The sequence below is a fragment of the Arachis hypogaea genome, chromosome 15 (genome assembly GCF_003086295.3).
Source record: "Arachis hypogaea cultivar Tifrunner chromosome 15, arahy.Tifrunner.gnm2.J5K5, whole genome shotgun sequence".
Classification (NCBI taxonomy): Eukaryota; Viridiplantae; Streptophyta; class Magnoliopsida; order Fabales; family Fabaceae; genus Arachis; species Arachis hypogaea.
The window spans coordinates 92629468-92701556 of record NC_092050.1 but is presented as its reverse complement, the minus strand read 5'-3'; the positions used below and the strand labels follow the sequence as shown (position 1 = coordinate 92701556).

At 39.5% G+C, this 72089-nt stretch overlaps 2 protein-coding genes and 1 non-coding gene across 3 annotated transcripts; 2 read left to right on the top strand and 1 right to left on the bottom strand.

Moving 5' to 3' along the window:
* Positions 1-23497: 23497 nt before the first annotated feature.
* Positions 23498-24574, top strand: LOC112748621 (uncharacterized). The gene has a single exon (XM_025796849.1). It carries the CDS (start codon positions 23498-23500, stop codon positions 24572-24574), a length of 1077 nt encoding a protein of 358 aa, XP_025652634.1.
* Positions 24575-38123: 13549 nt separating this feature from the next.
* Positions 38124-38231, top strand: LOC112752278 (small nucleolar RNA R71). The gene has a single exon (XR_003176723.1). It is a non-coding gene; the product is annotated as a small nucleolar RNA R71 (small nucleolar RNA).
* Positions 38232-44733: 6502 nt separating this feature from the next.
* On the bottom strand, positions 44734-45656 carry LOC140179518 (uncharacterized). The gene is made up of 2 exons (XM_072218404.1): positions 45557-45656; positions 44734-45390 (listed from the first exon to the last, which is right to left on the bottom strand). Exons 1-2 carry the CDS (start codon positions 45635-45637, stop codon positions 44767-44769), a joined length of 705 nt encoding a protein of 234 aa, XP_072074505.1. The 5' UTR covers positions 45638-45656; the 3' UTR covers positions 44734-44766.
* Positions 45657-72089: the final 26433 nt, after the last annotated feature.

Here is a 72089-nt window from a genome sequence, read left to right as displayed (position 1 = left end):
CCACCTTGGGAGTCTAGGATTGAAGAAAACCCCTCCAAGATGATTGAATTTGATGCTAAGGAGGAATGTACACAACCTCCAAGGCATATCTCTTGTGAAGAATTGTATGGGATAGAGCAAGAATTGAGTTCCCTTGATGATGAAGATCAAGCATCAAGTCCTAGTGGTGAAGAATCCTTTGAGCATGAAGAACTTTCTCCCAAGAAGATGGAAAACAATGTGGAGGTAAATCTCTCTTGTCCTCCCATTTGTGATTTAAGTAAGGGAAAATGTTTAGATAAAATTATTGAACAAAGGATTGAAATTAAGAGATCTTGTGGAGAGGTAAAAGTCCTTAGAAAAAGGAGGATGGGAATTGAATACGCCTTGTCAAGACCCTTGGAATCACCTTTGCCTAGGTTGCCATCTACACCTTCATTTGAGTGGATGAAACTCATTTCTATTATCTTTATTATCCCACTCGAATATGGCTTGCTCGAAATGGATGGTCAACTTAGGATGCTTTATGGGATGAAGCGTAAAAGAAAAATGCTTTGTGGTTGGCGTTACAAATCAAGGCTTATTATGGTTGAAGCTTCAAAGAGCAAGGGTTGGACTAATGCTCAATTGGATGGGTCTAGGAGAATAGATTGGTGCTCCTATGAGAATTCATCTCTCTTGCCACCTAGAGGAAATCACCATGATCAACTCAAGGACGGGTGTGAAAGCAAAGTGTGGGATCCCAGATCGCACAAGGAAGATCAACTTTGGGAGCCTATGGTTTGTGAAGAACTCCATCAAAGCTTGGAATTATTAACTTTGAATGATGAAGCACAATGGAAGTCCAAGCATTGGTGGATGTTCCAAGATGGATTCAAGCACAAGCCACCTTGATGAAGAGCTCCCCATAAGTCCAACTTAAGGACAATAAACAAAAGTGCTAGGTGGGAGACACCCCACCATGGTAAACTTGATGTGTATTTTTGCGGAAAACGAATTTTCCAACACACGAAACTAACCGGCAAGTGCACCGGGTCGCATCAAGTAATAAAACTCACGGGAGTGAGGTCGATCCCACAGGGATTGAAGGATTGAGCAATTTTAGTTTAGTGGTTGATTTAGTCAAGGGAATCAAGATTTGGTTGAGTGATTTGTGATTAACAGAATTTAAATTGCATGGAAAGTAAAGGGAATGGGTAAATTGCATGAAATTAAAGAGAACAGAAAATAAAGTGCTGAATCTTAAAGAACAAGAAATTAAATGGCAGAAACTTAGAACGTAAGAAATGTAAATTGCAGAATCTTAAAGTGTAAGAAATGTAAATGGCTTGAATTGTAAAGGGAATTGGGAATTGGATTTGCAGAAATTAAACAAGGAAAAGAAAAATTCAACAAACAGGAATGTAAAGATGGATTCAATTAAACCGGATCTTAAATGAAAAAGAGAATAAGCTTGGTGTAACAACGAAACAAGGAAATTGAAATTGAAAGCTATAGATCTCAGGACTCAAGAGACTAGATAGCCAAGTCTAGATCTCACTGCCTTCCTAGATCCAGCAAGAACAATTGCAGAGGAAATGAAGAGATGTAAATTGCAGAGAAAGTAGAAGAAGAAGCAATTAACAGAAATGGAAACTCAATGCTGAAAATGAAACAAGATCCCAAGGTGAGATTGAAACAGAATTTCTTCAATTCTCCACCCAAGATCCAAAACAAGAAAAGTAAAGAGTGCTGAGCAAGAATAAGGAAGAAGAGAGATCAATTCTCCTTCCCAATTCTCTAGAATTCTAAAGCAACAATTCAAAAATGTAAAGGTGAGCTCTCTGTAAGTGTTCCAAAATTCTCTCCAAAGAAAAGCTCTCCTTTAAAACTTAAATCCTAAGCTATTTATACACTTTCTTCAAATGGTCTTCAAGCCTTGAATTGGGCCTTTGCTCTTGATGGAATTGGGTTGATAAGAGTCTCTGTTGATTGCTCTTGGAGTTGGAGAGAAACCCATTGTGAACTGGGTCAAGAATCATAAAAGTTTGAGTAAAAGTTTGAGGCAAACTTTTACTCAAACTTTTTATACCAGATGGCTTCACTTGCTGCTACCAACGTTTGGGCTAAAGTTTGAGGTCAAACTTTTGCTCAAACGTTGGTCCCCTTGTGTATATGTGTGGCGCCAACGTTTGCCAAAAAGCTTGAGGCAAACGTTGGCGCAAGCTTTTCTCCTCCAGGGTGTGCAAGTGTGGCGCCGACGTTTGCCAAAAAGCTTGAGGCAAATGTTGGCGCAAGCTTTTCTCCTCCAGGGTGTTGTTTTTGTGATGCCAACGTTTGCCAAAAAGTTTGAGGCAAATATTGGCTCAAGCTTTCCTCCCAAAAGTTTGAGCTAAAGTTTGAGGCAAACTTTGGCTCAAGCTTTTTTCCTCTGGGGTGTTTTCAATTCTTCCAAAAGTTTGAGCTAAAGTTTAAGGCAAACTTTGGCTCAAGCTTTTTGTTCTCTCTTGCTCCTAGCCATTCCTTCTTTCTTCAACCTTCTTCAAAACTCTTTTCACCTATCATCAATCAATCAAAACAATCAAAGCTATGCCCCAAATCATGAGATTGTGTTTCTTTCATAATATATGACAATTATAGCATAAAATCTCGTGAAAGTGCATGAATTCACCCATGGTTGATTGAACCAAAGGAAACATGGAAATCTACCCAATTGGCTTGCTTATGGCTTAAGAAAGTGCATAAAATCAATTGAAAATAAAAGAAAAAGACTAGTAAAAATAGGCTAAGATGACTTGTCATCACAACACCAAACTTAAAACTTGCTTGTCCCCAAGCAAGAAAAGAATTATGCTCAAAGGTTCTTTCAATTAAGACGGATTGAAGAATAACTTGTAAGGTCCTGTGAGTGAAGTGAATAAGTGACAGTGGGGTGAACTCTAAATCATATGCTCATGCAAGGGCCTCAGTGCTTACTAGTCCTTACATATTGGGGGTCTTAGGTCCTAGGACTTTCATCCAAATGATATCATGGAGATCTCTCTATAGGTAATCACCTTGAAGCATCTTATGATTTCTGTGTTTTGGCCTTGACTCTAAGTGTCATGTCTCAAAGCGGCTCTTTAGATAAGCTTTCAATCAATACTCCTAAACCAGTTGGTTTTAAGGTATTAGGTGTTAAAGCACCCCTTAGGATTTACTTGCTCAAGCCTCTCTCTTTGACACACTTCGACCACAAGCATTTACTAGGATAATAACTCTTTGAGTTCTTGTTTCTTTCTTCTTTTCTGCCTAGTAATTGATGCTCAGAGCCTTGGGCCATGTTCTTTTTGTTTTTGTATTTTCTTTATTTTCTTTTGTTTTGTTTGCTGCTTCTCGGATCAATAAATTTTTGAGAATCTCCACAATAATTCTTTGAACTTCATGTCCTGCCTATGAGCTCCCATGCAAGTTTTCATAAGCATGCAACCTCAATACATAATCATACAACTAGAACCACCACTTCTCCTAATCTTTTGCTTGCCTCAAAATTGTTTAATTCCTCAACCCTTCTTTTCAAAGAACTTTCATGTGATGCATATTTATTTATTTATTTTTTTTTGAATTATTGAGTGCAAACAAGTTTTGGAGATAGTGTTGTAAATGATCAAGCATCTTGCTTATTGAATTGCAGAAAAACTATATTAGACAGAAGGACAGGTAGGGGTATAATATAACTTTCAATCACAGCAATATCTGATAATGAATAATACAACCTTTTGGAGTCTAATTGCTGTCCTCTTCCTCATCATCATTGCTAGTCTTCACATTCCTCTTTCATCTCTTTGATTGATGATGCTAAATCTTCCCAAAAGTTTGTATGGTACTCTGTAGTGATATTTGAAAGTTGCTTGTTCCCCAAGCACTTAGAAACAATGGTTAGCATGCATGATTTATTTGTGGGCCTTTGTACTTACTTTGGTGTGGGAACACCAAACTTAGTACCTTGCCAATGGTTATTGTTCATCAAACTAACCAGATGTGAAACTCTTTTTCTTTGCTAAAAGTAGTAAAACTGAAAACTAGGAAACAGCAAAAATAGTTAACTAGTTTATTTAAGTGCTTGAAGCTAGCATGATGCAGAAGATGAGAATATGTTTTATGATGAAATTTTGGTGTAACACTAAACTTAGAATCCTTCATTCTCCCTTATATTGTTTTGGTGTGTAACACCAAACTTAGCTTCTTGCAATATAGATGAAGTTAATTAACCTTTTTATTAAAATAACTATGGAAAGAAAACTACCTCAGGTTGGGTTGCCTCCCAACAAGCGCTCTTTTATTGTCATTAGCTTGACATCCTTCATCCTTTGATCATGGAAGTTGAGGCTTCTGTTGCCTTTGGTTTCCCCCTCTCACCGTGGGCTTTTCCTTGATGATTGTTTCTTTTCCCGTAGCCTTCTCACTTTTTTCCATAACTGCTTTCCCTTTCAACCCAGCAGCTTTTTCACTGTTCTTTGGGTCATCTTCAGTGGCCCTTAGGGATATATTTGCCTTTCTCTCGCCCAATTCAGCAAGGTTTTGAACCAGTTGTTCCATTTGCCTTTCAACTCTTCTGAGTGAGGCCTCTTGGTTCCTGCTTATCATCTCTTGATTTTTCCTTATTTCTTCCTGCTCTATTGTTATCATTTCTTGAACTTTCATGAATCTTTCCATCATCATTTCTAGAACATAGAGTCTTTGAGAGTTTGGAATTGGTTGTGGTTGTGTCAACTGTGATGGTTGATGAGAGCCATTTTGGGCGAGTTGTGAGGTAGGATGGGGTTGGAAGTGTGTGCATTGGGGTGGTGCGTGATGGTTGTTGTTGTGGGGGTGGTTTTTATACTGGTTTTTGAAATTGGGGTTGTTGCAGTTGAAGTCCCTTGGTCTTTGATTTTGGTTTTCAACCCCCCTCCAGTTGGATTGAGTTCTCCAGGGTAGGTTGTACACATCATTCTGAGTCCTACGTTGGGACATGCTTGAGGAACTGTTTGGAGAGTGTGATCGTTCATGACTTTGTTGCTCATAGTTAATTACTCCAAAGCCGTTTTCAGGTTGATTCCAACAATGGGGATTTTGAGGTGAGTTCTGTGCATTTGCCACAGCATGTTGCAGTTCATCTACTTTTCTGTTAATTAGCTCCAATTGTTGCTTAAGCTGTTGATGTATCTGCTCGCTTTGAGCCATGATTGCACGAATACCTTCAATTTCCTTCTCTTGTGCGAATGGTTGCACTCTTGCCTCTGGTTTAACAGTTCTCTGAGGTGGTTTCAGCTTGGCTAGGAGTTCACTCATTAGTTCTTCCCATCCGATGATGTTTCCTTGTGGGAAAGCTTCAAACCACTGAGCAATGTCGTTCATGGTGATGAGTGGTTGCTTGTCATCTAAGGTGGGGATATCACCCCCCTACTTACTGGAATTCGTTGAGTTCCCCTCCATGATCTGCACAATCACAAACTGTCCAAATGAAGATTGAATATATTCATGCCCAAAATGTGATCAGAAAATTAGCTGACACAATGTATCAAACAGTTGATCGGCTTGAAAGATTAATAAAAAAAAATTGCTTCTCTCTTATATTCAACAAGAAAAAGCATAAGAATCACACAAATCCAGAGAAACCACGAAAACTTCAATCTATTGCTAGAATGAAGTTTTAGTTAGCTTAAGCAAAAATTCAAACAGTTAGTGGGTTAGTCCAAAGTTAGAGAAACAGAAAATAAAAATGCTAGATCTTGATCTCCACTTCACTTAATCATTGTCAATCTATTTCAATCCCCGGCAACGGCGCCAAAAACTTGATGTGTATTTTTGCGGAAAACGAATTTTCCAAACACACGAAACTAACCGGCAAGTGCACCGGGTCGCATCAAGTAATAAAACTCACGGGAGTGAGGTCGATCCCACAGGGATTGAAGGATTGAGCAATTTTAGTTTAGTGGTTAATTTAGTCAAGCGAATCAAGATTTGGTTAAGTGATTTGTGATTAACAGAATTTAAATTGCATGGAAAGTAAAGGGAATGGGTAAATTGCATGAAATTAAAGAGAACAGAAAATAAAGTACTGAATCTTAAAGAACAAGAAATTAAATGGCAGAAACTTGGAACACAAGAAATGTAAATTGTAGAATCTTAAAGTGCAAGAAATGTAAATGGCTTGAATTGTAAAGGGAATTGGGAATTGGATTTGCAGAAATTAAACAAGGAAAAGAAAAATTCAACAAACAGGAATGTAAAGATGGATTCAATTAAACCGGATCTTAAATGAAAAAGAGAATAAGCTTGGTGTAACAACGAAACAAGGAAATTGAAATTGAAAGCTATAGATCTCAGGACTCAAGAGACTAGATAGCCAAGTCTAGATCTCACTGCCTTCCTAGATCCAGCAAGAACAATTGCAGAGGAAATGAAGAGATGTAAATTGCAGAGAAAGTAGAAGAAGAAGCAATTAACAGAAATGGAAACTCAATGCTGAAAATTAAACAAGATCCCAAGGTGAGATTGAAACAGAATTTCTTCAATTCTCCACCCAAGATCCAAAACAAAAAAAGTAAAGAGTGCTGAGCAAGAACAAGGAAGAAGAGAGATCAATTCTCCTTCCTAATTCTTTAGAATTCTAAAGCAACAATTCAAAAATGTAAAGGTGAGCTCTCTGTAAGTGTTCCAAAATTCTCTCCAAAGAAAAGCTCTCCTTTATAACTTAAATCCTAAGCTATTTATACACTTTCTTCAAATGGTCTTCAAGCCTTGAATTGGGCCTTTGCTCTTGATGGAATTGGGTTGATAAGAGTCTCTGTTGATTGCTCTTGGAGTTGAAGAGAAACCCATTGTGAACCGGGTCAAGAATCATAAAAGTTTGAGTAAAAGTTTGAGGCAAACTTTTACTCAAACATTTTATACCAGATGGCTTCACTTGCTGCTACCAACGTTTGGGCTAAAGTTTGAGGTCAAACTTTTGCTCAAACGTTGGTCCCCTTGTGTATATGTGTGGCGCCAACGTTTGCCAAAACGCTTGAGGCAAACGTTGGCGCAAGCTTTTCTCCTCCAGGGTGTTGTTTTTGTGATGCCAACGTTTGCCAAAAAGTTTGAGGCAAACGTTGGCTCAAGCTTTTCTCCCAAAAGTTTGAGCTAAAGTTTGAGGCAAACTTTGGCTCAAGCTTTTTTCCTCTGGGGTGTTTTCAATTCTTCCAAAAGTTTGAGCTAAAGTTTGAGGCAAACTTTGGCTCAAGCTTTTTGTTCTCTCTTGCTCCTAGCCATTCCTTCTTTCTTCAGCCTTCTTCAAAACTCTTTTCACCTATCATCAATCAATCAAAACAATCAAAGCTATGCCCCAAATCATGAGATTGTGTTTCTTTCATAATATATGACAATTATAGCATAAAATCTCGTGAAAGTGCATGAATTCACCCATGGTTGATTGAATCAAAGGAAACATAGAAATCTACCCAATTGGCTTGCTTATGGCTTAAGAAAGTGCATAAAATCAATTGAAAATAAAAGAAAAAGACTAGTGAAAATAGGCTAAGATGACTTGTCATCAAAACTCTTTCCTTTTTCTCTTTTGTACATATTGGTAAAATATGTTTAATTTCATGTTTTGTTTGATTAGTTGAGTTTAATTGAGAGTCTAGTAGGTTAAATCAGGTTTTATGATGTTTTGGTAGCTGTTTGGAGGTTTGGAATGCTTGGTTTGGTGTAAAAACATAGAAAAATTTTGAAAAATAGAACACCAACCCGCGCGTGCGCGCACCTGGCGCGTAGGCGCGCCTCAAGCATTTTCGACCATCCACGCAGACGCACCATGTACGCGTACGCGTGGATTGAACTTTTCCACCCCTCCATACATTTTCCCAAGAGTTGTGCCTGGAGTGTGCCAACTTTGTGTCCAAAGGCACGCGCACGCGTACTGTGCGCATACGTGCCACTCTCGAAATAACCCACCGACGCGCAGACGTGCCGTACGCGTCCGCGTCGCTTCTATTTCATCCATCCACGCTTGCGCGCACATTACGCGCACGCGTGGACTGCCCTGTTTCACCCACCTTCTTTTCTTCTCCTCTTTCCATTTCTTTCCTTCTTCTCTCTTCTCTTCTTTTCCTTCCACCCTCCAATCATCATCCAACACTACCAAACATCATGTAATACCATTTCTTTAGTTAGTTAGTTTGTTTAATTTTTGTTTTCCATTATAAATGTTGGATTACTAATCTTGTTTACTGTTTACTGCTGCTTATTGATAGGATGTTGGTTTAACATCATTGTTGTTATTGTCATTGTTGGATTTCTTTGTTGAGGTTATATTTGGTTACTTGGTTTGGAATTTTTCATGTTTAACACTTTTGAATACCAAGTACTGGTTACATTGCCTTCATGCATCTTAATTCTTTGAATTGCATGTTTTGGCCACCATGCATTCATCATCTATTGTTGGGCAATTGTACATTATCAATGCATTCTTTTTAGGATGCTTGTTCTAATTGATCATCACCTATTTCATGAATTGAGATTGTGGAATTGTGAAATCTGATCGAAAGCTTACCTAGTGACGTATTTTTGAGCTTTTCAAGCTTTGTGGACTATGCTTGCTATGTGATTGATTTTATTTTACTTCTACATCCTTTTCCTAAGTTCCATAGCATCCATGTGTTTCACCTCTATGTCACTTAGGTGTTGCAACATCTTCAACATGTGTCATTGATTGTTGTGTGAAGCTCATATACCATTTTGTTCACTAAGTTTACCTACACATCAATCAATGTTCATGCATTATCCAATTTCACAATCGCTTGATTTTTGCTTGAATGCTTTTATGCTTCTTCACTACTTGTTGGATTGTTTTAGCCTACAAGTCTTTTAAAGTATCTCAAGCACACAAGAATGAGTGAAGTGCATGTTTTCTTTTGTATAATTGTGACATGATTTTTAAATACTAGGGTGTGAGTTCTAAACCGCATGCAAGTTAGGACCCACACACTTATTTTTCATTAATGTCACACTAATTCACTCACTCAATTCTAGTGATTTACCTCATTCCAACAATTCACGCTTCCTTGCTTTTGTATTCTCTCATCTTACGGTGTTTATTTTGTTTTTCATGATTGATGCACCATAAGCAAAAATGGAAGCAGAAGGAAGAACAGGCAGCACCGGTTGACCTACCAGCTGAAGGTAGTAACTCGGAAAGTAGCCGTACCCCCTTTCTCATTTAGTGCACCGAGGACGGTGCAAAATTTTAAGTGTGGGGAGGTCGTCTGACCACTCGGCGTCTTTGGGTGACAAGTTTCTAATTCCAACACTTTTGCATTCCATTTTAGGATTTTTAGTTGTATTTTCGTATTTTGCATATGTATATATTAAGCTTAGTCAAAATCATGATATCTTCCAAGTATTTTATCTATAGGGCACCCCAATTGAAAAAAAAAATTTTTTTTAGAACTTGCTTGAATTATATACTTTGTGGAACATGATTTTTGAGCTAAGAACACAAGCATGTGAGATTTGAGCCTAATTGTGTGGTTACATCATATATATAACCACTTATTTTCATTCTTGTGTGCATTATTCTCTTCCTATGATTGTAATCTTTGATTTGTTTAATTCTATATGTCCATTATTTTGTGTATACATGCATTTATATGATTGAGGCCATTGTTCAAATAGCTCACTTACCCAAATAGCCTACCTTTTATCTTCCATTGATAACCAATTTGAGCCTATGCTTAACCCATTTGTTCTTAATTGTAGCACATTACAAGTCTAAGCGAAAAACAATAAATATCTCTTGATTTGGATCTTTGATTAGCTTAGGCTAGTGAGAGTGTTCATCATTTAATTTTGGGAGAGTTGGGAACATTGGGTAGAGATAAAAGTGTGTTTGTGTTTTTGTTGAAAAATTTTTGGGAATTGGGTACATACTCATGTATTAATCATGTGTAAACCATACGCATTGATGTTCTTGTATACATTTTAGCTTGAAAAAAAAAGAAATATATAGAAAAGAAAGAAAAGAAAGCAATAAGAAGGGGACAAAAATGTCCCAAAGTCAAGGTTCAATAAAAGTCAATGCATATGGGTGGTGATCAAAAAGAGAATGCATGAGTGTGTGAAAAAGTGAAGAATGGGTAGTTAGGTTGTTTAGAATTGTATAGGTTATCACAGGTTAGGTGGGAAGTTTAAGTTAATCAAAGATTCAAATCTCAAGCCCACTTGACCATATGCATCCTACCTTGACCCTAGCCCCATTACAACCTATGGGAAAGCCCTCATGATATTTGTATGCATGCATAAAGTAATTGTTGATTGTTAGATGAAAAACAAACCTTGGAAAACATGATTAGGGGATGATTGAGTGAATCAACCCCATACACTTGAGTGACTAGAGCGGATACACATCCGGTGAGGGTTCGACTGCTCAATTACATGTTTTCACCCATGATCATGTCTTTTCTTGCAAGTTTGTAAAATCTTCTTAATAATTCAATTCAATTGTGGGTTGAGTTTTGACTAAGTGGATGCATTCATGTAGATAGATTGCATATGGATAGATTGCATTTAGTTAGTTTGCATTGAATAAATGTTGATACCCCTTTGCTTCTTTCTTGATTTTAGCATGAGGACATGCTTAGTTTAAGTGTGGGGAGATTTGATAAACCCCGATTTTGTGGTTTATCTTGTGCTTATTTTGGGGGATTTTATCACCTTTTCTCACATTTATTCGATAAAAATAGCATGGTTTTGTAATTCTCCCTTGAATTGTGCTTAAATGTGAAAACATGCTTTTTAGGCCCTAAAATTGGTAATTTTAATTCACTTTAATTCCATTCGATGCCTTGATATATTTGTTAAGTGATTTCAGGTTTATAGGGAAAGTATTGGATGGAAAAAGTGAGAAGAAAAGCATGCAAGCGGGAGAACAAATGAAGAAATGAAGGAACCGGAAAGCTGTCAAGCCCGACCTCTTCGCACTCAATCGAGGCGGTTGGAAAGCTAACATCCGGGGCTTCAAAATGACATAAAATTTGCCATATGTTACTTTGCGCTGAGGGGCGCGCACGCGCACTTTGCGCGCGCGCGCCGATTCTGCCATGGCCCACTAAAGTGAATTTGCCCCCAGCGAATTCTGAAGCACTTTGGGCCCAACCCAACTCATTTCTGATGCTATTTCAGCCAAGGATTGAAGGAGAGTCAAGACACTTAGTCATAATTTAGTTATTCAAGCATGTTTTAGGGTAGAATTCTAGAGAGAGAGACTCTCTCCTCTCTCTAGATTTAGGATAGCAATTAGGATCAAATTAGGTTAATCACTCTCAAATTTCTCTTTCAATTCTTATTTTGATTTCAATTCTCTTTATGTTTTAGTGTTCTATTGTCTTAATCTTCTTAGTTTCTCTTGTTAATTTCCCTTTATTTTGCCATTTTTATGTTTATGAACAATTGTTGGATCTTGATTTCTTTTAATGCAATTTTATGTTTCCATATTTCTTTTATGTTGATCTTGATTGTTATTATGATTTCTTGCTTATGTTAGTTGTGGTCTCTTTTTAATTCTTGCATTTTGTGATGTTTACTTTTCTTACACTCTAGGTGTTTGTTAAAATGCTTCCTCTAGTTTTTGAGTAGTTTTCTTTGCTCTTGGCCTAGGCTAAGGGAATTGAGTGACCTTGAGTCATTGGGTCTCATTGAATTGGTGAATTGAGAACCCTGTGTGATCAATTTGAAGCTCATTGACGCTAACCCACTACTAAGCTAATTAGTAGATAGGTTAGGACTTATGGGTGGATGTGATCAAGCCTATTTGATGTACTTCAAGCCTAGGAGTAGATATTACATACTTAAGGCTTTGGAAGTAGACTTAATGGGTTGGCCTCTCATAATTATCAATATTTGGTATGTAGGCAAGGATGGTGATCTCAATTACCTATGTCTAGCCAAGAGTTCTTACTATTTCTTTTATTAGTTCTTGTTGTTTTACTTTCTTGTCATTTATGTTTTCTTGTCAAATATCAAATCAACCCCCCCTTTTTGCATTTTCATAGCCAATAATTAAACACTTCATTACAACTCTTCGTGAGACGACCCGGAGTCCAAATACTCGGGTTAATTTTCATTTGGGGTTTGTTAATTGTGACAAAACCAAATTTTTGATGTGGGAATTGTTTGTTGGTTTGGAACTAGGCTTACAACGAAGTTATTCCTTCTATAAGAAGAAATTCTAGACCATCAAGCAAAACTCGTTCATCAAGGATCAACACTTCCACAAATTCCTTGAGGTTTTCAAGAGGATGGAGATAAACATCCATTTGGCTGAGGCATTAGAGCAAATGCCTCTATATGCGAAATTCTTGAAAGATCTCATCAATAAGAAGATAAGTTGGCAAGAGAAAGAAATAGTGCTTCTCACTGAAGAATGTAGTGCCGTGATTCAAAGGGGTATCCCACCAAAGCTCAAAGATCCAGGGAGTTTTGTAGTTTCATGTACCATAGGTAAGATGACCTTAGACAAAGCTCTCTGTGACCTTGGTGCTAGTATCAACTTAATGCCCCTCTCTATGATGAGGAAGCTTCCAATAGAAGAACTAAAACCCACCAGGATGTCGTTGGTAATGGCTGATAGATCAATCAAGACACCCAATGGAATCATGGAAAATCTCTTAGTAAAGGTGGCGGAGTTTATCTTCCCTGTGGATTTTGTGATTTTGGATACAGAAGAGGAAGAAAACAATTCAATCATCTTGGGAAGGCCATTTCTAGCCACTGCCAGAGCCATTATTGACGTAGAGAAGGGAGAAATGATCTTCAGGGTGCACAATGAGCAATTGGTCATTAATATCTTTAAATCAATGCAACACCCCCTGAACAAGAGAACTACATAAAGGTGGATATGATAGAAAGTATGGTAGAGGAAATGTTAGAGGCCACCTGTCAAGAGCAACAGGAAGAAGAAGTGGTAGAAATCTCCATTGAAGATAAGGAGAAAGAGAAGCCAAGACAGGAGTTGAAGCCCCTTTCACCTCACCTCAAATACATATTTCTTGGAGAAGAAGAGACCCTGCCAGTGATCATTAACTCCTCCCTGAATGTGGAAGAAGAAGCAAGGTTGATTGAAGTGTTGAAAGCTCACAAAACAGCCTTGGGTTGGACAATTGAAGACATCAAAGGCATTAGCCCAGCCATTTGTATGCACAAAATTCTGTTGGAAGAAGAATCAAAGCCTGTAGTTCAACCCCAAAGAAGGCTCAACCCAACCATGAAGGAGGTAGTTCAAAAAGAAGTCATGAAACTATGGAATGCTGGAATAATCTTTCCAATTTCTGACAGCTCATGGGTGAGCCCGGTTCAAGTTGTACCAAAAAAATGAGGAATGACAGTCATCACCAATGAGAAGAATGAGTTAATCCCCACTAGGATAGTGACTGGGTGGAGAATGTGCATAGAATATAGGAGATTGAACGATGCTACAAGAAAAGATCATTTTCCTCTACCCTTCATTGATCAAATGTTGGAGAGATTGGCGGGCCATGCTTATTACTGCTTCCTAGATGGATACTCTGGGTAAAATTAAATAGTGGTGGACCCCAAGGATCAAGAGAAGACTTCCTTCACATGTCCATTTGGAGTTTTCGCCTACAGGAGGATGCCCTTTGGGCTGTGCAATGCCCCAGCCACCTTTCAAAGGTGTATGCTTTCTATTTTCTCTGATATGATGGAAAAATTTGTAGAAGTCTTCATGGATGATTTTTCTGTCTTTGGCAATTCATTTAACACTTGTCTGCATCATTTAACTCTTGTTTTGAAAAGATGCCAAGAAACTAACCTAGTGTTAAATTGGGAGAAATGCCATTTTATGGTTCCTGAAGGGATAGTTCTTGGGCATAAAGTGTCAGGCAAATGTATAGAAGTTGATAAAGCTAAAATAGAAATTATTGAAAAACTTCCCATACCTGTCAATGTGAAAGCAGTAAGGAGCTTTCTTGGGCAAGCTGGCTTTTACAGGAGGTTCATCAAAGATTTTTCAAAAATAGCAAAACCATTGAGCAATTTGCTAATGCTTGATAGCCCTTTCATCTTTGATGACATTTGCAAACATGCCTTTGAAACCTTAAAGGGAAAACTCATTACAGCACCAATTATCACACCCCCTGATTGGAAACTACCTTTTGAACTTATGTGTGATGCAAGTGACCTTGCTATTGGTGCTGTGTTGGGACAAAAGAAAGACAAGCTGCACCATGTCATATATTATGCCAGCAAAGTGTTAAATGAAACACAGAAAAATTATACCACCACTGAGAAAGAGCTTTTGGCAATTGTACATGCATTTGATAAGTTTAGACAATACTTGATTGGTTCAAAGGTTATAGTATATACTGACCATGCTGCTCTCAAGTATTTAATGTCCAAACAGGATTCAAAACCAAGGCTTATTAGGTGGGTGCTGTTGCTACAAGAGTTCGATATTGAAGTAAGAGATAGAAAGGAGAGTGAGAATCAAGTAGCAGATCATTTATCAAGAGTGCCACAAGAAGTCAACCAGGATAGACCACAGCAAGTGAATGAGAATTTCCCTGATGAGCACATTTTTCAAGTTCAGCAAGCACCTTGGTTTGCCGACATAGCAAACTATAAAGTGGGAAGGAAGATACCTCAAGAATTCTCCAAGAAACAGGTGAAGAAGCTAATTAATGAAGCAATAAGGTTCTTGTGGGACGAACCTTTCTTATTCAAGAGATGCTCTGATGGAGTAATTAGGAGATGTGTCCCTGAAAACGAAATGAGAGATATATTGTGGCATTGCCATGGTTCGGCCTATGGTGGACACTTTGGACCAGAAAGAATAGCTGCAAAGATACTGCAAAGTGGCTTCTATTGGCCAACTATCTTCAAGGATGCCAGAGAGTTTGTTCACCAATGTAATGAATGCCAAAGAGCTGGAGGGTTAACAAGAAGGAATGAGATGCCTCAAAATTTTATTCTGGAAGTGGAGCTGTTTGATCTATGGGGGATCGATTTCATGGGATCCTTTCCCCCTTCCTACTCTATTAGATACATCTTGGTGGCAGTGGAGTATGTTTCAAAGTGGGTAGAAGCCATAGGCACAACCACCTGTGATGCACAGATTGTCCTTCAATTCCTTAAGAAGCACATTTTGACTAGATATGGGGTACCCAAGGGTCTTGTTAGTGATGGTGGTGGCTATTTCTGCAACAAACAGATGGAGAAACTCCTTCACAAATATGGAGTAATTCATAAAGTAGCCACACCATACCACCCTCAGACTAATGGTCAGTCTGAATTAGCAAATAGGGAGTGAAGAAGATCTTAGAGAAAACAGTGGGAATCATAAGAAAAGACTGGGTTAGGAAGCTAGAAGATGCACTCTGGGCATACATGACAGCTTTCAAGACTCCCATTGGAAAGTCCCCCTTTCAGCTATTGTATGGCAAGTCTTGCCATCTCCCTGTAGAACTTGAACACAAAGCTTTTTGGGCTACTAAACTCCTCAAACTTGATTCTCAGGTAGCACGGGAGAAAAGGTTATTACAACTAAATGAGTTGGATGAATTTAGGCTAGAAGCCTATGAAAATGCTAAGATATACAAGGAAAAAGCCAAGAGGTGGCATGACAGGAAGATCTTAAAGAAGGAGTTCAAACCAGGACAGCAAGTACTCCTGTATAACTCAAAGCTCAAGATTTTCCCTAGCAAACTTAGGTCTAAGTGGACTGGTCCATACTTGGTGACAAAGGTTTTTCCTTATGGAAGCCTTGAATTACTAGATGAAGCAACAAAGAGTCATTTCATAGCAAATGGTCACAGAGCAAAGCTTTACTTAGGAGGGCAATGGGACAAGGAAAAAGTAGTGCAAAATTTAAACTAAGCAAGTAGGAAGGATGTCAAGCTAGTGACAATAAAGAAGCACTTGTTGGGAGGCAACCCAACCTCAGGTAATTCACTTTTCATAGCTATTTCAATAAAAGGGTTAATTAGACTTATTTATATTGCAAGGAGTTAAGTTTGATGTTGCACACCAAAATAAATTAAGGGAGAATGAAGGATTCTAAGTTTGGTGTTCCACCAAAATCTCATTTAAAAGCACATCCTCACCTTCTGCATACATGGCTGCTAGCTCCGAGCAATCAGATAAACCAATTAACCAATTGTTCACTTTTTAGTTTTTCCAGTTTATTATTACCTTTAGCAAAGACAAAAGGATTTCACATATGGTTAACATGTTGCATCAGAAGCATTGGCAAGGAATTAAGTTTGGTGTTTCCACACCAAAATAAGTTTGAAAGCCATCTTAAATTCATGCATATTAACCATATACTTAAGGGCTTGAGAAGCAAGCCACTTTTGAGAACTATGCAGGAAAACATTCAATCGGTGGAGGGAACCTGCATCATTGTCCAAAGGAAATGCAACAAGGAGAGATGATGATAACAGAAAAAGAGCAGAGAAAATATTCCCAACAGGTTGTATTGATACTTAATGCTTGCTGCTTTGAAGTACTTTAATTTGGAAATTCTTATATGTCTTATTAAAGTATTCATTTGGTTGCAAGTAAAATTGTTTGTCAAGAATGTTGATATACATAATAATTATCATCCTTCATTACCTTGAATTTTATTTTGTTTCCCATGTGCCTTAATAAAAGAGAAATGCTTGAACTAGGAAGTAAATATCCAATGTTGCATAAATAAGAATGAAAGTTAGTGGTGGTATTTGTTGATTTAATGTATGGTTCATAAAATAAATGCTGCATAATGATATGTTCTTTGAAGTGTGAACTGGTTTGTTGTTATGAAGGCTTGTACCATTTAGGATCCCTTGAGAATGAAATAACAGAAAGAAAAAGGAAGAGAAAAAAGCCAAAAGTGGCAAAGAAAATAAACAATAAGGCTAGGCACCAATAGCTTGGACCCTAGGACACATGCCTATGGTGTTTTTGTATTAGGATATGCTTGGACAAGTTCTGAGGAGTATTTCAAAACTTGGCCACTTAGATCAACTGATTTGGGATTGCTAACTGAAAGTCCACAATAAAGAGCAACCTAGCTACAAAACACTTAGTTATCCAAAGAGATGCTGGGCATCAATGATCCTAGGAAGAAAAGGGTGAGCCATGTGTCTGTGGTGAAGGAATGTTGAGCAAAAATTAAGCCAAAGGCTGCTGCAATATTCGCCACCAAGCCTTTAAAGAATAATAAGCTCTCTGAGCTAAACAAAGAAGGAAAAGTTAGCAAGGGAACAAGCCAAAGTAAAGCCTTATAGCAGCAAACTTAGTAAATCTTTAAGGAAACATCTCTTATGTAACAGCAAACAATAAATGAACCACCATTGTCTGCATAAAAATCCTATGGACTGAATTCAACTATATGCTCAATAAGGATATACACACTTCTCTGTTTCATATCATTCTCTCTTTTGTTTGATGCTTGCTTGGGGACAAGCAAGATTTAAGTTTGGTGTTGTGATGCCAAGGCATCTTAGCCTAGTTTTACTAGCCTTTTTCCTTTGTTTTTAATAGGTTTTATACACTTTCTTGGGTTACAAGTAAGCCATTTGGGTGGAAATTCATGTGTATTTGGATACAATCAACCATGAGTAAATTGATGCATTTTCATGAGATTTTGGGCTATAATTGCTTATATGTCAATGATGAGAAGAAGTCTCATGATTTTAGCATAACTTTGATGCATTTGTTGATTGATGACAGGTGACCAAAAGGCTTGGAGGAAGCTTGAAGAAAGGGGATGGCAGCAATGGAAATGAAGGCAGCAAAACCACCCTGGGAAGAGCTCAAGTTTGTGCCAACGTTTGCCTCAAACTTGAGCTCAAACGTTGGCTCACAAATACACCAGGGGGGACTTAACGTTTGCACCAACGTTTGCCTCAAACTTGAGGTCAAACGTTGGCACAATTACACAATCAGGGGGACTTAAAGTTTGCGCCAACGTTTGCCTCAAACTTGAGGTCAAACGTTGGCTGCAAAATGGCCTTGGAGGGAGCACGTTTGAGCTCACGTTTGACCTCAAACGTGAACTCAAACGTGAGCGACAGAAAAGTACCGTTCTGCATAATGATCAACACGCAAACGTTTGAGTCAACGTTTGCCTTAAACGTTGACTCAAACTTGAAGGCTCCAAAGTCCTAATTGCAAACAGATTTCTTCTCAAGTCCAAGAGCAATTAACTGAGGCTATCTTCAATCCAATTCCATCAAGACCAAGGGCCCAAATTCAAGGCTTCAAGACCATTAGAAGAAAGTGTATAAATAGAAGTTAGTTTGATTTAGAAAGCACGGAAACTTTTACTTTTGAACTTTTACCTCTTTTAGAATTTTTTCTGTAACTTTGATTTTGGAACTTGGAGGAGAATTGAATTCTCTTTCTCTCTGGGTTTCTGTTTTTCTTTTCTGCAAAGCTTTACTTGAGTCTTGGGTGTTGAGAATTGAGGAAATTCTGTCTCAATCTCACCTTGAGATCTCTCTCTGTTTTCATTTCACTACACCATTGGAGAAATTGAGATTTAAATTTATTTCTTCTACTGTTTGATTTTAAATTCACTTGCAATTGATTTCTAAATTGGATCAAGGAAGGTAGTGAGATCTAGATTTAGTTTTCTAGTCTCTTGACCCCCTGAGATCTGGAATTTCCTTTCTGTTCATCTGTTGAGGCTTCTTCAAGCCAAATTACTTTTTCTGTTTGAGATTTACTTCAGTTTAATTCATCCTTTATTTTCCTATCCACTGCAATTTACTTTTCTTTGTTTAATTTCTGCAATCCCAATTCCCAATTCCTTTTATAATTCAAGCAATTTACATTTCTTGCACTTTAAGTTTTAATCATTTACATTTCTTGCAATCTAAGTTTCTGCAATTTATATTACTTGCACTTTAAGATTCAGCTTCTTTACTTTTTTTGCCCTTTAATTTACAGTCAATTATCCCTCTCCCTTTACAATTCAAGCAATTTAGCTTCTGTTGGATACAAATCACTCAAATCAACTCTTGTTCGCTTGACTAAATCAACCACTAAACTAAAATTGCTCAATCCTTCAATCCTTGTGGGATCGGCCTCACTCATGTGAGTTATTATTACTTGATGCGACCCGCTACACTTGCCGGTGAGTTTTGTGTTGGATCGTTTTCCACACATCAGGTTTCACGTACATAGGCCTTGCCCCGTGTATGCAAGATTACAAAACAGTGAGCATAGCTCGCGTCACGCGTGCAGGTCGCGTACACGACACTCCCTTTTCCTCAAAAGTTGTTAAGTCATTAGAAATCAATTTTATACACCTAACTTCTGACATTCATAACTTCCTCTACAAAACTCCAATTTTCACATACTTTAAACCATATTAAAGCTCTTGAAATTATCTTTAATTTGAAACAAATTTCATTCAAATCCAAAATCTGAGGCTTAAGTTATGATCCGCTGAAGTTGATTAAAAATCACTTTTTGCCAAAAATACCAAATTCCCTATGCTTTCCAAATTCTTAATTCTATAGCATAATTCTATAACCAAAACAACCCCAAAATTATATCTACCTATTTCCAACCACTTCTCATCCTCAATACATACTAATATCGCCAATACACTCAAATTCTTCATTTTAATTACAATCATTGTTCATCAATTTCATCATCTCTACATACTGTCATTATCAATCATCAACAGTTGTCAATAATCAACACATTTTTATCACAAACTCAACACCATATTCACTACACTCATACATGTACATAATAATTTCATCAATCCAACTACACCACATCAATTCAACAAATATAGCATCAATTAAATCTACTAAATACGCACCAAACACATAATTCAACTTATTCTAGGTTGTCTAGCCTAAGTTTTCACGCAACATTATATATTATCTATGAGAAACTAAAACCATACCTTGGTTGATTCCTCTTTATGCTTGGAATACCACAAATACACCGTTCCAAAAATGTCCAAAGCTCCAAATGTACACCAAATAGAAAATTCAGCCACAAAGAATCAAACTCAAGCTTGCAATATTCACTCCCAAGCCTCCAGTTCCATCAATTTACCTCCACAACACATAATTTAATCTAATACCATACAAATATTACTAAATCAACATGGGCTTTGTGATGAACGAAATTCTTATGCCGGTATAGAAATTAGCAATGAATCCAATCGTGAATATAGTCTAACTGATAAACCCCATTTTTAGGGTTTATCATGTATAGGATTTAAGGGTTCCACAATGATCTTCCGCACTTATTCATATAAAACTGCATGATTTTGTGTTCCCTTCCCAACTTTGCTTCATAAATGAAAATATGCTTCTTTGGCATCAAAATTGATATATTGTAATCCTCCTCTATTACCATTCGATGCCTTGATCCATTTGTTAAGTGGTTTCAGAAGTTACAGGGCAAAAATGGCTGAGAGGAGTGAAGGAAGTATGCATGAATGGAAGGAGCATGGAATAAAGCAAATTTTGGAACTTGGGCATGTGCGTGCACGCGCACCGTGCGTGTACGCACGGATGTGTACCCCCAGAGCCGGCTGAGTGGAGCCGAGACGAGGAGCTGGCGTGCCTATATGGCTGGGCCATATTTCCTATGACGCCCGCACGCACTATGCGCCTGCGCGCGGATCGTAGAAGACCCCAGGTGCGCGTACACGTACAGTGCACGTACGCGCCGATATGCGCACGTGATTTTTAAAAGGAAAAACGTGCCCAGCAATTTCAGGGGATCCCAGGCCTAGTTTTAGAGCAGAATTTTGGAGGGAAAAGCTTAAGAAGACCAAGGATTAGGAGTGTTAGGACAATGAGTCATAATTCTAGATATTTTAGGGTGTTAGTTACATTTTGTTTTTAGAGAGAGAAACTCCAACTTCTCTCTAGGATTTCACTTCCTCCATTGCAATTCTCCTTTGATTCGTTGTTGAGATCCATTGCTAATTCACTTTTGTTTTGATACAAGTTGTAGATCCACTCTTCTTCTACTCTTAAATGATGTTCTTTTGATTCAATCTCTTAGATCTAGATTTGTTTGACTTTATTGCTTTGAATTTGGATTAATGAATTGTGGAATTTCATTCAATTGCTTGATTGTTGATGATTGTTTGGATTAGATAGCTTTAATTCAATTTTCTTCTCTCAATTACATCATGTCTTCTATGGTTGCCTACCAATTGTTTGTGATAATGACAACCCTAGCTATGGAGTAGATTTCTCTTACATGGCTTAGGGGTTGAGTTATTGGAGACACTTGAATAGTGGATATCAATTATAGATTATGAATTGAGAATTACTAATTGACTTGGAGTGCACTAAAGCTAGACTTCCCTAGGGTGAGACTAGGACTTGTGGCTCAAGTTAGTTACTCTCACTTGACTTTCCTCCATTATTAGGGGGTTAACTAAGTGAAGCAACAATCAATTCTTATCATAATTGAAGGAAACTATAATGACGGAACTTTCAATACTTATCCTAAGCCAAGGCCTTTATCTCAATTAATTATTGTTTGCTTTTGTTAGCTTGAATTCTTGCACCAACTCTCAAAACCACAAAAGATTTCCTAATCAATGATGTACATTCTAAAACAATTCCTAGGGAGAATAATCCAGGATCAACACTCTCGGTCATAGATTTTAGAATTGTTTGATGCGATATTTGCGTGTTGGTTAGACTATACACACGATTGAATTCATTCCTAATTTCTAACTGGCATAAGAATATTCGGTTCATCAAAATGGCGCCGTTGCAGGGGAATTACTTATGTGTGCCATTCTATTGGTTAGTGTGAATATGTTAATATGTGAATACTTGCATTTCTCTCTTGATTGTTTGTTTGTTTGATTGTTAGTTAGGATTAGTCTTCGCTTAGATACCAATTAATGTCATGAGCTTCTTTTCTCCTTCATTGTATGACGCGTTCACTACCAAATCCGAGCTTAGCACCATTTGATTCGGAAATTGAACGAACTTTGCTTCATATTAGGCAAGCTCGGAGGTGGTTTGCCTTTGAGAAAAGTGAAAAGGTTTTTACCAATTCACCAACTATATCACCGTCATCCAACAAAGGCACTAATTACTCTTCCGTTGATACTACTAATAGTTCTTCTTTTGATCTAGGTGTTGATGATATGGCCGCTCCAAGGAGAGTTACTCTCAAGAAAGCGGGTGCACCGGATTTTGTTCTTCAACCTCTCCATGTACTTCATCCCAACTTGAATGCAAACTTTGAACTCAAGACTGCTCTCATCAATCTTTTACCAAAGTTCCATGGACTTCCCGCACAAGATCCAATTAGACACCTTAAGGACTTTCATGGTGTATGCTCGACCACTAGGCGGGAAGGATCCGATGAAGTGGCTATATGGTTGTTTGCCTTTCCCTTCTCTCTTGAGGGAAGAGCCAAGGAGTGGTTTTATACCTTACCTAGTGATGTTGTGTCCGATTGGGACTTGCTTAGAAGAGAATTCCTTGATAAATTCATGCCCGTAGAAATGACGGACAAGCTAAGGAAAGAGATCTCATGTATTGTACAAGGCGAGATGGAAACTTTATATGAGTATTGGGAGCGATTCCGTAAACTTCTTGACTCATGCCCCAACCACATAATTGACACTCAAGTATTGCTTAGCTATGTGTGCCAAGGCATGAGGGAGCAATATAATAATTTATTGGATGCTTCAAGCAACGGTTCTTTGTCAAAGTATAGGACGGAGGAGGAGGCATGACAACTCATTACCGACTTGGCCGAGTCCACTCAACATGCTAGACGGAGATTCAACCGCCCAAAGGCCGTGAATGAAGTCTCTTCTAGTGGTGAGACCGCTACCCTTACTAAGAACTTGTGTGAAATGACAAGTCTTCTAAAGCAACTCCAAGTGAATCACCAACAACCTCCATCCCAACAAGAACCACCACCTCCTCAAAACCAACAATGTCAACAATTGGTCACCCAAAAAGTGTGTGGCATTTGCTCATGCTACTCCCACTATACGGACAAATGCCCAAGTCTCCAAGAAGATAACACTCTAGCGGCTACCCACAACTTTTATGATCGCTCCTACTATGAACGTGCTAATCAAGGATACCATTCACAAGGGAGCAATTACAACCAAGGGTACCCCCAACAAGGAGGCAACTATAGCCAAGGGAGTAACAACTCTAATCAAAGGTGGAGGGATAACTCCAACCAAGGTTGGCGGGACAATTATCAACAAGGAGGAAGGGACAATGGAGGCAACCAAAGATGGAACAACAACACTGCACAAAACCGATATTCACAAAACCCTCTAAACCAACAACCAAACCAAGGAAAGAACTATCAAACCTACATACCACCTCATAGACAACCACTTCTACCCAACCAACCCCAAGCACCACAAATCACATATCCTTCCACTTCTCCAAATCAAAATGACACACTCCAATCCATACTCCAAGGGCAAAAAGAAATCCAAAATACACTCAACTCAAGTCTTAATGGTCTTACTTCCACCCTCTAAGCTCTCATTGCTCGCATGGAGCTACCTTCTACCTCTATTTCTCAAGCCTCACCCTCTAGTGCCATACCTTCTCAACCCCTACCCAATCCCAAAGGTAGCATCAATACCGTAACCTTGAGGTCTGGAACTCAATTGAAGGAAAGGGACTCAAAGGCACTTAGTCCAATGATAGTCACTCAAGAGAAGAATGGAGTTGAGATAAAAGAAGTTGAAGAGGAGGAGGAAGCACAAGTGGTAGTTGAAGATGAAGACCCTCAACCAAGGAATGAAGTCCCTAGAAAGGAGCAAGTCTTAGAGGAAGTGGCTCAACCAATTCTATTTCCTACATTGGCAAGAAAGGCTAAGAAGCGTATGGAACTTGACCCAAAAATGGTAGAGATGTTCAAGAAAGTGGAGGTAACTATCCCCCTCTTTAATGTTATACATCAAGTGCCTAAATATGCAAAATTTCTTAAGGACTTGTGTATGAACAAAGATAGAATTCATGAGTTGAAAACCATTCCATTGGGTAGTTCCATTTCGGCTTTAATGGGAGCCATTCCGGAAAGGTGTGTTGATCCAGACCCTTGTTTAGTCTCTTGTGTCATTGATGGAGTCCAATTCATTGATTGTATGTGTGACCTCGGTGCATGCGTTAGCATTATGCCTCTTTCTGTTTATCATCTATTGAAGCTCCCACCGTTGAAGCGGTCGGCAGCTAGGTTTGTCTTGGCGGACAAGAGCATAATAACCGTGACGGGTATTGCAGAAGATGTGTTGGTCAACATAAAGGGTTTGATATTTCCAATTGATTTCCATATTATTGAGATGCCACCAAGTGAATCCGAGAGGGCATCATCCATCCTACTTGGGAGGCCATTTTTAAGGACCTCTAGATTCAAGTTGGATGCCCATTCGGGAACCTACTCATTTGAGATAGATGGGAGAGTTGTATGTTTTAGCCTAGAAGAGGCAATAAGGCACCCACCGGAGAACCATTCCATATTCTGGTGTGATCAAATTGACAACATTGTGGCCGAAGTGCATTATGCAAAGCTAGAAGAGAAACATATGATTGAAGAAGATAGTGAAGATCCAAGTGAAGAAGTTTAAATAACAAGCCAAGAGCAAAAGCTAGAATTGAAGCCATTACCACCCCACCTAAAGTACTCATACCTTGATGAAGCCCACAAGTTCCCGGTGATCATAGCAAGGGAACTAAATCCTCAACAGGAAGAGAAGTTGTTATGTGTTTTGAGGAAGAATAAAAGGGCAATAGGGTGGAGCTTGACGGATCTAGTGGGGATAAGTCCCCAAGTGTGTGAGCACCGGATCTTTTTAGAGGAAGAAGCTAGACCCGTAAGACAACCTCAAAGATGATTGAATCCTACCATTTTGGAGGTTGTCAAGAAGGAGGTAACACGGTTACTTGAGGCGGACATCATCTACCCCATTTCGGATAGTGAATGGGTGAGTCCCGTTCAAGTTGTGCCAAAGAAGTCCGGAGTAACCACAATCAAGAACGAAAGCGGGGAGCTCATAGTAACACGGGTGCAAAACTCTTGGCGAGTATGCATAGACTACCGAAGGTTGAACTCGGCCACTAGAAAAGATCATTTTCCACTTTCGTTTATCGATCAAATGCTCGATCGATTATCCGGTAAATCCCATTATTACTTTCTAGATGGCTATTCGGGGTACTTTCAAATACACATTGCTCTAGAGGACCAAGAAAAAACAACATTTACTTGCCCTTTTGGAACTTATGCCTACAAGCGTATGCCATTCGACTTATGCAATGCACCAGCAACTTTCCAAAGGTGCATGATGAGCATATTTGTGGACTTTCTAGAGCAATGCATGGAGGTATTCATGGATGACTTAACGGTATATGGTGATTCTTTTGATCATTGCTTGGATAATCTTGAAAAAGTTTTGGAAAGATGTACTAAAACCAACCTTGTCTTGAATTTTGAGAAGTGTTATTTCATGGTTAAGCAAGGCATTGTTTTAGGACATATTGTTTCCAAAGATGGTATTTCCGTAGATCCAGCAAAGATTAATGTTATATCTAGCTTTCCTTACCCCTCTTCCGAGAGGGAAGTCCGTTCTTTCTTTGGACATGCAGGATTTTATCGAAGATTCATAAAGGACTTTAGTAAGGTAGCATTACCTCTATCAAGACTGTTGCAAAAGGACATTGGGTTTGATTTAAGCAAGGAATGCATGGAGGCTTTTGACAAGCTCAAAGTAGCATTGACCCAAGCTCCCATTGTGCGAGAGCCGGATTGGAGTCGGCCATTCGAAATAATATGTGATGCTTCAAATTTTGCCGTGGGAGCCGCGTTAGCACAACGCGAGGGTAAGATTCCATATGCCATAGCCTATGCATCAAAAACACTAGATGGAGCCCAATCCAACTACACTACCACCGAAAAAGAACTTTTGGCCATAGTTTTTTCCTTGGACAAGTTCCGAGCATATCTACTTGGTTCGAAGGTGGTGGTGTACTCGGATCATGCGGCGTTAAAGTATTTGTTGGCTAAGAAGGAATCTAAACCGAGATTGATTAGATGGGTTTTATTGTTGCAAGAGTTTGACTTGGAAATTAAGGATAGGAGTGGTACGTAAAACCTAGTGGGGGACCACTTAAGTCGCCTTGAACACACAAAAGGCGATACCACTCCTATTAATGATTCTTTTCCCTTTGAGGGCTTGCATGCAATCTCGAAAACCATTCCTTGGTATGCACCAATCGCCAATTACTTAGTATCTCGCTCCTTCCCTCCTAATCTCTCCAATCATCAAAGGGATAAGCTAAAAAGCGAATCCAAATACTATGTGTGGGATGACCCATACCTTTGGAGATGTGGGGCGGATCAAGTAATTCGGAGGGGCATTCCAAAAATCAAATTCCACTCAATCTTGGAAGCTTGCCACTCCTCCGAAGGAGGAGGCCATTTTGGACCTCAAAGAACGGCAAGGAAAGTCCTAGATTGTGGATTTTGGTGGCCAACTCTTTTCAAGGACTCTTCTTATTTTTGTAAATCTTGTTCTCAATGCATTAGATTTGGTAATATCTCCAAGAAGGACGAAATTCCCCAACAAACCATGCTATTTTGTGAGATTTTTTATGTGTGGGGAATTGACTTCATGGGGCCCTTCCCAAATTCTAATGGTTTTCTCTACATTCTACTTGCCGTTGATTATGTGTCCAAATGGGTGAAAGCAATACCCACCCGGACGGATGATGCTAATGTGGTCCTTTCCTTTGTGAGAAACAATATCATTTGTCGATTTGGGTCACCGCGAGCAATCGTGAGTGACCAAGGTTCACATTTTTGCATTAAGAAAATGGAAGGGCTAATAAGGAAATATAGCATCATGCATAAAGTAGCCACGGCCTACCACCCACAAACAAACAGCCAAGCCGAGGTTTCCAATCGGGAGATTAAACACATCTTGGAAAGGATTGTGAAGCCTAATAGGAAAAATTGGAGTTCTAAGCTCACCGATGCATTATGGGCCTACCGAATGGCATACAAAACGCCAATTGGCATGAGTCCCTTTCAGTTGGTGTATGACAAGGCTTGCCACTTACCGGTGGAGATAGAGCACAAAGTATATTGGGCCATCAAAGAGTACAATCCAAGTTTGGGTGGAGCCGGAGTTGCAAGGAAGCTACAACTAGCGGAGTTGGAATGTTTGAGGCTTGAAGCTTATGAGAATTCTGGACTTTACAAGGAGAAAATGAAAGCCGTGCATGATAGGAAAATAAGAGGCAAAGAATTTAAAGCCGGTGATCTAGTCCTCCTTTACAATTCTAGATTGAGATTGTTACCCGGAAAACTAAGGTCAAAATGGGAAGGCCCATATCAAGTAGTGAAAGCGGAACCCTATGGGGTTTACCATTTGCGCCATCCCTCAACTCAGGATATCTTCAAGGTCAATGGGCATCGTCTCAAGTTGTATCATGGTAAGCAAATGAAGAGCAACAAGGAGATTGAGGTATTCCTTTTGGAAGATGCACCTCTTGACAAAGAGCAATGAGCTAGTGAAAGTCCAACATAAGGACATTAAACAAAAGTGCTAGGTGGGAGACACCCCACCATGGTGAGATCTATCCTTTTTACCCTTTTGTATATAGTTCTTAAACTCTTGATTGTTTTGTGATTGCTTAGCTATAGTCTTATTTGATTAGAGTAGATTGTGAATACTTTGGATAATTTGTTCATGAAGACTTACATTGATTTTTCAATGGATGAATTGATTTTGTGGTAGGTGAACACCCCTTTTATCAGTTTTGTATTGAGTTTTGGGGGTTTTTTGGCCTCTTTGGCTTATTTGGCCATTAAATTCATGATAATTAGGCATTCTTCATGTTCATTCAAAAAAAAAGGGGGGGAGGGGGGGCGCGAGTCCGCACACTATGCGCGTACGCGCCCATACGCTTTTGCAGCTCTTGGGTCATTTTCCAGAGAGTTGTGCAAATTCTCGGCCAATTTTGGGCCTTGGACACAACCACCGTCGCGCGTGCGCGCACCTGGCGCGTTCGTGCCCATGGCCATTTGTGCAACAGCGCGCGCACGCACACTAGCCGCGTCTGCGCCAATGATGCGAAATGCATCCCTGAGCAATTTTCCCGAGAGTTGTGCCAAATTTGTGCCCAATGGCCCAACTCGACTCGCGCATCAGCGCACAAGCCACGCACGCGCACCTCAAGCACCATGCATATCAATGCGCCAGCGCATCGTGCGCGCCCGCATCGATTGTAAAATTCCTCTTCCAGTACTTTTTCCCGAGAGTTGTGCCAAAGTTGTGCCCAACTTGTGCTGCAGGCACAACTCAGCTGCACGCGCTTGCGCACATGACGCTCGCGCGCACGCCTGCACTTCACCACTCCACGCGTCCGCGCACTAGCCGCGTCCGCGCACCTATTGTTTTTGCCCATGCACGCACCCGCATGCATGGCGCATGCATGCTGGTTTCGCGAACCACCTACATTAGAGCGCGCCCTTTTCTTTCAATCTCTTCTTACCTTCTTCCAATCACCATTCTTCCTCACTTCTACCCCCCTCTACCATTTTATCACCTCTCTTCCACCATCACCGGCGGTAACCACCACCTCCGGCGGTCCCGCACCTCTCTTGCTCCTCTCTTCTCTCATACTCTTCACCATCTTTTCTCTCACTTCCATACCCCAATTCTCTTCTTCCTCTCAAGGTACTTCTCACTTCTACTCTTGTTTAGTTTTCTTTTTCCTCTTCCTTTCCTTAGTCACATTCCCCTACTCTTCCTCTTAGTTAGTTTTCATTCATGTTTACTTGGTTTGTTAGATTTTCTTTCTCTTTATTTTTTTCTTATGGGTGTTAAAAGTAAGGATTACTCTTGTTTTGTGGAGTTGGATGCTCTTAATTGCTTTCTCTTGCAATGTATGGTATGCTTTGGTGATTAATGATGCTTTGTGGGATGTTACATTGCCACCCTTCTCTCATTTTTATTATAAAAAGGGATGCACACCAAGTGTTTGATGGAAGGCCCACATGACTTTTTGGAGTTACCTTGACTTAGTGTTTTCTATTTTGGTGTTCTTTCTCATTCACTTGCTTGTTCATATGTGCATTGAGCTTACTACATTTCTTGCTTCATTTTCGCATGCTCATCCCCTAACTCTCACTTCTTGTTATTGATGTTAAGAGTGTATGCTTCTCATGCTTCTTGTTTGCATGCATATATCAGTCATACATCACATGCTAGTGCTTAGCCACGATTTTCATTGTTGCCTTAGTTACATGTTGCAGCTGTCATGTATCTAAGCCGCTTATTCTTTTATGCTTTATCACTTGCATGATTATTCTTTCTTGGTGCTTCTTTAAGTTTAATTTTGCCACCTTTTCCTCTTTTCTAGGATGGTTGTCAAGAAAGACAAAGGGAAGGCACCCAAGAAGGCACCTTCACGGTCCACTAACAAAGCATAACAAGCACCTTGATCCAGGAGCGTTGCTAACATTGATATTTTAGAAAAGGACAATCCGACAAGGGATCCGAACAAGTTCCCCAACTGCTATTATGAACTTGTCTACCACTTGATCAAACCAAAGAACTATTATGCGGAGCCTTATCTAGCCCCTCCGGCTCATGTAATTCCGCTCATCATGCCCTGCATCAAGCAACGGCAATGGGAGTTCCTATTGAGGAAGCCACTGGAAGCAAACTTGTCCTGGGTGGTAGAATTTTACACTAACTACCACTCCTCCTCCCTTGCATCGGTATTTGTGCGCCGAAGGCAAGTTCCTGTCACGGAGGAGGCCATTCAAAGTGTGCTTAAGACCGGACCGTTAGCAGAGGGGATTGATGAATATCAAGAGATTTTTTCGGCACGGTGCAAATATGCGTTTGATTGGAATGCCATCCTCAAGGTCATTGCTATACCCGAATCATTCTGGATTCGAGGAAGGATGAGGCCGAGGCCCAAGGGCATTGACGCACATTTTCTCACTAGAGAGGCTCAGGCATGGGCACAAATTCTAGCCCATTATGTGCTCCCTAGTACCCATGGCTCATCCATCACTGCCGAGTTAGCCATGTTGGTTTGGTGTGTCCTCACAAAGAGACCGGTGCATATTTGACAGGCTCCCAAGGGTGTATTGGTAAAGATTTTCTCCAATAAAACCTCGTTGCAAGTATAGATCTACCAACAACAATCCTCGGGGGTCAAATTTAGAGAGGGATTTGGTTGTCACAAGTTCAACCCCAATAGAAATAACCGAAGTATTCAAACCTCGGGTCGTCTCACAAGGAATAGGCAAACATGTGCTTCAACATTGGTTAAAAATCCGTGGTTGTGAGTTATGAGCATGAAAATAAATGGAAATCTTAACAAGCAAGTAATCTTAAATTGCAACAAACTAATTCAACTATCTAAGCAAAACATGAGCAATTCCAATGAACAAGCAACATTCCACTTAATTCTATTATAAACCAAGCAAGTAACTGTAAGTAAAGCAAATAATTTGGGAAAATTGGTTTTCAAATATGAATAATAAAAGTAACTCTTGGCTAGGCATGGGAATTGGGGTCACGATCCTTGTCTAACAATCGTATCTTGACAATTATGAGGAACCAAGCTCATTAAGTCTACCCTCAAAGTCTTAAGTACATGATATCTACTCCTAGACTTGAAGTACGTCAAATGGCTTTGATCACATCAACCCATAAGTCCCAACCTACCTACTAATTAGATTAGTAGTGGGTTGGCATCAATGAGTATCAAATTGACCACCAAGGGCTCCCAAATCATCAAATCCATTAGACCCAATGACTCAAGTTTACCCAATTCCCTTGACCTAGGCCAAGAGTAAAGAAGACTACTCCATAATCAAAGTAAACAATTCATCGAACACTTGGTAAGTATTAACAAAAGACATGTTCAAAATAGCAATTAAATTGAAATCTACAAGTACCCACTAACAATTATCAACATACAATCATCCAAACAACAAAATTAAACATAGAAATTATCAATGTAACATCAACAAGTCAAGATTCACAACATTCATGAAATGGGTATAAAATGACAATTGACAAGAATTCATAAAACTATCACTAGATATAAGCAAAATCGTAACAAGGAATTCAAATTGAACAATTAAAACTAGTAAGTAACAAGATCCAATTCATAAATCAACAAGGGAAGATCAAATTAAAACTAGATCTAGAGAGGAACAAGGATTTCTCTCTCTAGAATAACCAAAGAACCAAAAACTAGCTAAAATTATATCTTAGTGTAAAAATGATTGATCCCTCCCTTTCCCCTAGCATCCTTGGGTCTTTTCCATGCAGAAACAGCTTGAAATTGGGCCTGATGAGCCTCAGAAATCGCTAGGCACGATTTCCTTAAATGAGGTCACGTGCAGCTTCCCACGCATGTGCGCCATGCGTGTGTGCGCGCCGATTGCTTTTGCGATCCACGCGTGCGTGCCAAGTGCACGTGCGCATCGATAGGAATCTTCTGATCCGCGCGGATGCGTCCATCCTTGCGCGCCACTTTTAGCCAATTCCATCCACGCGTCCGCGTCGAGTGCGCGGGCGCGCCGATGCTGCTTTTCCCAAGATTTCAATTCTTCATGTTCCTCCCTCTTTGTACATGCTTTCTCCCTCTCTTCTAAGTCATTCCTACCCTATAATTTCTGAAATTACTCAACAAATTCATCACGACATCGAATGGCAATAGAAGAGGATTAAAATATGGCAATTTTAAGGCAAAATAAGCATGTTTTCCATCATGGAGCATGGTGCGCAGAAATTGTGATTACACTTTGGTTATGTAAAATTCATCGCTCTTTCTTTCCCTGGTAATGGCGCCAAAAACATGATGCCAATACCATGGTTCACAACTTCGCACAACTAACCAGCAAGTGCACTGGGTTGTCCAAGTAATACCTTACGTGAGTAAGGGTCGAATCCCACGGAGATTGTTGGTATGAAGCAAGCTATGGTCACCTCGTAAATCTCAGTCAGGCAGGTATAAATTGATAATGGAGTTTTCGAAAACAATTAATAAAACAGGGATAGAAATACTGATGTAAATCATTGGTGAGAATTTCAGATAAGCGAATAGAGATGCTTTCGTTCCTCTGAACCTCTGCTTTCCTGCTATCTTCACCCAATCAGTCTTACTCCTTTCCATGGCTGGCTTTATGTGATGCATCACCATTGTCAATGGCTACTTTCGGACTTCTCTCGGGAAAATGATCCAAATGCCCTGTCACGGCACGGCTAATCGTCTGGAGGCATCACCCTTGTCAATGGTTTATATCCTATCCTCTCAGTGAACATGGTCAACGCACCCTGTCACGGCACGGCTATTCATCTGTCGGTTCTCAATCCTGCTGGAATAGGATTTACTATCCTTTTGCGTCTGTCACTACGCCCAGCAATCGCGAGTTTGAAGCTCGTCACAGTCATTCAATCATTGAATCCTACTCGGAATACCACAGACAAGGTTTAGACCTTCCGGATTCTCTTGAATGCCGCCATCATTCTAGCTTACACCACGAAGATTCTGGTTAAGAGATCTAAGAGATACTCATTCAGTCGAAGGTAGAACGAAAGTGGTTGTCAGGAACGCGTTCATAGGGAATGATGATGATTGTCACGTTCATCACATTCAGGTTGAAGTGCGAATGAATATCTTAGAAGCGAAATAAGATGAATTGAATAGAAAACAGTCGTACTTTGCATTAATCTTTGAGGAACAGCAGAGCTCTACACCTTAATCTATGGAGTGTAGAAACTCTACCGTTAAAATTACATAAGTGAAAGGTCCAGGCATGGCCGAGATGGCCAGCCCCCAAAACGTGATCACAGGATCAAAATACGATCCAAGATGTCTAATACAATAGTAAAAGGTCTTATTTATAATAAACTAGTCACTAGGGTTTACACAAATAAGTAATTGATGCATAAATCCACTTCCAGGGCCCACTTGGTGTGTGCTTGGGCTGAGCTTGAGTGTTGCACGTGTAGAGGTCCTTCTTGGAGTTGAACTCCAGCATTTGTGCCAGTTTGGGCGTTCAACTCTGGTTTTGGATCCTTTTCTGGCGCTGGACGCCAGAATTGGGTAGAGAGCTGGTGTTGAACGCCAGTTTGCATCGTCTATTCTTGGCCAAAGTATGGATTATTATATATTTCTGGAAAGCTCTAGATGTATAATTTCCAACGCAATTCGAAGCGCGCCATTTCGAGTTCTGTAGCTCTAGAAAATCCATTTTGAGTGTAGGGAGGTCAGAATCCAACAGCATCAGCAGTCCTTCTTCAACCTCTGAATCTGATTTCTGCTCAAGTCCCTCAATTTCAGCCAGAAAATACCTGAAATCATAGAAAAACACACAAACTCATAGTAAAGTCCAGAAATGTGAATTTAACATAAAAACTAATGAAAACATCCCTAAAAGTAACTAGATCCTACTGAAAACATACTAAAAACAATGCCAAAAAGCGTATAAATTATCCGCTCATCACAACACCAAACTTAAATTGTTGCTTGTCCCCAAGCAACTGAAAATCAAATAGGATAAAAAGAAGAGAATATACTATAAATTCCAAACTATCAATGAAACATAGCTTCAATCAGATGAGCGGGACTTATAGCTTTTTGCCTCTTGAATAGTTTTGGCATCTCACTTTATCCATTGAGGTTCAGAATGATTGGCATCTATAGGAACTCAGAGTTCAGATAGTGTTATTGACTCTCCTAGTTCAGTATGATGATTCTTGAACACAACTATTTTATGAGTCTTGGCCGTGGCCCTAAGCACTTTGTTTTCCAGTATTACCACCGGATACATAAATGCCACAGACACATAATTGGGTGAACCTTTTCAGATTATGACTCACTTTTTCTGCTTGCTTTTTCTTTTTCTTTCTATTTTTTTTCGCCTATTTTTTTTTCTCTACAAGCTTTGTTCTTTGCTGCTTTTTCTTGCTTCAAGAATCATTTTTATGATTTTGCAGATTATCAAATAACATGTCTCCTAGTCATCATTCTTTCAAGAGCCAACATATTTAACATTCTTAAACAACAACTTCAAAAGACATATGCACTGTTCAAGCATTCATTCGGAAAACAAGAAGCATTGTCACCACATCAATATAATTAAACTAAGTTCAAGGATAAATTCGAAACTCATGTACTTCTTGTTCTTTTGAATTAAAACATTTTTCATTTAAGAGAGGTGATGGATTCATAGGACATTCATAACTTTAAGACAAAGTTACTAACTACTAATGATCATGTATGAAGACACAAACATCATAGAAAACGAAAAGCAGAGGAAATAAGAACAAGGAATGAATCCACCTTAGTGATGGTGGCGTTTCCTTCTTGAGGAACCAATGATGTCCTTGAGCTCTTCTATGTCTCTTCCTTGTCTTTGTTGTTCCTCCCTCATTGCTTTTTGATCTTCTCTTATTTCATGGAGCATGATGGAGTGCTCTTGATGTTCCATCCTTAATTGTCCCATGTTGGCACTTAATTCTCCTAGGGAAGTGTTAATTTGCTCCCAATAGTTTTGTGGAGGAAAATGCATTTGAGGCATCTCCGGGATCTCATGGTGATGAGCTTCCTGCGCCTCTTGAGCTCCATGAATGGGCTCTCTTGCTTGCTCCATCTTTTTCTTAGTGGTGGGCTTCTCTTCCTTAATAGGAATGTCTCCTTCTATGAAAGCTCCAGCTGAGTAACATAGATGGCAGATAAGATGAGGAAAAGCTAGCCTTGCCATGGGGGATGACTTTTCGGCTATTTTGTAGAGTTCATTAGAGATGACTTCATGAACTTCTATTTCCTCTCCAATCATGATGCTATGAATCATGATGGCCCGATCCACAGTAACTTCAGATCGGTTGCTAGTGGGAATGATTGAGCATTGAATGAACTCCAACCATCCTCTAGCCACAGGCTTGAGGTCCAATCTTCTTAGTTGAACCGGCTTGCCTTTGGAGTCAATCTTCCATTGAGCTCCTTCCACACATATGTCTATAAGGACTTGGTCCAACCTTTGATTAAAGTTGACCCTTCTAGTGTAGGGGCATTCATCTCCTTGCATCATGGGCAAGTTAAATGCCAACCTCACATTCTCCGGACTAAAATCTAAGTATTTCCCCCGAACCATTGTAACATAGTTCTTTGGATCTGGGTTCTTACTTTGATCATGGTTCTTGGTGATCCATGCATTGGCATAGAACTCTTGAACCATTAGGATGCCGACTTGTTGGATGGGATTTGTTAGAACTTCCCAACCTCTTCTTTGAATTTCATGTCGGATCTCCGGATACTCATTTCTTTTGAGTTTGAAAGGGACCTCGGGGATCACCTTCTTCTTGGCCACAACATCATAGAAGTGGTCTTGATGGGCTTTGGAGATGAACTTTTCCATCTCCCATGACTCGGAGGTGGAAGCTTTTGTCTTCCCTTTTCCCTTTCTAGAGGATTCTCCGGTCTTAGGTGCCATCAATGGTAATGGAAAAACAAAAAGCTTATGCTTTTACCACACCAAACTTAGAATATTGCTCGCCCTCGAGCAAGAGAAGAAAGAATAGATGAAGAAGAAGAAGAAAATATGGAGAAGAGGGGTGAAGTGTATTTCGGCCAAGTAGAGAGGAGAGGGTTGTGTTGTGTGAAAAGGAGGAAGAATGGAGGGCTATATATAGGGGAGGGAGGGGGGTTAAGGTTCGGCCATTTAGGGTGGGTTGGGTGGGAAATTGGTTTTGAATTTTGAAGGTAGGTGGAGTTTATGAGGTAGGTTTATGGGGAAGAGTGGATGGATGTGAGTGGTGAAGAGGTGATGGGGAAGAGAGATTGAGGTGATTGGTGAAGGGTTTTTGGGGAAGAGTGTTTATGGGATTGTGTGAAAGAGAGTGGTGAGTGATGAGAAGGAGTGAGTGGAGGTAGGTGGGGATCTTGTGGGGTCCACAAATCCTGAGATGATCCTGTGGGGTCCACAGATCCTGAGATGATCCTGTGGAGTCCACAGATCCTGAGGTGTTCAAGGATTTACACCCTTGCACCAAATTAGGCATGCAAAATGCCCTTGCACGCAACTCTGGGCGTTCAGCGCCAGGTTGGTGCCCATTTTGGGTGTTCAACGCCCATTTGTTGCCATTTCTGGCGTTGAACGCCAGAACCATGCTTGTTCTGGGTGTTCAGCGCCAGGATGCTGCCCATTTTGGGCGTTCAGCGCCAGAACCATGCTCTGTTCTGGCGTTGAACGCCAGGCAGGTGCTTCCTCCAGGGTGTGATTTTTCTTCTGCTGTTTTTGATTCCGTTTCCAATTTTTACATTTATTTTGTGACTCCATATGATCATGAACCTAAGAAAACATGAAAAACAAAAATATAGTTAGATAAATAAACATTGGGTTACCTCCCAACAAGCGCTTCTTTAATGTCAATAGCTTGACAGTGGGCTCACATGGAGCCTCACAGATGTTCAGAGCATTGTTGAGGCTCTCCAACACCAAACTTAGAGTTTGGATATGGGAGTTCAACACCAAACTTAGAGTTTGGTTGTGGCCTCCCAACACCAAACTAGAGTTTGACTGTGGGGGCTTTGTTTGACTCTGCTTTGAGAGAAGCTTTTTATGCTTCCTCTCCATGGATGCAGAGAGAGATCCTTGAGTTGTAAACACAAGGTTGTCCTCATTCAATTGAAGGATTAATTCTCCTCTGTCCACATCAATCACAGCTCTTGCTGTGGCTAGGAAAGGTCTTCCTAGGATGATGGATTCATCCTCTTCCTTTCCAGTATCCAGTACTATGAAGTCAGCAGGGATGTAAAGGCCTTCAACCTTTACTAACACGTCCTCTACTTGTCCATAAGCCTGTTTTCTTGAATTGTCTGCCATCTCTAATGAGATTTTAGCAGCTTACACCCCATAGATTCCCAGTTTCTCTATTACAGAGAGGGGCATGAGGTTTATTCCTGAACCAAGGTCACACAGAGCCTTAAAGATCATGGTGCCTATGGTACAAGGTATTATGAACTTTCCAGGATCCTGTCTCTTCTGAGGCAATGTCAGTTGATTCAGATCACTTAGTTCATTGATGAACAAGGGAGGTTCATCTTCCCAAGTTTCAATACCAAATAATTTGGCATTCAGCTTCATGATTGTACCAAGAAACTTGGCAGTTTGCTCTTCAGTGACATCCTCATTCTCTTTAGAAGAGGGTACTCATCAGAGCTCATGAATGGCATAAGGAGGTTCAATGGAATCTCTATGGTCTCTAGATGAGCCTCAGAGTCCTTTGGTTCCTCAGAGGGAAGCTCCTTATTGACCACTGGACGTCCCAGGAGGTCTTCCTCCTTGGGACTCACGTCCTCTCCTTCCCTTACAGGTTCGGCCATGGTGCTTATGTCAATGGCCTTGCACTCTCCTTTTGGATTCTCTTCTGTATTACTTGGGAGAGTACTAGGAGGGATTTCAGTGATCCTTTTACTCAGCTGGCCCACTTGTGCTTCCAAATTTCTAATGGAAGACCTTGTTTCATTCATGAAACTTGCAGTGGCCTTTGATAGATCAGAGACTAAGTTTGCTAAATTAAAAGTATTTTGTTCAGAGTTCTCTGTCTGTTGCTGAGTGGATGATGGAAAAGGTTTGCTATTGCTAAACCTATTTCTTCCACCATTATTAAAGCCTTGTTGAGGCTTTTGATCCTTCCATGAGAAATTTGGATGATTTCTCCATGATGGATTATAGGTGTTTCCATAAGGTTCACCTAAGTAATTCACCTCTGCTATTGCAGGGTTCTCAGGATCATAAGCTTCTTCTGCATAAGAAGCCTCTTGAGTACTGTTGGATGCAGCTTGCATTCCATTCAGACTCTGAGAAATCATATTGACTTGCTGAGTCAATATTTTATTCTGAGCCAATATGGCATTCAGAGTATCAATTTCAAGAACTCCCTTCTTCATAGGCGTCCCATTACTCACAGGATTCCCCTCAGAAGTGTACATAAACTTGTTATTAGCAACCATGTCAATGAGTTCTTGAGCTTCTGCAGGCGTTTTCTTTAGGTGAATGGATCCACCTGCAGAAGTATCCAATGACATCTTTGATAACTCAGATAAACCATCATAGAATATATCCAGGATGGTCCATTCTGAAAGCATGTCAGAAGGACACTTTTTGGTCAACTGTTTGTATCTTTCCCAAGCTTCATAGAGGGATTCACCATCTTTTTGTTTGAAGGTTTGAACATCCACTCTAAGCTTGCTCAGCTTTTGAGGAAGAAAGAACTTGGCTAAGAAAGCCGTGACCAGCTTATCCCAAGAGTTCAGGCTATCTTTAGGTTGAGAGTCCAACCATATTCTAGCTCTGTCTCTTACAGCAAATGGGAAAATCATGAGCCTGTAGACTTCAGGATCTACTCCATTAGTCTTAACAATATCACAGATCTGCAAGAATTCAGTTAAGAACTGAAAAGGATCTTCGGATGGAAGTCCATGAAACTTGCAGTTCTGCTGCATCAGAGAAACTAATTGAGGTTTCAGCTCAAAATTGTTTGCTCCAATGGTAGGAATGGAGATGCTTCTTCCATGTAAATTGGAATTAGGTGCAGTAAAGTCACCGAGCATCCTCTTTGCATTATTATTATTTTCGGCTGCCATCTCCTCTTCTTGTTTGAAAATTTCTGAAAGGTTATCTCTGGATTGTTGTAATTTAGCTTCTCTAAATTTTCTCTTCAGAGTCCTTTCAGGTTCTGGATCTGCTTCAACAAGAATGTTCTTGTCCTTGCTCCTGCTCATATGACAAAGAAGAGGGCACAGAGAAAATAATAATAATAATATGGATCCTTTATATCACAGTATAGAGGTCCTTGTGTTAGTAGAAGAAAAGAAGAAGAAAATCTGAACTCAGAGAGAGAGAGGGTTCGGATTTTTGGTGATGTGAGAAAGAGATGTTAGTAGATGAATAAATAAATAGAAGGAGATGAGGGAGAAGGATTTTCAAAAATAATTTTTTTGAAAAAGAGTTAGTGATTTTCGAAAATAGTTTTGAAAAAGGTTAGTAGTTTTTCGAAAATTCAAATAAAAAAAATAATTAGTTAATTAAAAAGAAATTTTTGAAAAAGGGGGGGGGGATAATTTCGAAAATTTGAGAGAGAGAGTTAGTTAGGTAGTTTTGAAAAAGATAAGAAATAAACAAAAAGTTATTTAGTTAGTTGAAACAAATTTTGAAAATCAATATTGAAAAGATAAGTTAGGAAGTTAGAAAAGATATTTTGAAATCAAATTTTGAAAAAGATAAGATAAGAAGATATTTTTGAAAAGATATGATTGAAATTAGTTTTGAAAAAGATTTGAATTTTTAAAATCACAATTAATGACTTGATTCACAAGAAATCACAAGATATGATTCTAGAACTCAAAGTTTGAATCTTTCTTAACAAGCAAGTAACAAACTTGAAGTTTTTGAATCAAAACATTAATTGGTGATGTTATTTTCGAAAATTATGTGATAAAAATAAGAAAAAGATTTTTGAAAAATATTTTTATAATTTTCGAAAATAACTAAAAAAAATGAAAAAGATTTGATTTTTTTTTTTAATAAAGATTTTGAAAAAGATAAGATTTTTAATTTGAAAATTTGATTTGACTCATGAAAACAACTAGATTTTAAAAATTTTTGAAAAAGTCAAATCTAATTTTCGAAATTTTAAGAGAGAAAAAGGGAAAGATATTTTTTTGGTTTTTGAATTTTTAATAATGAGAGAGAAAAACAAGTAAAATGATGCAATGCATGAAATTTTGAGATCAAAACAATGAATGCATGCAAGAATGCTATGAATGTCAAGATGAACACCAAGAACACTTTGAATGTCAAGATGAACACCAAGAACATGTTTTTGAAAAATTTTTTAATGCAAAGAAAACATGCAAGACACCAAACTTAGGATTCTTTAATGCTTAGACACTAAGGATCCAAGAATGCATATGAAAAACAAGAAAAGACACAAAACATGCAAATGCAAAGATCAAACAAGAAGACTTACCAAGAACAACTTGAAGATCATGAAGAACACTATGAATGCATGAATTTTCAAAAAATGCAAGATACACATGCAATTGCCACCAACTTATAACATGACTCAAGACTCAAACAAGAAACACAAAATATTTTTGATTTTTATGATTTTATGATTTTTTTTTGTATTTTTGAAAATTAATTGAAAAAGGAAAACAAGGATTCCAAAATTTTTAATATGAATTCCAGGAATCTTGCATTCTTAGTCTAAAGCTTCAGTCCAGGAATTAGACATGGCTCACTAGCCAGCCAAGCTTTCAATGAAAGCTCCGGTCCAAAACACTAGACATGGCCAATGGCCAGTCAAGATTTAGCAAGATATCAGAATATACTACTCATTACTTATCAAATATGTAAATTGCCTCTATTCTGATGGTTTGGAAGCCTCAGTCCAAAAGAATTTAGACATGGCTTTGCAGCCAGCCAGGCTTCACATGCTTCGTGAAACACTAGAATTCATTCTTAAAAATTTTGAATAAATTTTTTTTCGAAAACAGGTGAGAAAATTTTGAAATATTTTTGAAAAATTTTTGAAAAGAAAACAAAAAGAAAATTACCTAATCTGAGCAACAAGATGAACCGTCAGTTGTCCAAACTCGAACAATCCCCGGTAACGGCGCCAAAAACTTGGTGCGCAGAAATTGTGATTACACTTTGGTTATGTAAAATTCATCGCTCTTTCTTTCCATGGTAATGGCGCCAAAAACATGATGCCAATACCATGGTTCACAACTTCGCACAACTAACCAGCAAGTGCACTGGGTCGTCCAAGTAATACCTTACGTGAATAAGGGTCGAATCCCACGGAGATTGTTGGTATGAAGCAAGCTATGGTCACCTCGTAAATCTCAGTCAGGCAGGTATAAAATGATAATGGAGTTTTCAAAAACAATTAATAAAACAGGGATAGAAATACTTATGTAAATCATTGGTGAGAATTTCAGATAAGCGAATAGAGATGCTTTCGTTCCTCTGAACCTCTGCTTTCCTGCTATCTTCACCCAATCAGTCTTACTCCTTTCCATGGCTGGCTTTATGTGATGCATCACCATTGTCAATGGCTACTTTTGGTCTTCTCTCGGGAAAATGATCCAAATGCCCTGTCACGGCATGGCTAATCGTCTGGAGGCATCAACCTTGTCAATGGTTTACATCCTATCCTCTCAGTGAACATGGTCAACGCACCCTGTCACGGCATGGCTATTCATCTGTCGGTTCTCGATCCTGCTGGAATAGGATTTACTATCCTTTTGCGTCTATCACTACGCCCAGCAATCGCGAGTTTGAAGCTCGTCACAGTCATTCAATCATTGAATCCTACTCGGAATACCACAGACAAGGTTTAGACCTTCCGGATTCTCTTGAATTCCGCCATCATTCTAGCTTACACCACGAAGATTCTGGTTAAGAGATCTAAGAGATACTCATTCAGTCGAAGGTAGAACGGAAGTGGTTGTCAGGCATGCGTTCATAGGGAATGATGATGATTGTCACGTTCATCACATTCAGGTTGAAGTGCGAATGAATATCTTAGAAGCGAAATAAGATGAATTGAATAGAAAACAGTAGTACTTTGCATTAATCTTTGAGGAACAGCAGAGCTCTACACCTTAATCTATGGAGTGTAGAAACTCTACCGTTAAAATTACATAAGTGAAAGGTCCAGGCATGGCCGAGATGGCCAGCCCCCAAAACGTGATCACAGGATCAAAATACGATCCAGGATGTCTAATACAATAATAAAAGGTCCTATTTATAATAAACTAGTCACTAGGGTTTACAGAAATAAGTAATTGATGCATAAATCCACTTCCGGGGCCCACTTGGTGTGTTCTTGGGCTGAGCTTGAGTGTTGCACGTGTAGAGGTCCTTCTTGGAGTTGAACGCCAGCATTTGTGCCAGTTTGGGCGTTCAACTCTGGTTTTGGATCCTTTTCTGGCGCTGGACGCCAGAATTGGGCAGAGAGCTGGCGTTGAACGCCCATTTGCGTCGTCTCTTCTTTGCCAAAGTATAAACTATTATATATTTCTGAAAAGCCCTGGATGTCTACTTTCCAACTCAGTTGGAAGCGCGCCATTTTGAGTTTTGTAGCTCCAGAAAATCCATTTTGAGTGCAGGGAGGTCAGAATCCAACAACATCAGCAGTCCTTCTTCAACCTCTGAATCTGATTTCTGCTCAAGTCCCTCAATTTCAGCCAGAAAATACCTGAAATCACAGAAAAAACACACAAACTCATAGTAAAGTCCAGAAATGTGAATTTAATATAAAAACTAATGAAAACATCCCTAAAAGTAACTAGATCCTACTGAAAACATACTAAAAACAATGCCAAAAAGCGTATAAATTATCCACTCATCAGAGCAATATTGGGAAGTGAACACAAAACCATGCATTTCTTGATGTGAGAAATATTGATAAAATTCCCCAAAATAAGCACAAGATAAACCACAAAATCGGGGTTTATCAAATCTCCCCACACTTAAACCAAGCATGTCCTCATGCTTAAAATAAAAAGACCAAAGATCATGATGGGAAAGGGTTTATGAAATGCAAACTACCTAAATGGATGCATGCAACTAATGTAAAATCATCTACCTACTTGGTCAAGAGTAAATCTATCCTCCAAGAATACATGTGAGCATATAGGGTGAAAATAGTATGTGATTCATGAATCCTACCAAATTGAACATCACCATGGAATGCATATGACTTGCTAAACGAACGCTTGTGAAAGCCGGGAACAAGCATTGAGCATCGAACCCTCACCGGAAGTGTATCCGCTCTATTCGCTCAAGTGTATAGGGTTCTGGCGTTAGAGATTTTTGCCAGTAAAGAAGTTCATAAAAATAGTCGCGTTGTAGATATAGTCTCTAAACCAACAAAAACCCCTTCGTACAAACGTTTTGGTTGTCACAAGTAACAAACCCCTTAAAAATTGTTAACCGAGTATTCAAACCTCGGGTCGTCTTCTCAAGGAACTGCAAGGAAGTATGTTCTTATTATTGGCTATAAAGGTTGTAATCGGGGTTTAGAAGGTGAGAAGCAAGTGATTTGAATGACAAGTAAAGTAGATGGCAATTAAAATAAATAAATACTGTAAAGCAACTTCTGGCAAGATAAGAGAAATTGGAAGTCCAACTTAGTTATCTCTCTCAACAATAATGAAAGTCGAATCTAAATTCCACTTAGTTAACCTTTACTAAAGCAAAGGAAAGTCAAGGGACTAATTAGTTTGACCTTCGAATCCTAGTTATTTCCTAAGAAAAAGTTGGGATTATTGAAGTTCAGTTCAATTAGCAAGATAGCGATTATCAGTTATGTTGAGTTTGATAATGTTGAGTTACTGATTTCTTAACCAAGACCAAAAGGGGAAAAAGTAAAATTGCTGGAATAAAAAATGTCCTTAGATGGAAAGCAATGGTAACACAAATTAAAGAGAAAGCAATCAATAACTAAAATACCTCAAATAATCATTAATTCAAATAACAATCTGTAACATGGAATAATTCATAAGCCAATTGGGCAACATCTGTAGATACAAATAAAAGCATTAAAGTAAAAGTAGCATAGAAACACAAATTAAAGTAAATATTAAACCTGGATCGAGAGTCACTCTTAAAAACTAAGAGAAGTCCTAAATCCTAATCCTAATCCTAAGAGAGAGAGGAGAGAATCTCCCTCTCAAACTAAATCTAAATCATGGAAAGTAAAAATTGGCGAGCTCCCCCTGAATGGATGCGTTCCCCCACTTTATAACCTCTGATCTAGGCCTTCTGGACTTGGATTTGGGCCAAAAAGGGCTTCAGAATTCGCTATGAGCGTTTTCTGTAATTTCTGGTGCGTGGCCTCTGTCACGCGTCCGCGTGGGTCACGCGGTCGCGTCATTCGGAGCTTTTCTTGCCACGCGGTCGCGTCAGTCATGCGACCGCGTCATGTGCGTTCTGCTTAAGGCGCGCGGTCGCGTCAGTCATGCGGCCGCGTCGCTGTTGATTCGCGCTTGGCATGCGATCGCTTCGTCCATGCGATCGCGTGGATGCCAGTTTCTTCCACTACAAGAAACATCGTTAAAATCGACGGCCAAATCAACGGCTAGGCCGTCGATAATATTAAAAATCGACGGAAAAATGGACGGCGGCGGTGGTCGCTATAAAGCTTGTCGATTTTTTAAAATTCTAATAAAATCGACAGAATGTTAAACCGACGATATATTTTAAATAAAATCGACAATTCTGACGTCGATAATATGAGGTTAAGGTTTTCAAATATGAAGTAAAAGCGATGCGTCTGTCGTCGATAATATTTAATAAAATCGACAAACTAACTGTCGATTTTGGATTTATTAAAATGGACAAGCAAACCGTCGATTTTGGACCTATTAAAATGGACACAATAACCGTCGATAAAATTATAAAAAGATTGACAAGTTCTCCGTCTAATTTTTATTTTCTTTTGTCTATTTTGAATTCAAAAATCGACATTAATGTCCTCGATTTTAATAGCTACAGTTTTTTTTTATTTGAAAAATAATAGTCAATTAAATATTAAATAATGAGACAAATAAACTTTTAAATACAAAAATAAAATTTATAATAAATATTAAATAATAAGTTTACATACTTATCAAAACAATAATAACTAATCCTCTAACTTAAAGATTTAAAACAAGATAAGTTACTAAACTCCATTAATAATACAAAATATTCAAAACAAAGTAAATAATCCTACTCGTACTCATCTAAATAGTCCTCATCTGAGTCATCGAGATCGTCAGAATTATCCTCCATATGAGCGCCCTGTGACTGTCCTAGGGGCTGCAAGATAGGTGGGAGTTTTCTTCTTGGGGCTGCGCTTTTCTGGGAGCTTGGAAAAGTAAAAGGAGGAGGTGGAGGGACACGTGATCCAGAACTACTAGGACCCATGGCCCTCACATACTCAATCAAGCTGCTAAGTTGATGACTAAACTGATCCATCTGTGAGTTACTGGTGTTGAGATCCTCACGCAAGGATTCAACCGTCTGTTGCCACTCTCTTTTCTCCCTTTGATAGCGGTCTTCAAGCTCTCTATATTTAGCGGCATGTTGTTCAACTTCCCTATTGAGTATTATAATTTGTTCTCTAAGATCCAAAACATCAGTGCTGGTGGTCGTGGTTGGCCCATCAACCCGAGGTCGCACCATAGAAGAGTTCCTTACCTCACCCATGCCATATACCCTACCTCTTCGTTTTCCACCCACTGTCTCAATCCATATGCTTTCCTCAGAGACAGGCGGTGGATCAGTTACACCAGCCTCTATAGCAGCCTGTCGCTTTTGCTCAGCCTGAAACATGCGCTCTTGAAATGTCTCCTACAATGATTGGTAAACTACTTTAAGTATCAATAATAATGCAAAAGTTAAGAACATATGTGACAAAAATAAGTCCAAAATTACAATGAAGGAAAGTATTAAGTCATTTCTTTTTGCACATTCTAAGTTACACAAAAAGCAATTACAATGAAAATAGGTAAGTTACCTTTGCCATTCGGGAGTGTTCATCAACCCATTGAGTCCTATCCTCTTTGCGAGTATGGGTGTGCTCAAAAAACTCATCCATTCACGATGGTCTTCCAAGCAATTGATTCTACATAATATAAGTAATAATCAAAAGAAAGAAGTTGATATTATTGTCAAGGTTTAGAAAAAAACTCAATTTTTTTACAAGAGTACACAACTAAAGTTCAGAACATTAATTGATAGAGTGGCGCCTAGTAACAGGTTTGGGGTATTTTACAAGAGAAGAGATAAGTAACTCTACTCTATTAGCTGATAGTTAGCAATTCTAGCTTGGTTTAGCCGGCTGTTGGTTTTATGCTTCTCTGTTTTGTCAATTATGTTAGAGCTGGAGAGAAACTCTCTCTCTCAGTTGGTAGTTTCAACTGTCTAAGAACCTTCTAGGGAGTGCGATTTGTAATCCCTTTTCAGCAATAAAGTCCTAACGTTCTGCTAGCTACTGGTTCTATCACAATGCTACTAATTCTACTTGCTTGTTGGATTTAAGGTCCTTAATTATGACTTCATGAAAACTACTATAATTATCAGCTTTTATATCAAGGTGTAGGAACAAAATATGGGACAGTTAGTTGAGTGACTAATCTCTGGAACTTCACAAAACAGTGAGACCAGGTAGGCCCATTCATACATATAACATTATTTATAATCTTTGATTGTTAGCATCTCATCCATCATCAGAGTTGTAGATGTCATTGTTTCTATCTCTCAAAATCTATCAAAAAATTAAATAGAACAAGAATGTGTCTCTCCAATAAAAATCTTACTTCAGCTAGTTGTTCAAGCTAGGACAAACATACTAAGGAACAATGAGAAAAACAGTGCATCAAACCAGATTACATATTTTTTGTATGAAGTATTCATAAACATCAACAAACCAGATTCTAAATCATTTCAATCTCATATCTAATTCTAAATGCAGGTGCTAACAATTTGAGTTGATAAACAACTTACCAAGCATAACCTCGCTTTTGGAAAGGTGGTGCCTCCTGCAGTGTGAAGAGAGGTACCTCGAGTTGATTTTCTAGCAGCTGTATTTCTCGCCTGTAATTGTCTATAGGCATCAGTGTCCCAATGTCTCATCAATTCACCAAGAACTTCTGGTGGGATCCAATATGGACGGGCTCCTTTTTTGCGAATGGCATGGAGCATACCTCATAGGCGCTTGGCTGCCCTAAACCTCCAAGCTTGATAGATGTCATCCTCTTCCGTATCAAGAATGTCAAAGCATTTCTATTTTAAAAAAAATAACATCTTGCTATTATATAACATACTATAATATATAAGATTCTAAAATACTTAAAATAAGATAGATAAAATTTACCCTCCATTCTGTCCACCATATTTTTCGAGTATCATCATCTGCCTCATCAAAACTCAGCCAAGACTTGTTGTAATTTTCCTTAAAAACCTGAGAAATGCGCTTCAAGCCAGGCTTAGGTGGGTGCCAACTACATCAATAATTCCAAGGTATATCTGTTCAGTGTGATGGGCAGTTTTCATAATCATAGGAACAGTGTAATTGAAAAAGAAAAATGAAAAACAGCTTTTAAGTTTGAAAGAAGACTCTTGAATTTCTAGTAAAAAAGTGTGACATCCCAGCAACTTCTTACAATAAAATCTCATAATATATAGAAAGGGACATTAGCTGATATCATCAATGATTAGCAGATGTTTATATCAGCTAGCCTAGATTCTAACTAATTATAAAGACATATTATTTCATAAAAATGAGACATGCTATTCATAAAATTTAAAGCAAATAACAAACCATTTGGCACCATCGTATCTAAGTTTAGGAGCACTTGTGGCAGAGTGACCAGTGGCAGTGGATGTTCCTGGACCCTGAGTATCTTGGGTACCAGTAGATGTGGTTTGTTTTTCCCCACAAGATCCTGCTCGACTGGGAGCTACGATAGCTGGATCACTCTGCGCACCATGTGAGGCAGTGTTGGGATGCTCATTGGCTTGTTGAGCGGATGATCTTGGTGCACCCGGAGTAGGCATCATGTGTATCTGAGGCTCCTGACGAGAGGGGGTAGTAGTAGCAATAGGTGGCGGTCTCCCACTAGTCGAAACAGTCGTGCCTGATGATGACCCAACGAGAGTGTATGGATCTGCATGTAAGTCAAGCGGGCGACCGGTAGAAAGCCTAGGCCTCCCCTTTCGGCCTCGACCACGGCCACGATCTCCGTCTTTACCAGAGATATGTACAGTAGCTGGATCACCCTTTTGGCCTCGGCCTCGGCCACGGCCATGACCACGACGGCGATCTCCGTCTCTACCAACCATATCCTGTACACATTGAAATTAGGTTTAATAGAGTGGAAATTATTTTTTAATTAAAAACTTGTCTCTTCAATGAAATTAACTTTTCACCAAAAGAAAAATTTCCCTATATAATATGGCAGCTTGTATTTTTATGTGTGTGTGTGAAATAGTAGTAATATGGCAGCTTGTAGTAATGAAAGAAATTTTTGGTCAACGTAATTGCATACAGCTATGTGATTATAACTGGCTAGTAAAGGGCACGTTAGTATTAATCATTTTTGTAGGTAATAATTATCTGCTTTCTTCTGCCGTTTATTAGTGTCACCATTAGTCTAAACCTTATACATTATGCAAACTTCTCAATTAGTATGCCCAAGTACATAATGAGTGTTGCACCAAAGGAAGAAAAAGAAAAAAGTACAATCATGATTATTTTCCAAGTGTTCAATATATGAGTAAGAATTTATTTACCCCAGCCATAAGATTGTTAAATAATATTTTTATAAATGATAAATTACATCAATCCAATTTATTCAACTATTGAATCATGTTATTTATCGTAATAATCATGCTATTACTTGTGTGGTGGTGTGTATTATGACAAAAAGTAGAAAACAATACACAATACATATGTACACAACCAAATAAAATAAATAAATAGCAATATTTAACACAAATTTAGATATTATAAAAATAAATTAAAATTTTATAGCAGCAAATCGGCCAAAATTCAATGCAAAATACTAAAAGAAATTTAAAGTTTATTTCATCGATATAGTGGTACAATCCAACAATAAAATTAACAAATATGCCTAAAATTCTTTTTCCATTTCCACATATGATTCCCAAAACAACCCACTGTCAAATTAAATCAACATATAAAGCAGTACTATACATTTGTGCTCTTCCCCACCCACACATCTATTCACGTGATCAAATGTAAAGAAAGGAATATGATTCTATGTCTAAACAATATAAATGATCAATTAGCCACTAATAATTCAGATTGTTACACTACTTATAAATGTTTTACTTCACATGACTCTTGTCTTCCGTTCAAGTTTAAAGGTTTAACATTTGCCATATAAAGATTTGCAACACAACACCAACATGGAACATATAGAAATGAATCAACTGATATCCAAAACCAAAAGGTTAAGGACAAATGATTAGTGATATTCTATTAAGTATTAACGACATTTTTTCCAGAATATAGACACAAGTCAAATGCCTCAAAGCTCATTGGTGTAAAATAACCAATCCAACACTAGTTTACTGCTGAAAAAAATGATTTTTGGACATCAGAGCTCTGTTGTCATAGATTTTAACATGAAAACCTTATACTTCCCTATACGTACACAGAGCTCTGAGCACCTAAACTGAACTCTGCCTAGAACTTTAAACACCTTAATGTTGAAAAATAGAAACCTAGCTCTGAACTAATGAAACTTATCTCACATCATATACCAGATCTTCATTGTTATATGCCCTTCTAGTCTTCATTATGCTATTTCACACACACACATATATATAGTAGTAGCTATAATTACTCTCTTCAATGTACTTTTTATTTTTTACCTTGTATTTTTATATTCTTCTGACATAACATGGATTGCTGGCAGCCTGTCACACGCATGCACAAACACTAGCTAATACAAAGAGGCAAGGGAAAAAAAGAAGGAGGAAAACCTCTGAAAAGCAATAAGATTGAGAAAGTGATATACCTGGGCAGATGAAGTCCCTGCTGAACCCAATGTTTTACCCTGTAGAGAAGTAAAATGCCACATGAAGGTTAATGGAGGTAACAGATGCCTAAACAAACAAAACATGAAGGTATAACAATAAAATTAAAAGAAATGTTTCTAGCTGACTTCATCAAATTGAAATAGACAGCATAATGGAATAGTGTAAATGGATGCCACTGTAACTTCATTAAGAGAAACACTCACAGTTAACAATTAATTTTCCATAACTAACTTATTTGAATATGGATGCATGCCAGCTTGTATGGCAGAGGCTTCTTAATCACTTAGTAACTTGCATGAATTCAAATGCATGCTTAAGCATTTACTTTTCCTCCAACGCTTACCTAATTTGTTAGCACAGCAAATAACTATGGAATATGAGGCATGAATCATTCTTTTTATATTAAATCTTCATTAAGGTAAGTTAGAGTTGAACTGTATTGATACGTGCTTCAAAGTATTCTCCACCCTATTCCAAAAGCAAAGAAATCAAATTATACGGAACAATATATACATAAACATAGAATTCAGATGACAATAGAACATAGAACCATGGTCACGAACTTCATATAAATAACTCCAAACAATAAAATTCCAGATAAAACATGAAAGATGCAAAATCAGGCAATTAAAAATGAAACCTCAAAGCATGCCGGAATCGTTTCCGGGAGGAGGATCAGTCCGGGGAGCTAGAGGTGGGCCGGGGGAAGCGGCGCGGCAGCTGAAATGGCGTCGCCGGAGGAGGACGGTGGTGGAGAGTGGGTGAACAGAAGGAGTGAGTGAAGGAGAGAAGAGAAGGAGGTTCACGGAAGAAGAAGAAGGGGTAACCGTGACTGAGGAACGACGGCAGTGGAGAATGACGGCGGCGCAACCGTGAATTTGGGAGAATTGTGTCTCTGGTGATTGGGGAATTTGGGGGAATTGGGTTATGAACTTTGGACGCGGGAGTGGGCGCGGGTATTTGTGATTTTAGTGATAAAAATCGACGGCAAGTTTTGTCGATTTTAATTTAAAAAAAGCAACACTCTAGACGTCTATTTTATATCTTAAATCTACACCGTCAACTTAGTTGCAGGAAGTGATCTAGATCGTTTATAATTATCGACGGCAAGTGTTGTCGATATTTTAAATAACAAAATCGACACCATGTGTGTCGATTTTAAAATAAAAGTATTTCCATCTACTTGTTCGTCGACAGTGTGACGATAGTAGTGTTTAAGTTAATTTTTTATAAAAATATCGACGGCCTGGCTGTCGATTTTAATATTTTATTTTTAATTACGTTTTTTTCTCAATATCGACAGCAAGCTGTCGAAAAATATCGACGGCAGAAACAGCCGTCGATTTTTGGCGTCGAAAAAAAGGCTTTTTCTTGTAGTGTTCAGAAGCTCCGTTTTGTGCTTTCCTTCCATTTTTGTATGTTTCCTTTCCATCCTTTAAGTCATTCCTACCTTAGAAGATCTGAAACTACTCAACACACTAATCACGGCATCGAATGGAAATAAAGGTAATTAAAATAATTAATATTAAAGCACAGGAAACATGTTTTTCACATACATCACATAATAAGGAAGGGAAAGTAAAACCATGCAATTAATATGAATAAGTGGGTGAAGGATTGAATAAATCACTCAAATTAAGCACAAAATATATCATAAAATATGGGTTTATCAGGTTCGTCACTCAATCTTCTCCTAATCATGCTTTCCAAGATTTGTCTTTCATCTAACAATCAACAATTACTTAATGCATGCTTACAAGTATCATGAGGTCTTATTCATGGGTTGTAACGGGGCTAGGGTGAAGGTAAGGATGTATATGGCCAAGTGGGCTTAAAATTTGAGTTCTTGATCAACCTAGGATCCACTAGACACATAGAACAACCTATACAACTACAATACATTACCTAGCTACCCTTGAGTTTTACTCTTTTTGCATACTTATGCATTCTTTTCAATTCACACCCCTATGCATTGTTTTTGTTACTTTATCTTGGGACATCTTTGTCCCCTTTCATTGCTTTCTCTCTTTTATTATTATTATTTTTTTTTATTATTATCCCCTTTTTCTTGGGGTTTCTTTGTGAACAAAAGTTTCACTGCATACAGTTTTATCATTCAACATATGAGTATGTTCCCAAATCCTAGAATTTTTCAATTACACTACAATTACACACCTATATATCTACCCGAATTTCCCAAGTATACCCTCCTATTTGAATGACACACATCCTAACTTACCTAAGCTAATCAAAGATTCAAATTTAGGGACATTCATGGTTTTTCACTTAGGGTTGTTTATGTGTTCTATTTAAGAACAAAAGGGTTTATCATGGGCTCAAAATTGGTTAGCAACGGTAGATAAAAGGGTTAAGGCCATTTGGGAAAAGTGACTATTGAAATGATGGCCTCAATAATGTAAATGCATTCATACACCAAGCAATGGACATATAGAATCAGACAAAGCAAGGATCACAATCATAGAGAGAGAGATATGCACACAAGAATGGAAATAATGGTTAAAAGATGTAACCATGCAATAGGCTCAAAACTTTCATGCTTGTGTTCTTAGCTCAATCACTATGTTCCAAAATACATTCTTAAAGCAAGTTTACTGCAAAAAAATTTTCAGAATTTTGGTAGGTCACCCAGGACATAGTTTCTTGAAAAGGAATTTATTGTTTTAACCAAGTAACTCTATAGAAACTAACTATCATGCAAGGGTATTTACAAGCAAAACTAACTACACATGCAATATACTAACTTCTAAGCAAAAGATAAATCCATGGGTATTGAGGGGAAGAGAATGTTACCCATGGAGATCGGTCGAACGACCTCCCCATACTTTAGAAATTAGCACGGTCCTCCATGCTACGAATAATACGCAAGGGACGGTCAGGACCAGAACCTTCACTATCCCCATCATCAGAGCTCCCATCACTTGGGTTTGAGGTGGATGTGAACATTTTGGGTTCCTCCATGCTAGGGGTAACACAATGCAGAAGCTTATTGATGTAAGTGTACCGGCGGTGGTTGCGCCGCTCATATCTATCAAGCTTCCGGTGAAGATCTTCTATCCTTTGATGTGTGGATCTCAGTAGTGGTGATGATGAGCTAGATGGAAAAAGAAGTGGCGGGGCCATGTCGAGGCTTGGTTTGCTCATGGGAAGGTGTAGGTATTTCCCGCTTGGGACCACATCACCCTTAGCCGGAACTATGATCTTTTCGTCCTTGGCTTCCCAAGAAACACCCGCAGTAGTAACTAAGTCATACACCAATACTGAAAATGGCAAATTACCCTGGTCGAGAACTTGACTAATCGCTTGCTTGACAAGAAGCGGAATATTCACCGGCCTCTCCGTGAGAACACACCAAACAAGCAAGGCGAGGTCTACCGTGAGGGATGACTTGTGGGTGCTAGGTAGCACATAGTGGGATAGGATCTGGGCCCAAGCTCTAGCTTCCACAGTGAGGAAGCGAGCGTCAATGCTCTTGGGCCTCATCTGGAGTTGACCTTGGGTCCAAAATGTCCCTGGCTCAGCAATGACTCGGAGAATCGAGTCCCAATTGAATCCATACTTCACTCGCTGACGTAAGACTTCTTGGTAGCCATCCATGTCACTTGGCACTAGTAGGACATTAAGCACTTGCTAAATAGCCTCTTCTGAAACTGAGACTTGCTTTCGGCGCATGTATACCGATTGAAAAGAGGGTAGATGGTAGTTAGTGTAGAATTCTTCCACCCATGAGAGGTTGATTTCCCTTGGTTTCCTCAAAAGAAACTCCCATCCTCGCTGTTCAATGCACGGCAAAATATAAGGAGCGACCTTGTCCGGCGGAGTGAGTAGATGCTCAGGATGATAGTTCCTTACAGCTACGGAGGGGAACATAAGTTCACAAAAGCGGTTGGGGAACCTTGAGGAATCTTTTGCCGGTTTGTCCTTGTCATTCTCATCAAAAGGAGCGGGTGTCTTCCCTTTTTTGTGGCCGGTTTCCTTGAAGCTATCTCCTTGCCTTTCTTGGTGGCCATCCTGAAAAGGAAGAGAAGGAAGAAAAACATTAAACCCAAGAATCAATTTGACAAAAAACATGCAAGTGACTTGTGGTGCCCATGATGAATGTAAAAGCAAGGGTCACAACACTTGGCATGGGATGCAAGAGGAAGTAAAGCATACAATGGCATGAGAAGAGTAGTCTTAAGCATCCATAATAAAGAGGAAGTCATGTTCAATTAATATCTAATTGGCAAGTATAAACTTTAAGCACAAAAATTAGACTCAATGCATTTAAGAGAAAGTAAGTGAATGAGGAGGGAGCACCAATTTGAAAAATATATGACTAAAATGAACCAAAATGGTATATGTGCATTTCCTCGAACACTTGGCGTGCAATAATCAAGCAATGAGCAATTATGAGATACTAAACCAATTCAAAGCCCAAAATAGAACATCAATCATCACATAAACATCACAAAATGGGAAAGATAAGAAAAAGAATGACAGAAGATCTATTAATGCAAATTAAGCTCAAATTCAACATCCATGGAGAAATAAGGAAAAAGGAAAGGTAAGCAAACAAAAAGCAAGAAACATCATCATGCAAGTAAAAGGAAAACTAAGTAAAGCAATAAGAAGCATCTAACTAGAGGAAATAATGCAAGAGAAAATAAAGAAGAGAAGTAGAAGAAGTGAAACCTTGAAAAGTATGAAGGAACAAGGTTGAATCTTCTTTTGTGAAGATGAGAAAGAAAATGGGAGAGGTGTAGTGCCACCGGAAAAAGTTGGTTGTCGCCGGTGAGTGGCCGGAGACAGTGGTGGGGGGTAGGAAAGAAGAAGAGGAGAAGGGAGATGATGGAGGGAGAAGGAAAAGAAACTAAGAAAGAAAAGGGTTTGAGAGAAAGAAAAACAGGGCAAGGTGCGAAGTATAAATCTGACTCGCGCAACCGGCGCGCGCGCGCAAGGTGCGTTGGCGCGTCAGTGAGGATGCTAGCAGAGGACGCGTGCGCGTCAGTGGTGCGCGCGCGCGAGGGGAGTTGTGCCTCAGGCATAGAAGTGGCATAAAGTTGGCTCAAGTCTCTGGTTTTTGTACCAGAGTGAATCAGTAAGGCAGGCGCACGGACGCGCACCTTGCGCGGACGCGTGCTTGAGCTATTTCGCAACTGGCACAGACGTGCACAATGCGCGGACGCGTCAGTTTTGGCACAAGGTTGGCCCAATTGTGGCACAACTCTCTGGTTTTTGTACCAGAGAGTCCACATATCTCCATCGGCGTGCGCGCGCATCTCCATCGGCGTGCGCGCGCATCTCCATCGGCGTGCGCGCGCATCTCCATCGGCGCGCGCGCGCACCGTGCGCTGGCGCGTCGATGGTTAATTTGCAAGGGTGCGCACAGGCGGCATGTACGCGGATGCGTGGGTGCCTGGCGCGAGTTGGGCACGAAGTGGGCATGACTCTCGGGTTTGTGGCCCAAGAGTGGAATTTCGCCACTGGCGTGCGCGTGCACTGTGCGCTGGCGCGTCAGTGCCCTTCTTCAAAGAAATATTTTTGTTTACTTTATCTTTTTCACATCCTATCTACATGAACATTCTACATATCCAACAAAATCAATAAGGCTAGCATTCTTATGCACTCAATCAATCATCAAAAGATCACAAAATTCACAAGAAACTAAAGATACGAACAAGATGGTATAAACAAGGAAGATCTTACCACGGTGGGGTGCCTCCCACCAGGCACTTTTCTTTAACGTCCTTAAGTTGGACGGTCCTTTTCTTAAGCTTCCTCTCTCCTTGGTGCATCCTCCAATATCTACACCTCTAGCTCTCTTGGGGGCTTGCAACCATGATACTTCTTTACTCTATGTCCATTCACTTTGAAAGTTGCTTCACTTCACTCTTGGGATCAAACAATTCCACCACTCCGTAGGGCTTCATCTCCTTCACCTTCAAAGGTCCTTCCCATCTAGAATGGAGCTTGCCAGGCATAAATTGGAGCCTTGAGTTGTAGAGGAGGACCTCATCACCTTCTTGAAAGTCCTTCTTCCGGATGTGATGGTCATGAAATGCCTTAGTCTTTTCCTTGTAAATTCGGGCATTCTTATATGACTCGTTCCTCAAACACTCAAGCTCTTCTAGTTGTAACTTCCTAGCTTCACCTGCCTTGGCTAAATCCATGTTGCACTGCTTTACCGCCCAATAGGCTCGATGCTCAATCTCCACCGGAAGGTGGCACGCCTTACCGTAGACGATCCGGAATGGACTCATCCCTATCGGAATCTTGTAGGCCGTTCTATACGCTCATAGTGCATCTCCTAATCGGAGGCTCCACTCCTTTCTTTGTGGATTGACCACTTTCTCCAAGATTCTCTTGATTTCCTGGTTGGACACTTCCGCTTGTCCATTTGTTTGCGGATGATAAGCAGTAGCAACCTTATGCGACACTCCATAGCGCTTGAGCAATGCTTCTACCTTCCTGTTACAAAAGTGGGATCCTTGGTCACTCACGATTGCTCGTGGCGACCCATAACGGCATACAATATGATTCCTAATGAAAGAAACAACAGCATTGGCATCATCAAGGTGGGTAGGTACGGCCTCTACCCACTTTGACACGTAGTCAACCGCTAACAGAATATATAGATACCCACTAGAGTTGGGAAACGGTCCCACAAAGTCAATGCCCCATACATCAAATATCTCACAAAACAACATAAGTTGCTGAGGCATTTCATCCCTTTGGGATGCGTTTCCTGACTTCTGACACTGATGGCAAGACACACATAACCGGTTAGCATACTTGAATAAGGTTGGCCACCAGAATCCACAATCCAACACTTTTTTAGCGGTCCTTTGTAGGCCAAAGTGGCCACCACATTCGGATGAATGACAAGCTTCAAGAATTGGTTGGAATTCAGACTCCGGGACACATCTTCGAATTACTTGGTCTACGCCCCTCTTCCACAAGTGAGGATCAACTTGTCCCTTTGGTTTTTCGAAAAGTTGGGAGGGAAGATTCTTGCAACCAAGTAGTTCGCCATTGGGGCAAACCAAGAAAAGCTATCCGACACAGCATGCAAACTATCCAATGGGAATGAGTCATTGATCGGAAATGGATCAATTTTTAAATTCTTAATGCAGCTTAAATGATCTGCAACCTGGTTTTGAAATCCACTCCGGTCCCTAATCTCAATGTTGAATTCTTGCAAAAGCAAGATCCAACGTATGAGTCTAGGCTTTGACTCATTATTTGTCAATAAGTACTTTAAAGCTGCATGATCCGTGTATACTACTATCTTTGAACCTAGCAAATAAGATCTGAATTTATCTAAAGCATGAACAATAGCTAGGAGTTCTTTTTCAGTAATGGTATAGTTGGATTGTGCCGCATCTAGTATCTTAGAAGAGTAAGCAATGACATAAGGGAGTTTACCATTGCGTTGTGCAAGCGCGGCACCCACAGCATGGTTTGACGCATCGCATATTATCTCAAATGGCAACGTCCAGTTGGGGCCTCGCACAATTGGTGCCGTGGTAAGAACTCTCCTTAGCTCTTCAAAAGCTTTTACACATTCACCATCAAACTCAAAATCCACATCTTTTTGGAGTAGGCGTGACAATGGCAAAGCAATCTTGCTGAAGTCCTTGATAAAGCGCCTATAAAATCCTGCATGTCCCAAAAACGAGCGGACCTCCTTCACGGATGAGGGGTGAGGCAAAGTGGTGATAACATCGACCTTGGCCGGGTCTACAGAAATGCCTTCATGAGATACTACATGTCCTAACACTATACCTTGTTGTACCATAAAGTGACATTTTTCAAAATTTAAGACAAGGTTAGTGTCAACATATCTAGCTAGGACCTTGGCCAAGCTCTCTAAACAAAAATCGAATGAAGTACCATAAACGCTGAAGTCGTCCATAAAGACTTCCAGGCAATTCTCCATTAGATCGGAGAAGACACTCGTCATACACTGCTGAAAAGTAGCAGGTGCATTACATAGTCCAAATGGCATCCTTTTATAGGCAAAGGTGCCAAACAGATAAGTAAACGTGGTCTTCTCCTGATCTTCAGGAGCAATATGTATCTGGAAGTAGCCAGTAAATCTATCAAGAAAGTAGTAGTGAGATTTACCTGCCAAGCAGTCTAGCATCTGATCGATGAAGGGTAAGGGGTAATGGTCCTTCCGTGTGGCGGCGTTCAATCTTCTGTAGTCAATACATACTCGCCACGCATTTTGTACTCTTTTAGTGACCATTTCATCGTCGTCCTTCTCGACCGTTGTGATGCCCGACTTCTTGGGGACAACTTGAACCGGGCTTACCCACTCACTGTCGGAAATTGGGTATATGATATCCGCATCCATTAATCGGGTGACCTCTTTCTTCACTACATCGAGGATAGTTGGGTTGAGCCTCCTTTGCGGTTGCCTAACCGGCTTAGCTCCATCTTGGAGAAATATCCTATGCATGCACTTGCGGGGGTCAATTCCCACAATATCCGCTAGGCTCCATCCTATTGCTCTCTTGTACTTTCTGAGAACATCTAGGAGCTTTCCCTCTTCTTCACTTGAGAGCTCACTAGCAATAATGACCGGAAACCTTTGGTTATCCTCTAAGAAAGCATACTTTAAATGAGATGGAAGGGGCTTTAATTCACTTTTTATCTCAAGTTGAGGTTCCTTTTCATCAATCTCATGGGATTCATTCTCGACAACTTCTTCATGTTCATCTTCTTGGTCATCCGTCTCCTCAACAATGGGGTAGCACAACTTGTCATGGTCTTCTTCTTGCACTTCCGCTACCACTTCATCAATCACATCACATCGGAGCACGGAATGTTCTTCGGGAGGATGTTTCATGGCTTCCTCTAAACTGAACTTGATAGTCTTGTCTCCAACCCCAAAGGAATATATACCGGTGAAGGCATCTAACTTGAACTTGGAGGTTTTGAGGAAGGGTCTACCAAGTAGAACGGAGGATGAGCTTCTATTTTCTGTTGGAAGCATTTCAAGGATGTAAAAGTCAACCGGAAAAACCAAATCCTTAATTGCCATGAGTACATCTTCCGCTATCCCCATCACTGTGATCACACTCTTATCGGCTAAGGCAAACCTCGCCGCCGACTTCTTTAATGGGGCTAAATTCAACCGCACATAGATAGAAAGTGGCATGATGCTTACACAAGCTCCCAAGTCACACATACAATCATGAAAAGTGTATCCACCAATACAACAAGACACTAAGTATGGTCCAGGGTCACCATATTTTCTTGGAATAGGTTCCATCAAGGAAGAAATTGAACTACCCAAGGATAATGTCTCCAATTCTCCTATCCTATCCTTGTGTGTACACAAGTCTTTCAAAAATTTTGCATACTTTGGAATTTGTTGAATAGCATCAAGGAGTGGTATGGTTACCTCAACCTTTTTGAACACTTGAAGCATGTTCAAATCAAACTCCGGTGTCTTCTTCGCCTTCTTCACCATGGAAGGAAATGGAATAGGAATTGACTCATCCACTATAGCTTTCCTCTTGGGTTCCTTGGGGTTTACTCCTTCTTCCTCATGCCTTTTGTCTACCACATCTTCTTCATGTGGAGCTTCAACAACTACCTCTTCCTCATGAATTTCTCCCATGACCCTTGGAGGTATCTTCTCTAATGTAGTCCCCAACCGTAGAGTGATGGTGTTGAGACCGCCTCTTGTGTTTGGTTGGGGTTGGGATGGAAGGTTAGAGGAACTTGAGGGTTGATTGGTGTTGTTATTGGGGGTTGGTGATTGGCTTGACATGTTCATCTTTGAAAGCATGTTGGTGAGGTTGGCCAATTGAGTATTCAAGGCCTCGAATTGAGCTTTGTTGCTCTCATCTCGTTTTTTTATAGCGGCTCTAAGCTCATCAACTTGATTGTTGGAAGATGGAGGAGTTTGGTTTTGATTTTGTTGTCTATGGTGTGGTGCTTGGTACTTGGTGTAGTTGTTTTGGTTTTGGTTGGAGTGGCCTTGGTTAGCTTGGTAGTTGGTGTTGTTAAGGTGGTATTGGGATGAAGATTGGTTGTTGTTGTGATGAGAAGAAGAGTTGTTCCACCTTTGGTTTTGATTGCTTCCTTGTGCATTATCTCTCCACCCTTGATGTTGATTACCACCTTAATGGTAGTTGTTTTGACCTTGAGAAAGGTAGGGTGGACGGTTGTTATAATTCACATTGGCTACCACAAGGGCATGTTCCTCTTGAATTTGATGGCATTGGTCGGTGTAATGTGTGATGCTAGAGCACAAACCACAAATTCTAGGAGGGCCTTCAAGTTGAGCAACCAGAGGTGGGGCTTGGACGGCTTGGATGGAGTAGTATTCCTTTTGATCCCTTTGGATTTGTGTAAGGATGGTGGTCATATCCCAAAGTGCCTTGGTTAGACTTGCTTCGGAGGGGGATGGTTCTACCACACCCTTGAGAGGATTACTTCTCACCCTTGTGTGTTGTGTAGCTTCGGCAACATCCTTTATCAAATTCCAAGCTTCTCCCTCTGTCTTGTTTTTCGAAAGGGAACCGCCACTAGAAGCGGTGAGCAATCTTCTATCTTCTGCACAAAGACCTCCGGTAAAGTAGCTAATGAGCAAGTGAGTGGTCATTCCATGGTGTAGACATGACTCCAATAGCCTCTTGAACCGAGACCAATACTCGTACAAACTCTCTTGATCTCTTTGCATTATACCCGAAATCTCTTTCTAGATGTAGTCGGTCTTCTCCGGTGGGAAGAACTTATCAAGAAACTCTCGTCTCAAGAAATCCCAATTAGTCATAATCTCATCCGGTAGCGAGTAGAACCATGTTTTTGCTTACGCTTCAAGAGAGAAAGGGAATGCAAAAACCATGATAGCTACATTATCGGCTCCATGCCTTCGAGCCGTAGAACAAGCAACTTGAAAATCCTTCAAATGTCGGATGGGGTCTTGACCCGGCAATCCATGATACTTAGGAAGTAGATTTATCAAGCTACTCTTCAACTCAAAGTTTGGATCAAGGTCAGGATACCTTGCTTGCAACGGTTGAAGTATGATATCCAGAGCTCCTTGCTCATGCAAAGTGATCCGACGTGGCTCTGCCATGTGTGGCTCACCTGTAGGATGCAAAGATGTATTAGTAGTGTCAACAAAAGAATAGGAAGTAGCGGACTCCAAGTCACTCTCGGTGACGTCTAGTGATTCGGTATTTTCCTCAAGAGAGGCTGAAGTACTAGGCGTATAGTCCAACCACCGTCTAGCTTACCGAGTGTGTAACAAAGTTCTTTCGATCTTGGGATCAAAATTGGCTAAGCTAGAATTCGGTTGAGACCGAGTCATCAAACTTGAAAGTCATAGCACAAATGTAAAAGAAATATAAACTATAGCTAAGTATTGAGAGAAGTAAAATATCTACAATATTCACATATTCACATAACCAATATCAAGGCATATGTTGCAACCACTCCTCGGCAATGGCGCCAAAAATTTGACAGGCTCCCAAGGGTATATTGGTAAAGATTTTCTCCAATAAAATCACGTTGCAAGTATAGCTCTACCAACAACAATCCTCAGGGGTCAAATTTAGAGAGGGATTTGGTTGTCACAAGTTCAACCCCAATAGAAATAACCAAAGTATTCAAACCTCGGGTCGTCTCACAAGGAATGGGCAAACATGTGCTTCAACATTGGTTAGAAATCTGGGGTTGTGAGTTATGAGCATGAAAATAAATGGGAATCTTAACAAGCAAGTAATCTTAAATTGCAACAAACTAATTCAACTATCTAAGCAAAACATGAGTGATTCCAATGAACAAGCAACATTCCACTTAATTATATTATAAACCAAGCAAGTAACTGTAAGTAAAGCAAATAATTTGGGAAAATTGGTTTTCAAATATGAATAATAAAAGCAACTCTTGGCTTGGCATGGGAATTGGGGTCACGATCCTTGTCTAACAACCGTATCTTGACAATTATGAGGAACCAAGCTCATTAAGTCTACCCTCAAAGTCTTAAGTACGTGATATCTACTCCTAGACTGGAAGTACGTCAAATGGCTTTGATCACATCAACCCATAAGTTCCAACCTACCTACTAATTGGATTAGTAGTGGGTTAGCGTCAATAAGTATCAAACTGACCACCAAGGGCTCCCAAATCATCAAATCCATTAGATCCAATGACTCAAGTTTACCCAATTCCCTTGACCTAGGCCAAGAGTAAAGAAGACTACTCCATAATCAAAGTAAACAATTCATCGAACACTTGGTAAGCATTAACAAAAGACATGTTCAAAATAGCAATTAAATTGAAATCTACAAGTACCCACTAACAATTATCAACATACAATCATCCAAACAAAAAGATTAAACATAGAAATCATCAATGTCACTTCAACAAGTCAAGATTCACAACATTCATGAAATGGGTATAAAATGACAATTGACAAGAATTCATAAAACTATCACTAGATATAAGCAAAATTATAACAAGGAATTCAAATTGAACAATTAAAACTAGTAATTAACAAGATCCAATTCATAAATCAACAAGGGAAGATCAAATTAAAACTAGATCTAGAGAGGAACAAGGGTTTCTCTCTCTAGAATAACTAAAGAACCAAAAACTAGCTAAAATTATGTCTTAGTGTAAAAATGATTGATCCCTCCTTTCCCCCTAGCATCCTTTGGTCTTTTCCATGCAGAAACAGCTTGAAATTGGGCCTGATGAGCCTCAGAAATTGCCAGGCACGATTTCCTTTAATGAGGTCACGTGCAGCTTCCCACGCATGCGCGCCATGCGTGCGTGCGCACCGATTGCTTTTGCGATCCACGCGTGCGCGCCAAGTGCGCGTGCGCGTCGATAGGAATCTTCTGATCCGCGCGGATGCGTCTATCCTTGCATGCCGCTTCCAGCCAATCCCATCCACGCGTCCGCGTGGAGTGCGCGGGCGCGCCGATGCTGCTTTTCCCAAGATTTCAATTCTTCATGTTCCTCCCTCTTTGTACATGCTTTCTCCCTCTCTTCTAAGTCATTCCTACCCTATAATTCCTGAAATTACTCAACAAATACATCACGGCATCGAATGACAATAGAAGAGGATTAAAATATGACAATTTTAAGGCAAAATAAGCATGTTTTCCATCGTGGAGCAATATTGGGAAGTGAACACAAAACCATGCATTTCTTGCGAATAAGTATGAGAAATATTGATAAAATCCCCCAAAATAAGAACAAGATAAACCACAAAATTGGGGTTTATCAATATTCCCCGTCTCATTCACCAAGCTATGGGCCGCATCCACGCTAAGGGGAACCTACCCTTTCCCGCTCTAGTGACCGACTTAGTTGCCGCAGCCGGTGTTCCACAAGAGACCAAGGATCGGAGGGCCATGATCCTAATAGACGGCAATGTTATTCCAAATAGGAGATACCTTTACCCTCCAGCAGACACCGAGGGACCAAACTTAGCCATCCCCAAGAGCATTCCCACCACATCAACCGCACCAAAATCATCCATGCAATGCATAGAGGACCTCCACAAGAAGCTTGATCGTTATGAGTGGCGCAATCAACGCCGATACACTTTTGTCAAAAGGCTCCTAAGTTGCTTAGCACCACCTATGGAAGAACCGGAAATTTCCACATCCACCGACACCGACAATGAAGATAGCGATAATGGAGAAGATGATAGACACTCGGGAGCCAATCAACCTCTGCGTCTCACTCAAGGCACGAAGGACCGTGCCAACTTCTAAGTGTGGGGAGGTCGGTCGGCCGACCGGTCTTCATAGGTAACACCCGAATAAATTTCGAATCACTTTTGTTAATTAGGATAGATTGCATAATTAGGATTTTCACCCTTTTTACCCCATTTGCATATTAGTTATCTCTTAATAAATCCACTTAGTTAGAGTAATGACTTCTCCCCTAGAACTAGAATTTTAGGGCAACCCTACCAATTTTGAGAATATTTTATGCTAAGCTTGTTCGAAGAATGTAATTTGGAACATGGATTTTGAGCTAAGAACACAAGAAAGTGAGTTTTGAGCCTAACTGCGTGGTTACATCTTATAACCACTTACTTCCCTTCTTGTGTGCATTGTTCTCTCTCTATGATTGTGATCCTTAATTTGTTTGACTCTATATGTCCATTGTTATATGTATGAATGCATGTGCATGATTGAGGCCATCAATTCACTTAGCTACTTACCCAAATGACCCTACCTTATAACAACCTTTGCAACCAATTTTGATCCTACGCTTAACCCGCTTATTCTTAATTTTAGCACATTACAAGCCAAAGGCGAAAAACCATGAATATCCCTATTTGAATCCTTGAATAACTTAGGCTAGTGTGTGTGCCATTCAAGTGTGGGAAGACGGGGGAGAGCATTGGTTGAAATAAGAGCATGTTGTTTTTGTTGAAAATATTAGGAAGTGGATACATACTCATGTGTTGATTAAATGTACAAACCCTATGTATTGATGTTCTTGTATAAAGTTGAAAAAAATATATATATGAGAAAAATAAAACGAAAAAAATATATACACATATATATGTATAGAAAAAAGAGAAAAGACAAGAAAAGAAAAGAAAAGAAAAGAAAAGAAAAGAAAAGAAAAAAAAATATATATATATATAGAAAAAAAAAAGAGAAGCAATAAAAGGGGACAAAATGCCCCAGAGTAAGAGCTAGAGACAAATCAATGCATATGTGTAATGATCAAAAGTAAATGCATGAGTATGTGAAAGAGTGAGGAATGGGTAGTTAGGTCAGTGCATAATTGTATAGGATGTCATATAAGTTAGGTGGAGAGCTTAAGTTAATCAAAGGATTCAATTTTTAGCACACTTAGCCAAATATATATCCCTACCTTCACCCTAACCCCATTACAACCTAAGGAAAGACCTCATGATATATGTATGCATGCATAGAACAATTGTTGATTGTTAGAGGAAGAACAAATTTTAGAAGAGCATGAAGTAGGATAGGATTGAGTGATCAACCCTATACACCAAGCGAATAGAGTGCAAATACTTCCGGTGAGGGGTTCGAAGCTCAATTCCTTGTTCCCGGCTCTTGCGAGCGTTCCTCATGCAAGCTATGCATATTTTACTTCGATAAATAGAATTGGTGGAGTTCATACATTGCCCATCATCTTGCTCTATGTGCATATATACATGTGTATTCTAGGAAGATTGAATTGCTCTTGACCAAGTAGATAGTAGCCCACACCCTAGTTGCATTCATGTAGGTAGATTTCATCCCATGAGTCCCACTCTCTTGTGATCCTTTGATCTTTTGCTTTCCTTTAGCATGAGGACATGCTATACCTTAAGTGTGGGGAGGTTGATAAACCCCGTATTTAGGGTTTATCATGTATAGAATTTAAGGGTTTTATCAATGATCTTCCGCACTTATTCATATAAAAATGCATGATTTTGTGTTCCCTTCCCAACTTTGCTTCATAGATTAAAACATGCTTCTTTGGCATCAAAATTGATATATTGTAATCCTCCTCTATTACCATTCGATGCCTTGATCCGTTTGTTAAGTGGTTTCAGAAGTTACAGGGCAAAAATGGCTGAAAGGAGTGAAGGAAGTATGCATGAATGGAAGGAGCATGGAATAAAGCAAATTTTGGAACTTGGGCATGTGCGCGTACGCGTGGATGTGTACCCCCATAGCCGGCTGAGTGGAGCCGAGACGAGGAGCCGGCACGCCTATATGGCTGGGCCATATTTCCTATGACGCCCGCGCGCACTATGCGCCTGCGCGCGGATCGCAGAAGACCCCAGGTGCGCGTACGCGTATAGTGCGCGTACGCGCCGATGTGCACACGTGATTTTTAAAAGGAAAAATGTGCCCAGCAATTTCAAGGGGATCCCAGGCCTAGTTTTAGAGCAGAATTTTGGAGGGAAAAGCTTAAGAAGACCAAGGATTAGGAGTGTTAGGACAATGAGTCATAATTCTAGATATTTTAGGGAGTTAGTTACATTTTGTTTTTCGAGAGAGAAACTCCTACTTCTCTCTAGGATTTCACTTCCTCCATTGTAATTCTCCTTTGATTCCTTGGTGAGATCCATTGCTAATTCACTTTTGTTTTGATACAAGTTGTAGATCCACTCTTCTTCTACTCTTAAATGATGTTCTTTTTATTCAATCTCTTAGATCTAGATTTGTTTGACTTTATTGCTTTGAATTTGGACTAATGAATTGTGGAATTTCATTCAATTGCTTGATTGTTGATGATTGTTTGGATTAGATAGCTTTAATTCAATTTTCTTCTCTCAATTACATCATATCTTCTATGATTTCCTACCAATTGTTTGTGATAATGACAACCCTAGCTATGGAGTAGATTTCTCTTACTTGGCTTAGGGGTTGAGTTATTGGAGACACTTGAATAGTGGATATCAATTATAGATTATAAATTGAGAATTGCTAATTGACTTGGAGTGCACTAAAGCTAGACTTCCCTAGGGTGAGACTAGGACTTGTGGCTCAAGTTAGTTACTCTCACTTGACTTTCCTCCATTGTTAGGGGGTTAACTAAGTGAAGCAACAATCAATTCTTATCATAATTAAATGAAACTATAATGACGGAAATTCCAATACTTACCCTTAGCCAAGGCCTTTATCTCAATTAATTATTGTTTGCATTTGTTAGCTTGAATTCTTGCACCAACTCTCAAAACCACAAAAGATTTCTTAATCAATGATGTACATTCTAAAGCAATTCCTAGGGAGAACAACCCGGGATCAAAACTCTCGGTCATAGATTTTAGAATTGCTTGATGTGATATTTGCGTGTTGGTTAGACTATACACACGATTGAATTCATTCCTAATTTCTAATCGGCATAAGAATATTTGGTTCATCACTAACCGACATGCAAATATCGCATCAAACAATTCTAAAATCTATGACCGAGAGTACTAGTCCTGGGTCGTCCTCCCTAAGAATTGCCTTAGAATGCGCATTATTGATTAGGAAGTATTTTGTGGTTTTGAGAGTTGGTGTAAGAATTCAAGCTAATAAAGGTAAACAACAATTGATTAAGATAAAGGCCTTGGCTAAGGGTGAGTAATGGAAGTTTCATCATTTTAGTTTCCTTCAATTGTGATTACAATTGATTATTGCTTCACTTAGTTAACACCCTAATAATGGAGGAAAGTCAAGTGAAAGTAACTAACTTGAGTTACAAGTCCTAGTCTAACCCTAAGGAAGTCTAGCTTTAGTGCACTCCAAGTCAATTAGCAATTCTCAATTCCCAATCCACAATTGATATTCACTACTCAAGTGTCTCCAATAACTCAACCCCTAAGCCAAGAGAAATCTACTCCATAGCTAGTGTTGTCATTTCCACAAACAATTGGTGGGAAATCATAGAAGACATGATGAAATTGAGAGAAAAGAATTGAATTAAAGTTATCTAATTCAAGCAATCATCAACAATCAAGCAATTGAATGAAATTCCTTAATTCATTAATCAAAATTCAAAGTAACAAGGTCACAAATCTAAAATTCAAGTCAGTGAATCAAAAGAGCACTAATTGAGAGTAGAAGAAGAGTAGATCTACAACTTGTATCAAAGTAAAAGTGAATTAGCAATGGATCTCACCAAGAAATCAAAGGAGAATTGCAATGGAGAGAGTAAAATTCTAGAGAGAAGTTGGAGTTTCACTCTCTTAAAGAAATGTAACTAACTAGGAAAATATCTAGCAATGTGTCTAATTATCTCAATCCCCCTAATCCTTGGTCTTCTTATGCTCTTCCCACCAGAACTCTGCCCCAAAACAGGGTCTGCAACTACCTGAAATTGCTGGTCACGTTTTCTCCTTAAAAAATCACGTGTGGCCATCGGTGCGTATGCGCACAGCACGCGTACGCGTCCCTGGGGCTTTTTGCGATCCACGCACAGGCGCCCAGTACGTGCGCGCATCCAAGTATTTCTGGCCTAGCCATATAAGCGCGCCAGCTTCTCGCTTCGGCTCCATCGCACCGGCTCTGAGGATGCACATCCACTTTTACGCGTATGGTGTACGTGCACGGCCATGCCCAAGTTCCAAAACTCTAATTTTTTTATGCTCCTTCCATTCATGCATGCTTCCTTCATCCCTCTTAGCCATTTTTGCCCTATGACTTCTGAAACCACTTAACAAACGGATCACGGCATCGAATGGTAATAGAGGAGGATTACGATATATCAATTTTAATGCAAAAGAAGCATGTTTTTATCTATGAAGCAAAGTTGGGAAAAGAACACAAAATCATGCATTTTTATATGAATAAGTGTGGAAGATCATTGATAAAACCCACAAAATCTATTCATGATAAACCCTAAAAACGGAGTTTATCAACCTCCCCACACTTAAACTATAGCATGTCTTCATGCTAAAGGAAAGCAAAAGATCAAAAAATCACAAGAGAATGAGACTCTGATGCCAGGGCATTTTGGCCAGTTTCATTGACCTTTTCTTTACTGTTTTTAGGGTAGTTTCATGCATTTCCTTAGGAAATAAGCTAGTTTTGGGTAGATATTCACTTACATCTTGATTCAAGCATACATTGTGCACTTTACATGATTTTATGAGGATTTTGCATGAATTTAAGGACAAATTGAATGTTGCATTTCCCATGACTTGGATTAGAACTTTGATGCACTTTATTGCTTGATTTCAGGACAAAGGAAGCAAAGAAGAACCACATTAGTGGCTACGTTAGTTACACTAACGTTAACACTAACGTGGAATGGGAGTAACTTGCAAAGTTAATGAGAAAAGTAATTGCCAATAACGCTCTTGAAGCCATCATTGCCCACGTTAAGAGTCACGTTAACTAAGTTAACGTGAACTCTAACGTCGAAGAAAGGAAATGGAGCCAACGTTAGTGACACTTAACATTATCACTAACGTTGGACCAAGCTCATAAGTGGCCACGTTAGTTGCCACGTTAACTTAGTTAACGTGGCCTCTAACGTTAAGAAGAAAAGGGGAAGCCAACGTTAGTGACATTCAACTTTGTCACTAACGTTGGCCAAGTCACAATAAGCCACGTTAACTTCCACGTTAACCTAGTTAACGTGGAAGCTAACATGAAGAGACAAAGTGGTCGACAACGTTAGTGACACCAAACATTGTCACTAACGTTGGAAGGAACCCACACAAGCCCCAATAAGCCACGTTAACTCCCACGTTAACTTAAGTTAACGTGAAGAAGGGAGGTGATAACCAACGTTAGTGACACCCAACATTGTCACTAACGTTGGAATGAGCCCACATAAGCCACTATGAGCCACGTTAACTCCCACGTTAACTTAGTTAACGTGGAAGCTAACGTGGATAAGGGAATGATGAGCCAACGTTAGTGACACTCAACTTTGTCACTAACTTTGGAGATGGCTAGCATGGCCACGTTAGAAGCCATGTTAACCTAGTTAACGTGGACTCTAACGTGAGAATTAGGGGCACATTGGAACGTTAGTGACAATGGAAAGTGTCACTAACGTTCTTGAAGGTTGGTAAGCCTACGTTAAAAGAGCCACGTTAACTAAGTTAACGTGGACTCTAATGTAGGGAAGGGGGAGAATCCTCAACGTTATTGGGATAGTTGAGTCCCAATAACGTGTGCGAAGGACATAGTGGAAACGTTAATGGCAACGTTTGTGCCACTAACGTTGAAGTTAACGTGGCTCTTAACTTTGGTGAGGAACGTTAGTGAAAAAGGTGATTGTCACTAACGTTCTCGAACCCACATTTTCACTGAACGTTAACACCACTAACTTCCTGAGCTAAAATTCTCTGCCCACTTCACACTTTCTCTTTGCAAGTAAAGCTAAGCCCAATGAAGAAGAAAACTGCTTCAAACTCAAGATCCAAAGGCCCATACCCAAGACTTGAAGAATCAACTAGAAGAACAGAAGAGTAGTATATATAGGAGTAGCTTTGAATTATTAGGAGAGTTGGAAAATATAGGGAGCCTCTGGGCATAGAATTACTCTCTGTATTTACTTTTTCTGCACTTCTAGTTTCATCATGTATTCTCCATCTTTGTTTTCATTTTCCAGAGCTATGAACAACTGAACCCCTTTCATTGGGTTAGGGAGCTCTGTTGTAATTTGATGGATCAATACTAGTTTTCATTATTCTTCTTCTATCTTTTCTCTTGATTTTACTTGAAAGCTTTCGATCTTCATCCAATTGGGTAGTTATCTTGGAAAAGAAGCTATTCATACTTGGATCTCTTCTGAACCTTGAAAGAGGAATGAAGAGATCATGCTAGAAATGCTTTCTCATGCTGGACCAAATTGGGTTTGGATGGATATGTGACTATAATCCTCTCAACACTTGATTTGGGAAATGCATGTGGTATAATCAGTGACCATACTTCATCTCTTCTCATGAGCAATTGACCAAGGAATTGGCTATTGATCAAGATTTGAGAGATTGAATTACAAGAAATTGTAATTCAATCACTTAAGATTGCCAAGGAGATCAATGAGTGCATTCATTGAGGAAGAGATGAAAATGAAATTGATCCAGAGAATGCAACATCTCCTAAGCCCAATGAACCCCCCATTTCTGATCTTACCCATTCTCTTTAATTTCTGTTACTTACTTTTATGAGCAATTCCCCCATTCCCATTTACAATTCTGCAATTTACTTTCAGTCATTTACTTTCAGTTCTTTAATTCTAGCATTTACTTTTTCTTCCATTTACTTTCTTGCCATTTTAGTTTCTGCAATTCTCAACTCAAATTCTGATTCGCTCAACTAGAACATTCCTCTAATTAAAGTTTCTTGATCAATCAATCCTTGTGGCATTCGACCTCACTCTATTGTGAGTTTTTACTTGACGACAAATTTGGTACACTTGCCGAAGGAAATTTGTTATGAGACAAGTTTTTCGTGCATCAGATTCATGGGAGGCAATCTACTTACATGAATGCAACTAGGGTGTATGCCACTATCTATTTGGTCAAAAGCAATTCAATCTTCCTAGAACATATATATATATATATAGGCACATAGGGCAAGATGATAGGCAATGTATGAAGTCTACCACTTCTAATCATTGATGCACGGAAAACTTGTCCCATAACAAATTTCCTTCGGCAAGGGTACCGAATTTGTCGTCAAGTAAAAACTCACAATAGAGTGAGGTCGAATCCCACAAGGATTGATTGATCAAGCAAATTTAATTAGAGGAATGTTCTAGTTGAGCTAATCAAAAATTGAGTTGAGAATTGCAGAAAATTAAATGGCGGGAAAGTAAATGGCAGAAAGTAAATTGCAGAATCTTAAATGGGAATGGGAGAATTGCTCATAAATGTAAATGACGGAAATTAAAGAGAATGGGTAAGATCAGAAATGGGGAGTTCATTGGGCTTAGGAGATATTGCATTCTCCGGATCAATCTCATTTACATCTCTTCCTCAATCAATGCACTCATTGATCTCCTTGGCAATCTTAAGTGATTGAATTACAATTTCTTGTAATTGAATCTCTCAAATCTTGATCAATAGCCAATTCCTTGTTCAATTGCTCCTGAGAAGAGATGAAGTATGGTCACTGATTATACCACATGCATTTCCCAAATCAAGTATTGAGAGGATTATAGTCACATATCCATCCAAACCCAATTTGGTCCAGCATGAGAAAGCATTTCTAGCTTGATCTCTTCATTCCTCTTCCAAGGTTCAGAAAAGATCCAAGTAGGAATAGTTTCTTTTCCAAGATCACTACCCAATTGGATGAAGATCGAAAGCTTTCAAGTAAAATCAAGAGAAAAGATAGAAGAAGAATAATGAAAACTAGTATTGATCCATCAAATTACAACAGAGCTCCCTAACCCAATGAAAGGTGTTTAGTTGTTCATAGCTCTGGAAAATGAAAACAAAGATGGAGAATACATAATGAAAACTAGAAGTGCAGAGAAAGTAAATACAGGAAGTAGTTCTATGCTATTTTCCAACTCCCGGAACTCCCTAAATAATTCAAAGCTACTCCTATATATACTACTCTTCTCATCTTCTAGTTGTCTCTTCAAGTCTTGGGCCTTTGGATCTTGAGTTTGAAGCAGTTCTTTTCTTTATTTGGGCTTGGCTTTACTTGCAGAGAGAAAGTGTGAAGTGGGCAGAGACTTTAGCTCAGGGCGTTAGGGGTGTTAACGTTTAGTGAAAATATGAGTTCGAGAACGTTAGTGACAATCAACTTTCTCACTAACGTTCCTAAGTAAAAGCTACGTTAACTTCAACGTTAGTGGCACAAACGTTGCCACTAACGTTGCCTCTAGGTCCTTCGCACACGTTATTGGGGCTTAACTTTCCCAATAACGTTGAAAAGCCCCCTTTTCTCCTACGTTAGAGCCCACGTTAACTTAGTTAACGTGGCTCTTTAACGTGGGCTTGCTATCCTTTGAGAATGTTAGTGACACTCAACATTGTCACTAACGTTCCAATGTGCCCCCATGTCTCACAT

What these genes read in the sequence shown, in the direction of transcription:
- LOC140179518 (XM_072218404.1), bottom strand. Translation starts at nt 45,637, where the DNA reads ATGGATGAGTTTTTTGAGCACACCCATACTCGCAAAGAGGATAGGACT. An exon ending in AACACTCCCGAATGGCAAAG is followed by an intron (nt 45,391 to 45,556) that starts GTAACTTACCTA and finishes CAATCATTGTAG; the next exon opens with GAGACATTTCAAGAGCGCAT.
- LOC112748621 (XM_025796849.1), top strand. Translation starts at nt 23,498, where the DNA reads ATGGAGCTACCTTCTACCTCTATTTCTCAAGCCTCACCCTCTAGTGCC.